The sequence below is a fragment of the Convolutriloba macropyga genome, chromosome 5 (assembly GCF_964194025.1).
Source record: "Convolutriloba macropyga chromosome 5, txConMacr16.3, whole genome shotgun sequence".
NCBI lineage: Eukaryota > Metazoa > Xenacoelomorpha > Acoela > Convolutidae > Convolutriloba > Convolutriloba macropyga.
Genome location: NC_134472.1, coordinates 14,230,348 through 14,302,436, shown reverse-complemented (window position 1 = coordinate 14,302,436; position 72,089 = coordinate 14,230,348). Strand labels below are relative to the sequence as shown.

Below are 72,089 nucleotides of genomic sequence, written 5' to 3'. Positions count from 1 at the left end.
AATGGGCTCCATCTTGATCTCGAGAGCTAGATACACACATGGATATCAACAAGATGGTATTAACTATAGCACTAAAATATGCTGAAAACTGCTTAAAGACACAATTAAAAATAAACAAGTGCAATTAGAAGCCAATCAAAATATTGCTCGATTAACTTATTTAAACTACATTAATTTATTTAAACTACATAAAAGAGATAACAAAATTTCAATTTATGAAAACTATAAGCTGAGGCAAAACTTGATCCGAGCAGTGGACGAGTAGATGTGGAGGCAGATACTTTAACTTAATTGCAAAATGTCCACAAGATGATGCGATAATTCAAAAAATTCTCTTCTGCTGTTAAAAGCCATTAAATGCGTATTTTTGGGACAGTATTTTTGCAACACTAACCAACTACATTGTCGTCTACTTTCTAAGATGTTATAAGTACATTGTATAACTTTAGTACTATAACCATACGGCATTTCCGAATTTTACAAATTTTCATAAGATCCTTCTATAAATTTCTCATGCGATCTTATAAGACTAGTGTATCAACTTTAATGTTTTATACATGTTGAAATACAAATCATAAAAATTCTTTTAAACTTTCTTTGTCCAAGGAATAGGCTATAATTCCCTCTTTAATTCAGTTAAGTTGATCGTGCTCATTCTGTTTAAGGAGTACATGAAGAAAAGGATGGGACCTGATAGTTCACCGGAGTTGTCCCCCCTGCCAGTGATGACCCGGACTAGTTACACTGCACCGATGGTGGTCTACTGCATGGCACACATATGCTCCATACAGCACAATCTAGCAGTCTATAGACAACAACAAGCACAGAGCACATGGAATGTTAGTCAATTCCTTCTTAGATTTATGACATTCTCTCGAATTTTCGCTCCAAAAAGGATGCTAGAATGGGGCTTAAATAGATTATCTTCCTGGAAAAATTTATCTGAAATCTTTTGCTTTTTTGGCATCAATGGGGTTTAAAATGATATAAGAATCGGTCTGAGTTAGGAGGTATCAGTAGCCCAATTCCCTCTCCCCGTTGAAGAAGAAGAAAAAGAATAAGCTATACCAGACATGATCAAATTGAGACTTTAATGGAAACTGGCATGTTATCCAACGCACTAATTTTTCAAGTAAAAGAGGATAGATCAAATATATTAATTGTTCCGACCCCACTTGTGGGGGAAGGAACTATATACTCAAATGGGTTTTTTTTGTTCAGTCAATTTTGGCCGATCGATATATTCATCCTAGAGAATTGTGAGTGGTATCATTAAAAAGCTCGTCCAGCGTAGAATTCGAAATTAAAAACATTTTTTTGAATTTCGTTTTTTTCGAGGAGTTATCGAGGGTTGAAGTTTTGTGTGAACAACGGGATATTTGGCATGATTTTGTTCACTTTTAGTACAATTTTTCTTCAAATTAAGACCTTTTGATAAAAATATTAATTCAAAATTCACTTTTCATATCAAGGTTCTGTTAGTGACAACCTGAATTACCGTCTACTGAAGCCCAATGAACAAAAATGTCGTTTTCAAGGAATCAATTGTGTTTTTTTTTGGCTTCGATTCTGAGTTATCGTAATTTTAAATGAAATTTTGACTTTCTATTTGAGGTTTTAATAAACTTGTGGAGTCCTATGGCTTGCACTCAATGACAAAAAGTGCAATAGTTTCCAAAATAAGTACTAAGTGAACCTATATAGAGCTTTAACTGGACAGCTAATGGCTGTTAAGACTTTAAAACTTATTTTTCGCGAATTTTTTTTAACATTAACTTATCAAAAACTTTTTTTCGTGAATTGTAAGTCAGTCTCAGTAATGACAGGACCCTCCTCCTTTCCAGTGCAACCAAAATTAATTGGACTAAAGGTTTCATCTTCTAACTATTTATTACATGACTTCAATGCAACAAGATTTCAAAATTTTTCAAAAAATTTTTTGGATACTTTCGTAATATTGGATCCTCCTGAAATCTTATAACATTATCCTGATATTGATATCTCCCATTGGCTTAGTGAACATTTTCAATGAATCATGGATAAAGTTTTCAGAGAAAGACTTATGGTTTACGTGGCTTCGACATTTTCTTCTCGCACTTTTCTGCTGATTTTTTGGTTTTTTCCAATCAAGTCATAACTGAGCGTATTTATTGTTTTCCGTTGAAGGCTATTGAATTTAATGGCTGTTGAGACTTTAAAAATGATTTTTCGAGAAATTTATTTAACATCAACCGGTCTTAAGCATATTTTCGTGAACTGTATGTCAGTCTCAGTAATCACCGGATCCGCTTCCGTTCTACTTGAACCAAAATTAATTTAGTTAGCCGTTTTATATTCCAGCTATTGGTTTTATGACTTCGATGCACGAGTTTTCATAATTTTTTGAAAAATTTATAGATATATTTTTTTTTGTAATTTTGGTTCCTTTTGGAATCCTAACCCATTATCCTAATATTGATGGTTACATTGGCCTAGAGATGACTTTCAATGGATCATATATTAAGTTTTCACAGAAAAGCTTATGGTTTAAATGGCTTCGACACTTTCTTCTCACACTTTTCTACCTAATTTTTGGATTTTTGCCTGTTTTTGATGTTGTTGTTTTCATAGTCAATGACTTATCGTGAAGTCTTACTGATGAAATGCGAATGATGAACGTCTTTGTCATCTCATCTAGGCGTAAACTGGCGTATTTATTAGCTTCCGTTGAGAGCTATTGATTTTAATGGCGTTGTGACGTCGGGTTTTCTCTAAAATTTCGTGGTTTTAATGTATTTGTTCCTGTTTGTTCATTTATTGGAGTCAAAATATTAAGACGAAAGATCCCATAGTCGTTCAGAAATAAATCAAAGTAGAAAAGTTTTTTTCCTGGAAAGTTCGTTTTTTAAGGGCTTCGACATATCTCTCGCTCATTTTTTTTAATTTGTTGTTTTTGCCTGTTTTTTATCATTCTTTTTATATCAGGTAGCCATAAAATGCTGACCTGTCTCAAAAGTTTGTATATGACGATTGAATGAATGATTTTACCCGAAGCAGTCGGTTTATAACGAATAGTCTTAAGGTGTAGGATACAAAACTTTTTTAAGATTTTCAGGATTTCTCTTTTTTTTCAGTTTGTTGTTCTTTTCGTCAACTTGTAACTTATTCTCATCATTGTGAGCTCCAGTACAATTCCTTGTATCTTAAAAATTAACATGTTTACTGATATCATGACGTTACTTATGTTTCGTTTGTTTGACAGTATGCGTTTTCATAAAGTTATGTGAGTGGTGTATTTGTGTTTCTTTTTCTCTTCCCTTAGCACAAGCGCGTAATAACAGTTCCGAATGATTTTCAAATATGGCCCGATTGAACATTTTTGTTCATTCAGCATCTTTTTAGTTGAATTAGTAAATATAGAAAATGAAATAAAAGACGTAATATTCAGATAATAGCTAATGATTTTAATGGCTTCACTAATTTGTGTTTTCACAATTTTTGTAATTTGTTGTTCGTATTTTTTTGAGCTTTTCTACATCTTTAGTCCGTTCCTATGGCTTAGTCTAACCAAAGACAGGACCTATTGTTCTCATTCTGACTTTTTAACAAAATTATCAAGATTTATTTTGCTAAAAGCTAATGATTTTTATTGGTTTTGAATACTTTTGAAATTATTTGGTTTAACAAATGTTGATTGAATTTTTAATTTCGCATCAATATTTCTTCTTTTTGTTAACTTGTTGCCGGGTCTGATTAAGATAAATCACATCTGCTGTTTGAGTTAGGAAAAAATAAAATCTGTGCCGTTAGGGTTTTGTCTCATTGTAATTTGACGTTGTTACTTAGTGCTTTTTAGATATTGAGTTTTGTTTTTGTTTTTGCTATCTTTTTGTTGTTTTTTCTCGTAGTCTTTTTAATGGCAGATCTCGTTGTAAAGATCTCGTCGTTGATATTTGAGTATTTTGTTTGTCAAAAATGCTGGTCAAAAAACATTTAAGTCAAAAATGTAGATGAGCGCGGGTCGGAACATCATGTGCGAACGCACATTAACGAGCCAGCCGTCTTGTTGTTCATTATTTTTACATTAAATGCTCCTGCTTAGGGTTTGCTAACAAGTTTACGGCTCACTGGTAACTGACAACAAAATGAAGTTACGTCATCATTTGAAGGAATTTTGCTCGGATATAATTTTAACTTTCATCGGAAAGCTTTTATAAGAATATGCATGCCCTTACAGATTTTCAAATTTGATAGATTTGACACTATAAAATTTTGTCTGGCAAGATGTCGAAAGATGAGACTTTTTGTAGGATGTGATCCGAGTAATAGTGTTCCTATTAGATCTTATACTAAATATTTCTTACGCCATCTCACCAGATAATCCCTAAGTTCTCGTTCGATAAAAAAATTGTGGTTGTTTAATTTCTCATTAATTTTTGAGTGCAGTTTTTCATTTGATTGAAATTTTCCAAGTAGAGATCTTACATGATGAAAACAATGGTTAAGATTTTTCTCTGAACTTTTCAAAAATTTACCGTAGTTTGTGGGGAACTTATCCTTATCATTCAAATTCTTTAGGGCTCTTATCCACCCGGATCAAAAGTTTATACCTAAAATCATTCCTAACCTGTACGAACTGAGTTGTAAAATTAATTCATGGATTAAAATTTTCCTAAAAAATTCACATTGCTAATTACGGATATCTTACAAAAAGTTCGGTTAAAAATGATCAAGAAAGTTTTATGAAATGAGATTTTAGAGAACAAAATTTGGCTAAGAAAACCTAAAAATCGCATTTCACTGCAAATCTTACAACGAATTTGCCCATTTATTCTCCAAAACAAACCCGGGTTGAACAATCGTAGTATCCATACTAAGAATATGCTTTCAAATGATAGAATCCATTCTAAGAATTTGCTTTAAAATGAGACATAAAAAGGACGCTCGGTAACGTGCTTTCGCTAACGTGGCTCGATAATGTGGCTCGGTAAATAAAGTGGAGACCAAAAACTTTCAAAGAGTCACATATTGCTCCACAAACCACTAAATGATAGCAGTGCCGCATTAGAGGGCTGATGAAACCTGCAATTGATGAGACTACGAATAAAGACAAACGTAAACTAAAAAAAAGGAAAGTTAATTACGCTAATTGCTAGTTGCCTATGTTAAAGAAAAAACAGAATAACAAAATCAAAATGGCAGTAAGAAACACCTAATTAAACAAATTGATTTCTGAATAAATAACATAGCCGGCAGATTGCCCGAATACCTGCAAAATAAACGTGTCGTATATTAGAAATAGAAACAAATACATATCTTAGTTGAAAAAAAAGTCGATGCCTCTTAAAAACTATGTAAAACCCTGAGCGTCAAATTAATAACGCTTGCTAAAATTCATCCACAGCAGCTTTTTTATTAGTAGGAACCAATTAAACTTAAGTTTAGAAGGGCAAGGGTAATTTTTATTGAAGTCACGTATGATCAAAACCTAATAACGCAAATGACTTAGAACGTTTTGTTAGAGAGAATGAGAAATGACGTCATGCGCAGAAAAAGCTGTTAGTGAACATCAGAAAACGTTCTGAAAATTTGAATTTTCTTTAAGCTTTTTTGTGTAAACAAATGTGAAAAAAAAGAGAGCGCCAAGCAATGCAAAAAAACCAAGTGAACAGCAATTTAGTTTTGCACAGTTTACAACGTCGCAGCTATAACAATTTTGAAATCTCTCCCTAATGAGACTTCATAGCAATGAGAAATATAACTACAGAAAATGCAAACTTTAAAAACAAATCTCTTTTTTGAAAACCATTTTTCTCTAAGCGACTAAACCCCTTAAATATCAATTGAAATAGTTACGAAGGTTCATTTACACTTCTTGATGTAAATTGAGGAAAAAATTGCAACCTGTTATTTTATACCGCATCAGGAAGCAAATCAGATCTGTCATTATCCAGATAATAAAAAACAACTACAAATGTTTTCAAATCATAAAAACAATAAGTTTTCGTCCCATAACGAAAACAGATTGACCTGCAATTCTTTTTGAAAACAATTGGGCTGGTTTTAAGTGAATCTAACTCATAAGACTATTAAAAAAACAATGAACACGGCCGAAACTCAAAACTTAACTAAAAACTTTGATGAAATCACAGTATTGCAGCCATTAAAACCATGAGATATTCAAAACAGTTAAAATCTATTGATCAAATGAATGTATTTGAAAATTTTACTTGGCTTTGGTCTCATTTGATTATCAATCGGTCCTCTTTGTAAAGGGTCTATGTGAAAAAGACAAAAAAAGCACGCAATATTAACAATTAAGGAAAACTCGTAAAACTTCGCATGAAAACAAATTTTTAGGCCCTATCAACATCATTTTATTATTATAACCAAGAGCAGAAAAGAGGTTTGCTTCAGCAAAAAATTAATAATAACGATCAATAATGGAACTAAGTTAGATCATGTTTAAATAAGAAAAAGTTCGAAAGCTGTAAGTATCCTTTTTCTTTAAAATATTTCATCTGAAACCCATTACAGCAATTAGCTATTAATATGAAATTAATGAACGGGTTCACTGATACTTTCCAAAGAAGTCATTGAGATCTTTCATGATCGATATATTTTTTAACGTCTACAAAAATAACAAAAAATATTGGTAAAAGTTAACAGTTAGATATCAATTAAAAAGACAGTGTAGTTTATTTTTACCAAACAAAGAAACCAATCGGACTTTCTGATTAATGAGACTAAGTAATGTGTCTGCAAAAAGAAGAATAATTGGAAGCAATTTAAACGAATTCAGTTCGAGTTTCTTGAAACGCTTTGCCGAAGCCTTAAAACACATGAGCTCATACTCAAAGGCTAGTATATTCAGTCCATTGGAGCTCAATTTCTGGTAAAGAGAGTTTGACTCAGTTGAGTTTTAGATTGAAGTAATTTTTCAGTAATTAACATAAAACAAAACAAAAATAGCAAAAAATTACTAAAAGAGATCCTGCGCTAATAAAATCCGCAACTTTTTTATTATAAAAGTCCACGAAGAGAGCAAAACTGGCTCTGAAGTAGCTGTGCGTCCCACTCAACACCTAACTGTTCCAAAATTTTGGCAAATAAATGGTTAGGCAATTGAAATAAATCAATATATCAAATCAAAAAATCAAAAATTGAGTGATGCTTTTTGGATACACATCGAGTTAAATTAGCAAAAAAACGGCCAAACCCTTAATTCAAGGAGACTTTTTTAGGACGTTGAAAGAGAAACTAGCTGTCCTCTGGAACCGAAAAAGACTCTGTTAGCAGTTTTCGAGTCTCTATTTCTGGCAAAACTTAAACAAAGTTGGCTATAAAAGCATATTTGGTAACATTTTTGATGAGAAAGTTCGATATTCGAAAAATTTATTAAAAAATTAGCAAAACAACTCTGCAGAAAGATTTTAGCAAACCTCTTCTTTGTTGGAGGCAAAACCAATAACACTATTGTTGAGAATTTTTACAAATTTTGGCAAAATTAACTAAAATTTGGGTTAAAATTACGGAAAATATTAACAAAAAAACGGAAATTGGTCTATTATTCAGAAAACATGAAACCTCGGTATCTCGCCGGAAAACGGAGTTAGAAATTTAGTTCGATATTCTACACTGGACGGGCTTTTTAATGATACCACAAACAGCTTTCTACAATAATTATATCGATCGCTGAATTTCGACTGAACAATAAAAAAGCATTTGAGTATATAATTCATCCCTCCAACTAAAGTGGGGTCGGAACAATAATTTCACATCGCAGAATGGTCTTACAATCGATAATAAGATCGTTTTATGCTTATATGGTCCTAGTATTATATTAACCGTATATGATATTTTTTACGGTTTCTAAGAAACAATTGATCCACATTTTTCTTGATTTTTAAAACAACGTTGATGCATTTTTTGCATCACCTATTGTTTTGTGGTTATTCATTTGTATATGGCTATTTGGGGTAACGGAATAAACTCAAATGTCAATCAAAAATTTTAAAATGAAAATGAACTGATACATTACGGACTACTTTGTGGTTCCTCATGCACACAATATCAATAGTTTTAGAGTTTAATCTAGCTAATGAGTAATTGCCCTCAAACAAAGTTTGTAGCAATTATATTAGTCCTGCCGGTTTTTTATGCATTTTTTGCTGACTCATTTGACTTTTTGTCCTCAAAAACGGGATAAACAGGTATCGCCCAGCGGGCATTAAGTGCTCTTAGAGACTTTCAGCTCACTAGTCTCCAGGTATGCGATTCACAGAAACTGTTGTAGAGACTTATACTTACCCCTCCCCATCCGCCCCCTCACTTCAATCCAATCCCCCCCAATCACCACCCCTGCACATCGTTCAGGCTGTAAGGACCCCGTGTTGCCATAGACCCCCTCCCACTGTTGCCCCCACCCCCTTCCCCGTGCAATTCCTCCCCCGCTGCGCTCACCTCACGCCGCTTCAATTAAGCTAAAAAGCTAAAGCTAACCTCACTAAACCGTGGCTAGCCACTGACGAAGCCAGCCGGTCGTTTGAGAGCAATTCGTCCGACGTTAGTTGGTTATGTTTTCCTTAGTTACACTAGGATCATATATGGTTCCTTTGAGGTCATCCGAGGACCATGTACGATTTGAAGTCATACAAGGATTGTACAAGGAAATACGCTAGGATTGGTATGACATCATATGTGATCATTGTATGAATACTAAGAAACGGCGATCCAGGCTAAGAATGGGATGGAGAATAAAATTTCACCCTTAACCTCGACCGCAACTTTTATAAATTTTCAATAGTAAATAAGTATTCACAGCTAAATAATGAGTGCGCTCTGCAATGACTTTTTCCACCCCAACTTTGGGATATTAATTTCATTTACTGGTAAAACTGTGACTCAGGCTAACTTTATCCTTAGAGTTTGTTTCTTACATCGAAAGATCCCGACTCATTTCAGAAATCTCTGGCCACCCGTCCCCTCTCCTCCAAAGTGGTGGGGGTGTTGGGAGTAGGTGACGTTGGGTGTGGGGTGGCAGCGGCCTGCAAACACCTCGACATGACCACTGTGGGATATTCTGCAAACACTACACACAAAGAAGTACTGCACAGCTTTTAAATTTATTGCCAATTCCATTTTGAGACTGCTATCTCTTTGCTACGCATAGGGAGATCATTTTTGATTGATTTTTATGTTGGTCGATTTTTTCAGCATTGAATGTCAATTAGCTCCTAGACAAAAGTTAACAGCCGTCTTCTCTATGTTTCTAGTTTTTTATTAAAAAATGATAAGCTCAATTCACAAAAGAAATCTGGACAATTAATTAAATCTTGCCTATGAAAACAGAATGATTAACAAATGAGGCAAAAAATTTCATAAAATTTCACAAAATAAATTTTCGAAGCGTTAATATCATGCAAAAGGAAAGACAATTGTAATCGGAAAAATATTCAAACTCAAAAATTTTCAAAAATATTAAAATCATAAAACTTCTGTTTAGCACTTTGACAAAATCTTCACTGGTGACCTTGTTGCATTTTTGAAAGAATGCGACTTTATAGTAAATGCACTTCCCTCGTCCCCCAAAACAATCCAACTTCTATCGGGCAACACACTCGAGGCAGCATCGCAAAAATCGCCCGTCTTCATCAACATAGGGAGAGGGTCAATCATAGATGACGACTCAATTATAAAAGCACTCGATTCGAAATGGATTAGCCAGGCAGTCCTGGACGTTACAGACCCGGAGCCACTTCCGAAAGAGAGCAAGCTGTGGTCTCATCCAAGAGTTACTATAACTCCGCATATATCTGGGGGGCCTTTGATAGATGAGACATATCCGTACATTACTGAAGCGTTTATCAGAAATTTGAACTTACTTAAAGAGGATAAACCAATGTGTATGGTAGTTGATTATACAAAAGGCTACTAATTGAATTCTTAAAATTTGGTGATTTCTTTTATTAATCCCAGTTATGGCAAATGATTTACGCCAAGGAGCCTCCTCTAAGGTTTGAAAATAGGTTACTGTATATTTTCTAGATTAAATGGAATGTCTTGCAAGATTTTACCATCAGGAATTTTTTGATATTTTTGACAATTTTTGTCAATTTTTTTTCAATTTTTTGACATTTAAAGTCATTATTCAGGTTTTTGAGCGTCAAAAACCTTTTTTGTGACTCCAATGTTAGTAATTTCAGGATAAGTTAAAAATTTTTGCAAAGCGTTTATATTCCAAGTGTATGAATCTTGGTGAGCCTGTGAAACTATTTCAAGCTTGAAACAGGGATACCGGATAGCCTCTTGAGACAATAAATTGGTTCTCAAGATATAATTATGTTGAATTTTAGCACGATTTTGTTAAAATTTGCAATTTTGAAAATTTATCAATATTTTTTGTCCTTTCCTGATATAAACGACCATTACTGGCCAACGAAACTTTTCAAGTCTCGGAGAAGGGTTACCGGCCAGCACTTTTGAGACACCAAATAGTTTTGAATCTTTTTGTGCTGCGAAGTTAAAAACTTTTTAATTTTGCTTTTTTCGGTTTTTTCTATATGATATAATTACTAACAAGGCTAGAAAACTAGAAGTTGCAGAGTCGAATCCCACCATGGAAAATATTCCGATCTCTCTCTTTCGGTTAGGGTTCTTTTCCTTCTCTTGCTCGTTAACGTTTCAACTCTGTCTCTCTCTCTCACTCTTTTTTTGTTGATGCCGCACTTCAGCTGCTCTTATGTGGCGTAATGTCATCATCTCTGATCCTCATTAGCAATGAGTTATAGTAGAATTGTTATTTTATCATAAATGTCCTGACAGGCACTTTACAGGAAATCATTGTTAATTGCTCTGAAAAGCAATTTGTAGCAAATATGTTAATCCTGTTTGTCTCTTTTATGCAATTTTTTGCTTGGCCTATTTTCTGTGACCCATTTGACTTTCGTCTTGAGAAACGGGATAAAGAGCTAGAGCCCAGAGGTCACTTAACCGAGGCAGCTGCTGACGAAGCCAACTGCTCGCCGGTTGTTTGAGAGCAATTTTGTGCAGTGTTGCTGTAAAAAAACGTTAGGAAAATTGAAATCAAAAACTCTGGAACTCCAATTAAAACCGCTATCACGTCACCAATAACAATATCAACGCATATGTTATGGGCACTAAATTATACAACGATCACATTTCAGTTCTTGGTAGTGAATTGCAAAGAGTTTCAAAGCTGGTGGTATCTCAAATATCGCCATTTTTGAAAACTTAGGTCTCGGCGCAATAAGAGCACTTAAATATACCCGACTATCGTTGGACACAATTTTTAATTTATTCCGCTTTTGAAATTCATTTCAAATAAAATGAGCAGAAAAATAATTCAGAAGTGGCTGGGGGAAAGGTTGCGAGAGAGTTGGCCAAATCGCCAAGTTGCGAGGGGTCAAATCGCCAGGTTGGATGAGGGTGGATGGGGGAGGGGGTGTCGGAGTGGTGTTTTGGTGGGTGAGGGGGGTCAAAATTTTAGAATCGGAAACGTCCTTCACAACTTGAAATTGTCTCCTCAAAAAGGGGTTCCTTGAATCGCGTACCTGGAGATTATAAGTGGGTAAGGCTTTAGGAGCACTGCTCAGCCCCTTAATACGCGAAAACTTTTTATCCAGTTTTCCAGGACGCGAAGTCAAAAGAGTCAGACGAAAAATCAGTCAAACGAATAATCACATTGAAAAATAGTAGACGAGGGAGTAATATAATTGATACTAACTTCGTTTGAGTGCAGTTAAAAGTTTTTTTTAGAATCGGAGCACTATTCTTTTGTAGAAATTATTAAAAACCAGCCAAACACTGAATAAATTTTACTTCAATCTTGTTCTGGTCTACGGATGGAATGGAAGATCTGCGTGCGCGGCGGTGCAATGCAGAATGAAGAACCTCCTTAACTCCATAAATTTGCTCTCGATCTAGTGGTAGCTCTAAAATTTCAGCCTGCTTCAGTCGAGGGGGCGAAGAAGGGGAGTTTCTATCGGATAAGAAAATCAATAGTGGGCTTTAAATAACCATATTAGAGGTTAAAATATACCACTATAAAGATTTAAAGTGAAAATGACACTAGTTTTGGCGCACTTTTCATTTGACTTTTAGTATTAAATTGCCGCCAATTGAGTTCAGTTGCGTGAAATTGTGATTGAGAGAAAATTTAGATCACGCGAAAAGTCAAGGGCGTAAAAGTCACTCGAAAAGTCGAAACCGTCAAGCGAAAATTTTGCATAAAGACACACACGTTTACAATAATTGCTATGAACTTCATTCAAGAGCAATTAAAAGGGCCAGATGAACAGTCGGTCAAGCAAAAAATCGCATGAAAAGACCACTGGACAAATATAATTGCCGCAAACTATGTTTGAGAATAATTACACAAAACTGCGGAAAATTGAATTCAGTATTCTTTTAAGTGTGAGAAAAGGGTTCGAGTTTAGTTATCGTCAGCGTAATATCTATTTGACGCCCGAATTTTCTTGTGACAATATATTTTAACACGTTTATAACCCTTAACCAGTTTTAACTGATAATACTTTCTTCCACTGTTCGTTTTTCATGACGCCAAAAATATCTTACTTTGCTAATTTACACTGGACGATTTCAATTTAAAATTATATAGCTTGAGTCTTTTTGGCTTAACAGATTCGGAATGCATGATCAAATAATTTTGCAGACAAAAAACAAAGGGCAGGAATTAAGTTTTTAATCTCAAAAAACCCCCCAATTCTCTCTCCATTGGCTTAATATGATGAGCTTCTTTTTCTTAAAAGCAACATGGGTTCAAATATACTGGGAGTTAAACATTATTTATTGCACATTTCAATACACATATTTACAATTTGACATTTAATACAGATCGGTTTTACTGATTCTACATTTATTTACAATATTAAAACCATCCGTACAAGCAATAACATTTCAATCCGAAATGAATATAATGCTTATGAGTTCATTAAAGCTGCACTGGAATCTATCTTTTTTACTCGGGGAGTAAGTCATCGCCCAGTTCCTCATCTGCAAACTCGTCTTCCTGCTTTACTGGCTTCCTAGCTGCTGTTTTCGGTCTCTCTTGATAACTGATCCTGAAACAGGTAAACATTGATGTCAATTTCCTGCAGCAATAACTGAAACGAAATTTTTATGAAAAAGCCGATATAATTTGTATTGCAATAGTTCATTGCATGCTCATTTAAAGTCGTCTAATTGCTTAAGAGTTTCAGAAACATCGTTAAATTTAACTCGGAAACAATTTCTTCGGCACTCAAATCTATGCAAACCAAAGGTGCTTCAAAAACGACACCGCAACGCAAACTGTCGGTAGAATCAAAATTGAAAGTAGTGTGTATTGACTACCTTGCATCTGAATCGTTCACACTCAACTCAGTGCCCGGGAGAGCCCTACTGTTGCCTCCACTTCCCAGACGGGCCATTGTTGCATCCTCGAAAGACGCAGCACCACTCGGGGGAAGAGTGGAGCCCAGGCTAAAAGGGAGCATCGTTTCCTTACTGCTTCAAATATTTTGTATACCTTATAGCCTACGAAATAACTGCGAGTCATTGGACTATTCATCAGTATTCTTTCCAAGCAATTGGAACACTATTGGCTTCTTGCTTGCCACATAGTTTCGTAAGCTCATATCTTATCCGACCTCACTATGTTGGTCATTTCAGAAACCAGCGCAGTGACCTTTCACAAGGGGAAATCTCGTGAGCAGACTTTTAATTAAAGAACTCCTGGATAACTGATCGCTGAAACAATTTCTCAACGTCGGATGAAAACTTGAGTCAATAACAAACAGTGGGCAAAAACTGTTCTTGGGATTAAACTAAGTTCCCCGGGGTGATAAACTTTACTGGAATTCGACTGTTGTTATCACAAATACAGTTAAGTTACTCAACTACTCGGCTTTGCGTCGGAGTTCAATAACTTACCGATGCCAACAACACCGGTGTGGTGCTATCCATTAATTGATGAATTGGATTCCTTTTCGTCCTCCTGCAGTTAAACAGTAACAGACAAGCACACAATTGAACAACTTACCCTGCTGCTCTCTTGGAGGCGGAAGAGCGGTGAACATTCCGCCCACTTCCACCACTTCCCTCTCTGGACGGAGTTCCGTCACTGGATCCGACTCCACTCGTGTCCATAAGGAGCTTCGAAGGTGCTGTTGCATTCAACATGTTCATGCCAGCTGTGCTGTTCCGTCTGCTACTCCCACTTGCTATTCGCTGCAAACGAAAGGAAGCAAAACTGTCTCTTACATCGTTATCAGAATTCGCCACATACTGATCTCTAATTATGGTTAATTTACAGAAGTGCGTGATTTTCGTATCCGGTAATACAGCAGTACTAGCCAGACTCGTTATTAACCCTTGAACATGACAACAATCCAACGATACTGCTGCCTGTTACGCCAACTGTCCAATAACACTGGCTATTACTTAAACTATCCAATAATTGGTAGCATTATAGGACAGCTGATGTAAACATCAGTATCAATAAACACTTTTGTTCATAGAACATCCATATTATCGCATGCAAAAATAACGCAATCTTGTAAACCAAGCACAATAGACTACTGCTTTCAACACTTGTGATTAGTGGTTCAGCTCCGCCAAGGCCTCGTTTCAATCATTAACTACTTGATACGTCGAAGAACAGTAGTCTAATACACACATAGTTTGCTGCTCGATGCCTAATTAAAGCGTTGACCGATTCCAAAAATCGGGAAAAAATACTTGTTTTGAGATTTTTCCGTTTTGTATTATGAGTTTTTCGATAAACTTAAATACAATAGGGGCTTGAATGTTATTGCAGCTTATTATAGAATATTAAGAGTTAAAACCAATATCGACGCCGTTTTCATTTGATTTTTAGTAGCAAATTGTCGTTAATTGATGAGTTCAGCTGCAAAAATTCTGAATGAGAGAACAATTTAGTGGTATTTCCCATAATACCCCCAGATTAGTGGGTATTTAAGGTGAAGCCCACTATACCGGAAATATGGGGGTGGGGGTCAAATAAAATTTCTTGAGGGTTGGGGTTTGTATAATTGGACAGACCTTAATTTCGATCACACAAAACTCAAGAAAGTCAAGAGTGAAAAAAAAGGTCACTTAAAAAGTCAAATCAGTTGGACAAGAAAGATCAAGTGATTGCAGTAAAAAAGACCAACAGTCCCCAAACAATTGCTACAAACTTCGTGTGAGACTAATGAACCACAAGGATAGATTAGACGCTTTTCACCTTATCAAAACTTTACTCCGTAAAGCCTATATAGCAATATGATAAATTTTCAGGATCTTTTCCGTGTGCCAAATTGGGTCTATTCCGTTAAACCTCCCACAAAAATGATAGCCGGATCACGCTATGGTAATTTGAGGGCGAGGGGGCTGCACGTTCTCTTATGATGGGAAGGACCCGTCAAACAACTATGAAATTATTTGACTGTTAATTACCTGTTCCTTGAGCTCATTAGATTTGTGTGCCTTCTTGAGCTCTTTAGTGTATTCCTCATTTTCCTTCTTCAAACCCAAATCAGCCGACAGTTGTACAAGACACTCCAGACCTGGAGAACACAAAATATAACATAAGATTGCAGGGCGCATCATTAGAAAAAACATACCCGGTAGATTGCCGGAAAAATAGCCGCCGTTGATTCCAATAAGCATGATTGGGATTGAAAGAATAGAAGATATTGAAAAAAAAAAAGATTTTTGTACAAAAACATTTTTTAAGTCCGATTTATTTTGATGGCATTTTGTAGTTGAACACACTTCTGTTTCTTAGAAAGAGGCTACAGGGGCTACAATCAATACCAATAAACATTAGAGATGGTAACTAAGACTTATAGGAACGACGTTCAAATAGCGAGCATCTAAAGTTGGGCTTTATGGGTTTATCCCGTTTATATTTCTGACTTCAATTTTTTATACTGACTCTGTTCATTTTGAATTGCTTTGCTGAGCAACTGATGTTCAAAATCACTTTTAGCAGAATTAGAGAAGAGAGAAACTAGCCTAGAGAAGTCAAAAAGATTTCACGCAAAATGTTGAAAAAACGGCAAAATGAGGTAAAGCAAAACATTTTTTTGTTCGACGAAGTAAAAAAACATAGCAGGACAAGCCCTGAAATACAATTCATAGAATTAAATGAAAAAGTTAGAAGTACTCTATCTGACCAGCAGATCAATTGAACAATGCCAGCCAAAACACAAACAAATTCATCCGAAAAAAATTGAGAAACAAACAATCAAACAAACTAAACAAACATATACTCATTGCTAAAACTCTTAAAGCTTTTACCCCTAAGGAAAAAATATTTATTTCAAAAATATGTTTATAACCAATTTCTGTTTCTAAAATCGGTCCAGTATTATATCTGCACGACCTGAAAAGAAATCATTGGCTCTTGAGGATCGATTAACTTGAAAAAGACCAAAATTAAAAAAATGAAATCAATTGCAGATTTTAATGAAATGTTGCTGAATGTCGCGATATTAATATCTTCAGAATCATTTCTGTGTCTCTGCAGGTTATCCAGTAACCCTATTCCAAGCCTTATAAAATTCATTGGCTCAGATCGATAGGCAATAATTTTTAGAAAGAATTTCAAATAGAAATTTCTTCAATAAAAATGTTGAAAACCAATCAATTGCCCCCTAGCAACTATTCAATAAAATTCTATCAAACCCTTGATGGGTTTACCAGGCTACTGAGGCAAGAAAAATTGAATAAAAGACATCTGACCAGCAGATCAATTGAACAATGCCAGCCAAAACACAAACAAATTCATCCGAAAAAAATTGAGAAACAAACAATCAAACAAACTAAACAAACATATACTCATTGCTAAAACTCTTAAAGCTTTTACCCCTAAGGAAAAAATATTTATTTCAAAAATATGTTTATAACCAATTTCTGTTTCTAAAATCGGTCCAGTATTATATCTGCACGACCTGAAAAGAAATCATTGGCTCTTGAGGATCGATTAACTTGAAAAAGACCAAAATTAAAAAAATGAAATCAATTGCAGATTTTAATGAAATGTTGCTGAATGTCGCGATATTAATATCTTCAGAATCATTTCTGTGTCTCTGCAGGTTATCCAGTAACCCTATTCCAAGCCTTATAAAATTCATTGGCTCAGATCGATAGGCAATAATTTTTAGAAAGAATTTCAAATAGAAATTTCTTCAATAAAAATGTTGAAAACCAATCAATTGCCCCCTAGCAACTATTCAATAAAATTCTATCAAACCCTTGATGGGTTTACCAGGCTACTGAGGCAAGAAAAATTGAATAAAAGACATGTTAAAAAGACAGATGTTATCAAACAAACTAAACAATCAAACAAACTAAACAAACATATACTCATTGCTAAAACTCTTAAAGCTTTTACCCCTAAGGAAAAAATATTTATTTCAAAAATATGTTTATAACCAATTTCTGTTTCTAAAATCGGTCCAGTATTATATCTGCACGACCTGAAAAGAAATCATTGGCTCTTGAGGATCGATTAACTTGAAAAAGACCAAAATTAAAAAAATGAAATCAATTGCAGATTTTAATGAAATGTTGCTGAATGTCGCGATATTAATATCTTCAGAATCATTTCTGTGTCTCTGCAGGTTATCCAGTAACCCTATTCCAAGCCTTATAAAATTCATTGGCTCAGATCGATAGGCAATAATTTTTAGAAAGAATTTCAAATAGAAATTTCTTCAATAAAAATGTTGAAAACCAATCAATTGCCCCCTAGCAACTATTCAATAAAATTCTATCAAACCCTTGATGGGTTTACCAGGCTACTGAGGCAAGAAAAATTGAATAAAAGACATGTTAAAAAGACAGATGTTATCAAAAAAATTTCATGAAATTCGAAAGTTAAATTGTTGAAAACAAATCCATTGAAATTAACAACCATGCAGTAATTTTTTATCAGACCGTGGAATAGCTCCTCTGGCACCTGAGAATGGACAAATATCAAAAAATTGCAAAAACTTGAGGCAAACTTTAAAAAAAAATTGAAGATTTTATCAACAAACTGCTAAAATTCGAAACATTAAAATGTTGAAAACCAATCCATTGGTGCTAGAAAATAAGCAGTGCCCAATTGACAAACCTTAAAGGAGATTCCTTGGCTAGGGAAGCTGAAACAACTCAAAAAATGACAAAAAATTTTTTAAAAACTTGAAACTGCAAAAATTAGTATCATTTTGCGTGTTTGTGTTTGTAGTATATTACCAAAAAGATATAGCTCATAAAAAGCTCATAAGTAACTTTGCCTCGCAAAAGGCCTAAATCAACTTTTAACAACTTCAACCTAAGATTAATCAAACAAAAACTTAAAAAAATCACAAAAATACATGAAAAATTGCACAACTTTGAGCCCAAAAACTCCTAAAAATGACCTTTTAACCTTGAATTAAAGCCATTCCATTAGCTGCACCACTCTTAGCACCTGACGGACTACTAAGGCCCACTTTGGTCCTCTAATGAAACTTAATGCCCGCTGGGCTTTACCTGTTTATCCCGTTTTGAAAGATCAAAGTCATTAGAAAAAACATACCCGGTAGATTGCCGGAAAAATAGCCGCCGTTGATTCCAATAAGCATGATTGGGATTGAAAGAATAGAAGATATTGAAAAAAAAGGTTTTTGTACAAAAACATTTTTTAAGTCCGATTTATTTTGATGGCATTTTGTAGTTGAACACACTTCTGTTTCTTAGAAAGAGGCTACAGGGGCTACAATCAATACCAATAAACATTAGAGATGGTAACTAAGACTTATAGGAACGACGTTCAAATAGCGAGCATCTAAAGTTGGGCTTTATGGGTTTATCCCGTTTATATTTCTGACTTCAATTTTTTATACTGACTCTGTTCATTTTGAATTGCTTTGCTGAGCAACTGATGTTCAAAATCACTTTTAGCAGAATTAGAGAAGAGAGAAACTAGCCTAGAGAAGTCAAAAAGATTTCACGCAAAATGTTGAAAAAACGGCAAAATGAGGTAAAGCAAAACATTTTTTTGTTCGACGAAGTAAAAAAACATAGCAGGACAAGTCCTGAAATACAATTCAAAGAATTAAATGAAAAAGTTAGAAGTACTCTATCTGACCAGCAGATCAATTGAACAATGCCAGCCAAAACACAAACAAATTCATCCCAAAAAAATTGAGAAACAAACAATCAAACAAACTAAACAAAAATATACTCATTGCTAAAACTCTTAAAGCTTTTACCCCTAAGGAAAAAAATATTTATTTCAAAAATATGTTTATAACCAATTGGTTATAAACATTGGTTATAACCAATGTTTATAACCAATTGCAGATTTTAATGAAATGTTGCTGAATGCAGCGATATTAATATCTTCAGAATCATTTCTGTGTCTCTACAGGTTATCCAGTAAACCTATTCCAAGCCTTGAAAAATTCATTGGCTCAGATCGATAGGCAATAATTTTTAGAAAGAATTTCAAATTTCAAAAAATAGAAATTTGTTCAATAAAAATGTTGAAAACCAATCAATTGCCCCCTAGCAACTATTCAATAAAATTCTATCAAACCCTTGATGAGTTTACCAGGCTACTGAGGCAAGAAAAACTGAATAAAAGACAAATGTTAAAAAGACAGATGTTATCAAAAAAATTTCATGAAATTCGAAAAGTTAAATTGTTGAAAACAAATCCATTGAAATTAACAACCATGCAGTAATTTTTTATCAGACCGTGGAATAGCTCCTCTGGCACCTGAGAATGGACAAATATCAAAAAATTGCAAAAACTTGAGGCAAACTTTAAAAAAAAATTGAAGATTTTATCAACAAACTGCTAAAATTCGAAACATTAAAATGTTGAAAACCAATCCATTGGTGCTAGAAAATAAGCAGTGCCCAATTGACAAACCTTAAAGGAGATTCCTTGGCTAGGGAAGCTGAAACAACTCAAAAAATGACAAAAAATTTTTTAAAAACTTGAAACTGCAAAAATTAGTATCATTTTGCGTGTTTGTGTTTGTAGTATATTACCAAAAAGATATAGCTCATAAAAAGCTCATAAGTAACTTTGCCTCGCAAAAGGCCTAAATCAACTTTTAACAACTTCAACCTAAGATTAATCAAACAAAAACTTAAAAAAATCACAAAAATACATGAAAAATTGCACAACTTTGAGCCCAAAAACTCCTAAAAATGACCTTTTAACCTTGAATTAAAGCCATTCCATTAGCTGCACCACTCTTAGCACCTGACGGACTACTAAGGCCCACTTTGGTCCTCTAATGAAACTTAATGCCCGCTGGGCTTTACCTGTTTATCCCGTTTTGAAAGATCAAAGTCATTAGAAAAAACATACCCGGTAGATTGCCGGAAAAATAGCCGCCGTTGATTCCAATAAGCATGATTGGGATTGAAAGAATAGAAGATATTGAAAAAAAAGGTTTTTGTACAAAAACATTTTTTAAGTCCGATTTATTTTGATGGCATTTTGTAGTTGAACACACTTCTGTTTCTTAGAAAGAGGCTACAGGGGCTACAATCAATACCAATAAACATTAGAGATGGTAACTAAGACTTATAGGAACGACGTTCAAATAGCGAGCATCTAAAGTTGGGCTTTATGGGTTTATCCCGTTTATATTTCTGACTTCAATTTTTTATACTGACTCTGTTCATTTTGAATTGCTTTGCTGAGCAACTGATGTTCAAAATCACTTTTAGCAGAATTAGAGAAGAGAGAAACTAGCCTAGAGAAGTCAAAAAGATTTCACGCAAAATGTTGAAAAAACGGCAAAATGAGGTAAAGCAAAACATTTTTTTGTTCGACGAAGTAAAAAAACATAGCAGGACAAGTCCTGAAATACAATTCAAAGAATTAAATGAAAAAGTTAGAAGTACTCTATCTGACCAGCAGATCAATTGAACAATGCCAGCCAAAACACAAACAAATTCATCCCAAAAAAATTGAGAAACAAACAATCAAACAAACTAAACAAAAATATACTCATTGCTAAAACTCTTAAAGCTTTTACCCCTAAGGAAAAAATATTTATTTCAAAAATATGTTTATAACCAATTGGTTATAAACATTGGTTATAACCAATGTTTATAACCAATTGCAGATTTTAATGAAATGTTGCTAAATGCAGCGATATTAATATCTTCAGAATCATTTCTGTGTCTCTACAGGTTATCCAGTAAACCTATTCCAAGCCTTGAAAAATTCATTGGCTCAGATCGATAGGCAATAATTTTTAGAAAGAATTTCAAATTTCAAAAAATAGAAATTTGTTCAATAAAAATGTTGAAAACCAATCAATTGCCCCCTAGCAACTATTCAATAAAATTCTATCAAACCCTTGATGAGTTTACCAGGCTACTGAGGCAAGAAAAACTGAATAAAAGACAAATGTTAAAAAGACAGATGTTATCAAAAAAATTTCATGAAATTCGAAAAGTTAAATTGTTGAAAACAAATCCATTGAAATTAACAACCATGCAGTAATTTTTATCAGACCGTGGAATAGCTCCTCTGGCACCTGAGAATGGACAAATATCAAAAAATTGCAAAAACTTGAGGAAAACTTTAAAAAAAAATTGAAGATTTTATCAACAAACTGCTAAAATTCGAAACATTAAAATGTTGAAAACCAATCCATTGGTGCTAGAAAATAAGCAGTGCCCAATTGACAAACCTTAAAGGAGATTCCTTGGCTAGGGAAGCTGAAACAACTCAAAAAATGACAAAAAAATTTTAAAAACTTGAAATTGCAAAAATTAGTATCATTTTGCGTGTTTGTGTTTGTAGTATATTACCAAAAAGATATAGCTCATAAAAAGCTCATAACAAGTAACTTTGCCTCGCAAAAGGCCTAAATCAACTTTTAAAAACCTCAACCTAAGATTAATCAAACAAAAACTTTAAAAAATCACAAAAATACATGAAAAATTGCACCACTTTGAGCCCAAATACTCCTAAAAATGACCTTTTAACCTTGAATTAAGGCCATACCATTAGCTGCACCACTCTTAGCACCTGAAGGACTACTAAGGACCACTTTGGGCCTCTAATGAAACTTAATGCCTGCTGGGCTTTACCTGTTTATCCCGTTTTGAAAGATCAAAGTCATTGAAAAATGTGTGAACACATCTTGAAAAAAAAACACAGCGCACCAATACAATTCAAATTCTTTGAATTGTAAAAAAAAAATAGGAGCACTATAATAGCCGGCTGAGAAGATGAGGGCGGCTATTAACAAGGACCATTGAGTTTCCACAATGAGTCTGAGCTAGTTTCATTCAGGCTATGTATTAAAATCACAACTATACGTAAACAACTTAGAAAACTTCACACCACTTATTCAGTAACAGTAGAATGGTAAGTAATAGAAGATTTAGAAGATTTAATAGAAGAAGCATAATGAAAGCAGCCGGCAGAGTGCCGCAAATGGCTGTTGCCGTTGACCCCCTTGACGCCCATCGGGATTGATACAGAAAAATGGGATCTTTTCCGTTTGTGCCCCCCCCAGCTTAGTGGGTGCATATTATTTGCAACCCACAGATGCACGTGCAATATTTTTACATAATGATTTACTATGTAATGACCCGTGTTCTGTAACTGGGGGAGCATAACGTACTGGGGGGGCACAAACGGAAAAGATCCGAAAAATGTTTTAATTTGGGGTACAGTTAGATAGATTCTAAAACTATACACAATTCAGATATAATCTGAAGGCTACTAAGCTGAATACTAACACCAGACAGCAATTGCTCTAATGAGCTTTGACAACCTAATGGACTCTGACTTAGTGACCGTGCTCTATCGGTTTATCAAGTTTCCTTTAAGCTTGCTCTTTTAACCTTGACCGTATTCGCTGCATTGCGTAATTTAAGGAGTTAAAAAATAAACATAAACCGACAAATGTCGGAAGAATTGCTCTTGAACGACAGGCGAGGCATTTTAATTCATGGTCTTTAGTATAGATCAATTTTTCTTTATGGGCGCAAAAAAACCTCGACCCCACCCGGATTCGAACCACTGCTTCAAGAGCAATTAAAAATCGGTTCATTTAAAACCGTGAGTGAGTAAGTCAGGAGTCGAACGTTATAGTCGTGACTTGATCAAAAAAACATGATCGAAAGATCAAACAAATTTAAAAAAGGAAAGCGCCTAATTAATAGCCGTTGAGAAGCTGACGGAGGCTATCAATTAACAATAGACATTAGTAAGGTTTATTAGAACCAAGTTCAACAAGAGGGCATCTAAAAGTATGGTCTATTGGTTAATCCCGATTCTTTTTCGATACTGTCGTTTTTCGATACTGACTCTGTTCAATTTAGAAGCCTTGGCTCAGCAAATGCTGCCCAAAAGCACTTTGAATAGAATGAGAAAAGAACACCACTAGTCTAAAGAAGTTGAAAAGATTCTATGAAAGACGTTGAACAGCTGTGAACTAAGGTAAATCAAAACAAATCTTGGTTGACGGAGTAAAAGAGGAGCACTATAAGAACCACTGAGAAGATGAGGGCGGCTATGAATATGCTTGACATGAATTAAAACAACTAAAAAGCTCTAATTATGCCTAATCAGAGAGGCAGAGACCCGCATTATTGGGATAAGTGACATGACAATGACAAGAATTACAAAACTGGCTCAGACTAAAAAAAAACGTAGTACCGTCAAAGTGAGGAAAAAAAGCACAAAATCACATTAAAATCACAGCTCAAAATCACAAAAAAGGACAAGACTCAAAGATCAGCTAATATGAAAAAAGTTTGAAAGTCAATAAAACAACCGCCATGATCTCAAGTCCTTAAATAGATTCATTATTTCAACCGATGACAATTCTCATTGATCAGTTATTAAATATGCAACTCAAACAAGCAATAAAAGAGCAGAAATTCTGTAATAAATTTGAAATGTAAAAAAATTAGTCTAAGTCCTGGAAAGCATTCGCTTTGAATTGAAGCTACTAATTCGGTTCCCTTGTCCCATTAGCAATCAATCAGACCTGTCATAATCGAATTAAGTGATAATCCAGTCTAAAAAATGCTCGCAAAAATAAATAAAATTACGACTAATTTCAGACGATTAATGGCGGAGACAAAAAAAGCATTAGCTGCCTATTGCGTCCAAAAACATTTGAATAGATCTCTACAGAAGAGGGTACCTATACAATCCAAAACTTTTGGGTTGTAGAAAAGCAGAACGCCTAAATAATCATTTGAGAGGCTCACGATGGCTATTAAAAAGAGAAGATATATTGACAGCTTAAACGTCAAAAAGTGTTCGATTTGGTACACAGTCTAAGTTAGAATACAAGGTATGTCATGTTTTGACATATTTCATATGTTATGAAATAGTGCCCTAAGAGACGAGGACCAAAGGGTAAAAGTAGTTTAAGTTCTACCCCATTATTTAAGTAAAGGCAAATTTTTAGATACCCAGTTATTTGGCCTCCAGGTGTTTTAACAAAAGCTTCCTAATTTTATCACACTTTCTGATATAATCTGGTTTTCCAATTTCTGATTTTGAAAACACAAACCGACTTACGACGGACAAATTGCTCTCGAACGACATAAGGCATACAATTTTATAGGGTGCATACGCTAGAAAAGCTTTTATGTTTAAACGTCTGACTAGGGAGGGGTTCAAACCCGCAACCTAACGGATAAGAGTCGTGGATATTAACCAATAAGCTACACTGGCCACTACAGCGTTCTCCCACAATCAGTTTTATTTTTAACAACAAACTGAATTTCTGAAGGCTCGCAATCGAAAACATAACCCACTACCGTCGGGCGAATTGCTCTCAAACGACTGGCGAGCGGTTGGCTTTGTCAGGAGACTATCCAGTATCCCTATTTCAAAGTTTAAATAGTTTCACTGGCTAATAAAGATCCATAAATACAGAACATGATAAATTTCCGAAAATTCGAAAAACGTTAAATTTTATCAAAAATTGCTAAAGCAGGAGTCATTAAAATATTGATAACCATTTTAATAACTCTAGAAACTATGCAGCAGTTTATTATCAAACCTTTGAGGAGGTCCCAATGACCCTGGTGCCCAAAAAAATTCAAACAGATTCAAAAAACTTACAAAAATTTTTTAAAAATTGCTGATATTAAGATCTTGAAAACCATTCCATTACATCTAGAAGCTATGCAGTAACCTATTGTCAAACCCTAGAGGATATTCCGCGGCTCTTAAAGATGCAGAAATCTAGAAACCGACAAAAATTTACAAAAAAACTTGAAAAAAATGTAAATTTTATTTAAAAAATTGCTAAAATTTGTCATACTAAAAAAATGAAAGCTATTCCATGGCAAATAAAATTTTTTTCAGTAACTTATTATCAAACCCTTGCAACAGTGGGGTGGGGGCAACAGCGCGATGGGGGTGGGTGGGGAAATAGTGGGGGGGGGCAACATTGGGGTGTCTTCAACCTAAGAACCGGCCTTCACAGTATAAGTCAACCGGCCTTAAGTATAAGTCTCCAAAAAAGTTGAAACAGAGCTGAAAGGCTCTAAGATCACTTAATGCCCGCTGGGTGGTACCTGTTTATCCTGTTTTTGAGGACAAAATCAAAAGCGTCACACGAAAAATCGGTCACAAGCGAAAAATCGCATGATAAACCGACAGGACTAATATAATTGCTACAAATTTTGTTTGACAACAATTAAACATAACAACTGTAGTAACCAGTACATTAGGAAAAACTAAACCAATTTCCGAGCACTTTTCATTTGACTTTCAGTACTGAACTGCCGCCAATTGAGTTTAGCTACTTTAAGATCTAAACGAGAAAGTTAGATCACGCAAAACGCAAAGCGTGAGGGGCGCAAAAGTCACTCGATAAGTCAAAACGGTCAAATAAAAATGTATGCTACAAATACGTTTCCAATAATTGCTTCAAACTTCGTTCGAGAGCAATTAAAAACATAGCCGGCAGATTGCCGGAAAATAGCCGAGATAGACGCTTGTGGCCTACCATGAATTGAAACAACTAAAGAAGTAAGATTGACAGATCGACCACCAGCTTTTAATAGACTAGACCTTTTGGGATAGATTCGGACTGCCATTTTATGAGACATTTGCTCTACAAGGAAAAAGCCCTAATGGAGCTTTTTCAAAATTAATATTTGATATTAAAACTCATCAAGACTATTACTCAGGAATTATGGCATATAAGTTTGGCACTACTTAGATGCACACTATTGACCTTTAATTAGTAAATGTTCATAAAATTTAGAGTTCCATAAGTGAGTTCAGAACTCATCTTTTTGAGTGAGGTAAGTCACGCAATTGACCTAAAAGCGGAAATGACGTCACGAACACAAACTTGAACTGCAAAGCAGTAAAAGTCACTGAAGTCATTGAAAAAGTCAATTCCAAGAAATCAGGGTAAGATAAATCAAAAATCTGTTAGACGAAGTTAAAAACATAGCAGGACAAGTACTGAAATACAATTCAAAGAATTGAATGGAAAAACTTAGAAACATTCCACCCGACCAGCAGATCTATCAAAACAAAATCATCTAGAAGAAATGAGAAACTAAAACAAGCAAACACACTAAACAAAAATATACTTATTGCTAAAACTCTTGAAAATTTTACCCCTAAGGCCAAAATTGATCCCTTTATATATACCTATTTCAAAAATATGTTCAAAACCATTTTTTTCCCCTAAAATCGGTGCAGTATTATATCTCCAAACCTGAAAAAATTCATTGGCCCTTGAAGATCGATTAACTCGAAAATGACAGGAATCATTTCTGTGTCTCGAGAGGTTATCCAGTAACCCAACTGCAATCCCTAAAAAATTCATGGGCTCAGATCGATAGACAATAATTTTTAGAAAGAATTTCAAATTTCAAAAAATAGAATTTCGTTCTATTAAAATGTTGAAATCCATTCAATTGCTCCCTAGTAACTTTTAAATTAATATCATTTTGCGTGTTTGTTTTTGTAGTACCAAAAGATATAGCTCATAAAAGGCTCCTAACAAGTAACTTTGTCTCGCAAAAGGCCTTAATCAACTTTTAAAAACTTCAACCTAAGACTAATCATACAAAAAATCACAAAAATACATAAAAAATTGCACCATTTTGAGCCCCAAAAACTCCTAAAAACAACCTTTTAAAAATTAAGGCCATCTCAATAGCTGCACCACTCTAAGCATTTGAAGGACTACTAAAAGCCCACTTTGGGCCTCTAATGAAACTTAATGCCCACTGGGCTTTACCTGTTTATCCCGTTTTGAAAGATCAAAGTCATTGAAAAAATGTGTGAACACATCTTAAAAAAAAACAGCGCCCCAATACAATTCAAATTCTTTGAATTGAAAAAAAATCAGGAGCGCAATAATAGCCGCCTGGAATTGCTGACGCGGCTATTAAACATTGATTAGGGACCGATTAAACCCGCGTTATTATTTAGCACGTGCCTTTCCATCAAATTACTTGAATAATTTGCTAAGTTGGGCAGCTTTCTGCTTTTAACGCCTGATTAGTTTTGACCGTGTTGTCTAATAAAATTTAAAATGAAAATAGAACCGATCCCAATGCATTCCTCTTTCGATTTGATTCAGCGTAATTGCACCAACTATCCAATGGAACACTTACACTCAATGTTGTCAGGAAATCTTCTGTGAATGAGCTTGTATGTTTCAAACGCTCGCTGGTAGTTGCCAATTCTCCGGTAGCATTTAGCAATGTGATGGGGCCACGTCACGTTCGCAGGCCTAGAAAACATCAATATTATGTTACAATTTTTGAGTGTAACCAGCCCCTTTCTCATTAGCTAACGATAATTATGCGATTATTAACACTAAGCGATAACATCGATTAATGAAAAAGTAACTCCTTCTCTGGTGATATGTTTGAATGACCGTCCTGCATTTCATAAACGAACCAAAACTCTGACAGCAAAAAAATGTTCTGTCAAACACAACTTTAAAAAAATTAGCGCATGTAGAGACTTTTCATCTCAACAACTTAAAAAAATTAATCTAAGTTGCAATATCTTCAACACGGGGACTAACTGAAATATGTCTATTATATTTTTCCTTGACCAATTGAGAGGGTACTTACTGAGCAACTGCAGCTTTTTCGAAGTATATGATGGCCTTCTCGTACACCTGTATCTTGATGTAGTAAGAGCCCAGCCACTTGATTATGCCACTATTCGAAGGAAGACATTTGAACGCCTACACATCAAATAGAAATCTATAGGCACAAACCCAGTTACACTCGATTGGAAGAAACTCATCATATGCCTCAATACCAAGACATTAAAACCAACTCACTTGACTGTGAGAAAGTGCCAATATGCAAAGAATCTGTCTGATTCCCATCATTTCTATCATATTGAATATAGTTCATTCGGAAAAACTGAAAACAATTTATTTAGAAATATGGCATAAGAAATGGAACTAACAAAATTAAAACCTGCTCATTGAATGTGAGAAACTGCAATTAAAATAATGATCTGCCTGCTTTCCATCATTTTCATACTATTGCAGATCAATTATTTGTAAAAATTGCAAACAATTTAGTTAAAACAGTATATACCAGTCATTTATTAGAGAATTGTATAAAACGAGCTCTGATCTCTTAATATTAGTGAAGAGAATCGCTTTTAAAGAGTATATTGATTGATAGGCGAATTGTAATCCTAAGCATTTTTAATAGGAATTTCAAACTAGTTTTTACTACATTATCTTGATTGACAGACGCATTGTATTTCCAAAAAATTTTCTAAACATACCCGGCAGATTGCCGGAAAATAGCCGCCGTTGATTCCAATAAGCATGATTGGGATTGAAATAACAGAAGATATTGAAAAAAAAATTTTTGTACAAAAACATTTTTTTAAGTCCGATTTATTTTGATGGCATTTCGTAGTTGAACATACTTCCGTTTCTTAGAGAGAGGCTACAGGGGCTACTATCAATAACAATAAGCATTAGAGATGGTAAATAAGACTTAAAGGAACGACGTTCAAATAGCGAGCATCTAAAATTGGGCTTTATGGGTTTATCCCGTTTCTATTTCTGACATCCATTTTTGTACTAACTCTGTTCATTTTGAATTGCTTTGCTGAGCAACTGATGTTCAAAATCAATTTTAGCAGAATGAGAGAAGAGAGAAACTAGCCTAGAGAAGTCAAAAAGATTTCACGCAAAATGTTGAAAAGGCGGCAAAATGAGGTAAAGCGAAACATTTTTTTATTCGACGAAGTAAAAAAAAAAACATAGCAGGACAAGTCCTGACGTACAATTCAAAGAATTTACATTGACTAAACAGAAAAACTAGACCTAGAATGGACTATGAGTGAAATCAGAAAACCATTTTTTAAAAAATCGGATAAAAAAATAAAAAAACAGAACATCAATGTCAAAATGCCGCATGTGAACAAAAAAACCACTAGCGAGAAATGAAAATTTAATTCAAACAAAAAACTAGGCCTAGAATGAGCTGTGAATGGATTGGGAAAACCATTCAGAAAAAAATCCGATCCAAAAAATCGAAAAAAACAGTAAAAATCAGAGTGAAATTGTCGCATGTGAATAAAAAACCACTACCGAGAAACCGAATCTTTGTTCAAACAGTTTTCTCACTCTACTTTAAAATTAGAGCGAGAAAAATTCACGCAGCAAAACCACTCGCTTTTTCGCTTCATTTCCTGTTTCGGCGTGACCAAAATCACTACTCCAATTTGACTTCAAAAATCATGAAAATGTGTGAACAGATCTTAAAAAAAAAGACAGCGCCCCAATACAATTCAAATTCTTTGAATTGTAATAGGAGCGCTATAATAGCCGGCTGAGAAGATGAGGGCGGCTATTAATAAGAATTTCGAATAGTTTTTAGGATACTAAAAGTTTCTATTTTGTTTTTTGGTACTTCATTTTTCCAAATTAAAGTTTGTTTCAAAAAAGATTGAGGTTTTCAACGAAAATGAGTAGCGTAAATTTTTCATTCTTTGACGTTTTTACTTTTTATAAACTTTGTGTGTCTTGTATTTGTCTTGTTCGGCTCTTTTCAAGTTTTTGATTTGTTCCGTAAATTGTTTTATTTTTTCCAAGAATTCAACCAATAATTGTGCCTTGTTTATTTCGCTTCGTAAATTATATTTTTGTTTTCCATTCTGTTTTTTCGACAATTTTCCTTGTCTTCTGTTAACACTCTGTCCAATTTCTTAGATTTACTCTTGTTCCTTTTCGGCTTTGAATTGTTTGTTCCACTGTTTTGTTTCCTTTTTTTTCTCTAGAATTCTTCCGACATCTTGACTTTTCTTTAAATTTTGTATGTTTCTCTTTTCTGTTTTAATTTTTTGTGAAATTCCTATTTTTCTTTAACCCTCTTCCTAAGTTTTCTCTTATTTCGCTTAGTGTTGTTAATGATTGCTTTTAGTTATTCTTATTTTCTTGTGCAATATTTTTTGAAAAATAAAACTTTTTTAGCTTGGTATTTCTTTCTTGCATACTATCATCTTAACTCTTTTCTTCATTGACATTTTCTTTGATTTTTATTTCACCATTGTCCTTATTCTTAAGATTTTGTCTTGCTACGCTCATTGTTGAAGCATTCTTTAATTTTTGTATTTTTGCTTTTGATTTTTTATAATCAATTTTAACCTTAAATTTTCGCTTGTTGATGTTACTTTTGCTGGTATTTTTATTTTTTTTTATTTGGCATTTTTCATTCTCATTTTAAGCTTTGTCAATGATCACAGGATTTGTTTGATTTATGTTTGATTGTTTTCTTTTTTGCGTTCTTATTTTGTATTATTTTGTTTCTTTTATTGACAACTGGGTTTGTTCGACATTGTGCCATTTTTTCATTTTATATTTTGTTTCACGTTGTTTCTTCAGTTATTTTCTAACCTTTCGATGTTTTCTTGAGTTTCTTTTCTCTTTTGTCACAGGATTTGCCTTGTTTTTTTTCTGTTGTTTCCATTGTTTCTGTTTTTGAGTTTTGTTTGATTTTGTATTTTTTTCTGATTTGATATTTTTGATATTTCGTGAAAATTTGTTACATTTTTCGTTTTCTATTGCTCGAGTTTGTCTTGCTCGGCTGTGTTTTTTATCATTATTTTATCTCATAATTTTCCGACGCAGAATTTTTCTCCTCGTTGACGCTTGTTCTTGATTCTCTTTTTGTACTTTATCATTGCTCATGTGACGTCTTGCTCCGCTCATTGTTGTTTGACTGTTTGTCTCTACGTATTTTTTAGTTTGTTACTGTGCGCCCAAATTTTTCGGACGCTATGCGGGTTTTAGAATTTTATCTGTTTTTTCTCCAATTGGACGTTTACGTTTTTCCTTAATTTTCTATTTTATTGACTTTATAAGTCTTCATTGGATTGTCTTCCTCCGATATTATTTTCTTTTTTGCCTGCACTTTGTTTGATAGTTTTTTCTTCTTCACTCCTTGTTTATAATTGTATTTATTTCTCTAGTTTTTGTTGTTTTCTTTTGTTTTAATACTTTCACGCTAGACTTTTCCGAGATTGTGCCATTTTCAAAATTTGTTTTTTGGTTTACTAATGCTTTTCTTGTTTGGACGTTTTTTTCTGACTTTGTCCTTGTTCGGACCATTTGTCTGGCTTTGCTCCTTGTTTATTATTGTTTTATTTTTTGTTTATGTTTTATTTTATTTTATTACATTTTCTCTTTTTGTTTGTTTCCGACCTTTTGCCGTTTTTTTTTTATTTGTAGTTTGGTTTACATGTTTTTTTTTCTCGGTTTTGGACGTTTTTTCTTGAAACTCTTTCCCTCTACTTTGTCCTTGTTCAAAAGATTTCTTGCGTGACTCCTTGTTTTTAATAGGATTGGTCGTTGATTGTGTTCAATGGATTTGTCTTCTCTAAATTTTTCACTTTTTTCTCCAATTTGTTTAAATTTCTTATTGTTTTCTCGTTTCATCCTGTATTTCGTTTTAATTGTAGCCCGTTTTCCAAGCTTTGTTTAATGTTTGCTTATTTATTTGGAGAGCTTTTCAGGTCCAGTTTTTCTACCGTGCTCGCTAGTAATTCTCCTTATTTTAACATTTGTCTGTTTATCTATTATTAAATTTATTGCCCGCCTCTTTTGTGAACTAAAATTACGGTTTTTACCGTGCTATATCAGTGCTCCAATAACCTCTTTTAGTAACGCCCCTGAGGGGACTGAAAAAGAAGGAGGGATCCCACATATAATTCTGGAAATTTCTGTGTCAATTAGCTGACTTGGCCAGAATTTTTCCGACAGTACTTACATAATCTTATTATTTCTTGCTAAATCTTGTTTTTCGAACCAACTTTTTTCACCGTGCTTAATTTAACTTAGAGGGGTGTAGCTTAGAAATGTTTCTTGGGTGCTACAAAGCCCACACCACAACCCCGGATCTCCAGGCTACTTATCCGAAGTCGTTACAATGTCTTACAAAGTTAAAGAATGTTCTAGAACAAAAGCACTAACGGTCAAGCAAAAATTTTGAATAAAAAAGACACACACGCGTTTACAATAATTGCTTCAAACTTTGTTCGAAGGCAATTAATGAACTCATAACAATTACTCATTAGGAAACTGCAAAGAAAATCCCGAAAATTCGTTAAACACCTACATCCAACGCCTGTTTCAAAAATACAGATGTCAGATAAAAAAAATCTGACAGGCATCGAAAACTTAACACAATTTTGTGAGAGCACGCAATACATAATAGTAGTGTTTTCAACGAGAAACTATCTGGTGCACTCACATCATTGTACATTTTGAATGCCTCATTCTCATCTTCTTCCTCCAGAATGTTGCCAAGTGCAACAAAGATCCCTGGATCGTGCCTGCCAGATGTGACAGCTACCATCTCCAACCTAGCACAATAAAAAGAACGGATAAGTTACGCTAGCATTCAATACACACGCGGCAGGATGCTGGAAAATAGCTGTCATTGATTCCTATAACTCCGATTGGATTGAACGAACAGAAATTGATGGCTTTACAAAAAAAAACATACCCGGCAGATTGCCGGAAAATAGCCGCCGTTGATTCCAATAAGCATGATTGGGATTGAAATAACAGAAGATATTGAAAAAAAAACATTTTTGTACAAAAACATTTTTTAAGTTCGATTTATTTTGATGGCATTTCGTGGTTGAACATACTTCTGTTTCTTAGAGAGAGGCTACAGGGGCTACTATCAATAACAATAAGCATTAGAGATGGTAAATAAGACTTATAGGAACGACGTTCAAATAGCGGGCATCTAAAATTGGGCTTTATGGGTTTATCCCGTTTCTACTTCTGACTTCAATTTTTTATACTGACTCTGTTCATCTTGAATTGCTTTGCTGAGCAACTGATGTTCAAAATTACTTTTAGCAGAATGAGAGAAGAGAGAAACTAGCCTAGAGAAGTCAAAAAGATTTCACGCAAAATGTTGAAAAGGCGGCAAAATGAGGTAAAGCGAAACATTTTTTTATTCGACGAAGTAAAAAAAAAATATGGGCGCTATAATAGCCGGCTGAGAAGATGAGGGCGGCTATTAAAAATGATTTGTATGTGAGCTATTTTGATTGGATTTCTCAGTTAGACATACACCTGTTTCTTAATGGGAGGATACAGAGATTCGTGTCAGAACCAACAAACATCAGAACTGGCAACTAAGACTAATTAGAACAAAGTTCAAATGCTGTGCATCCGCAACTGGTCTTTTTGGGTTGATCCCGTATATTTTTGATTTGGTTTTTCGATACTGGCGTTGTTCAATTTATATTGATTGCTTTGCTGTTCAATTTAGTTTACTAGTACTTAACCGCACTTTGATCAGATTGAGAGAAGAGTGAAACTACCTTCGAGAAGTGAAAAAACCTCGAACATGTTGAAAAAGATATGATCTAAAGTAAAGGAAAAAAATTTTTGTAAACTGAAGCATAGAACATAACCGGAAGAACTCCTGATGCGACTTAAAGCGTCGGAACTTCCCTAGCAACAAAAACTAATGTTTATAGTACGGAGCAAAACATTCTTTGCCTCCCGACAGTTAAGAAAATAGAAAAATTTAACCCATGTAACAAAAATATCAGCATTGTCATCAAGGAAATAAAATTAGAGAAAAATAAAAGCAACATTATTCGAAAAACATTTTAAAATGATTAAAAACTATTTCCTTCGACTTAATTTCATTTCCCCCTCAATTCACAAAGATAACTCAGAGAAAACGTAAAATGTATTTTTTAGAGATATATCCGTTTGAACGATAGCCAAAATTATTACGATGGACAAAAAACTAATACATACAAAAAACTGACCAGGCTAACGACGAGACTAAAAAAATTAAACTATGCGACAAAAAACACACATTGCGAAAGCATAAGGCTGATAGCAAAAAAAAAGACGTTACAAAAACAATAATTTAAATTCCACAGAAAACAATTATTTTTGGGTCCTTATTTATTTTAGTTCACCGGAAACATCACACGTAAACAACAATCATTTTGTAATAGTACATCCAATAAATTTTCAGAAGAGCATTATACTAAACGAAATCAGCGGTGGACACTGAAAATGATTTGCAAAAACCCGAGAAAACCAAATTTTCTTGAAAACTTACGAACTTATAAAGTCACTGCATAGCAAAAAAATTTAATGTTATGACAACTACTCCTCACAGATAATAGCAAAAATCGAGATGCCAGGTACTACAAATTTGAGGTTACGTACGCACAATAAAAACCAGAACAAAAAATGCATGAATAAATAAACAAATAAAAAACAAAAAACACAGCTGGCAGATTGTCAGAAAATAGCCGCATTTGCTTTGTAGATCTGCAGTCTCAAAAGATGGTAAAAGAAACAGATAAAAAATTATTACATGCTGATATGAAATATTTTGATTAAGAATCTTTATAACTTATTGCTGCTTCCATTATGTGCTCTCGAATAACCATCAATTGTAGTGACACACATTCACTTGACCTCATCTCTTTGTATTAAAGGTAAGAAAAGTCAACCCCAGAGTTAGGAAGTCAATTTTGAGAATGAGGTAAGTCATGTGTGACCAAAAACTTAATCACGCAAATGATCAAAAAACTCGCTCAACTAAGAGTAATAACTGACATCACACACGTATTTCAGTTGATATTGCTTCAGCGAAAGAACAAAAAAGCAGATTTGAAGCGGTTGTGACGTCATATGGTCGTAATGAAAATCTTGACGAAATAAAAAACATAGCAGGACAAGACCTGACCAACAATCCAAATAAATTTCATTGACTAAAGAAAAAAACTAGACTCCGAATGAACTTTGAATGGATTCAGAAAACCATTTAGCAAAAAAAAAACGATCAAAAAATCAAAAATAGAGAAAAAATCAAAGTGAAATTGCATAACAAAAATTTGAAAAAACCACAAGCGAGTAAGCGAATTTTTGTTCAAACACCGTGTTCTTACTCTACTTTAAAATAAGAATGAAAAAATTTCACGCCGCAGAACTACTCGCTTTTTCGCTCAACTTCCTCTTTCGGCTTGACGAAAATCATCAATTCAATTTGTCTTCAAAAATCGTGTGAAAATGTGTGAACACATCTTTAAAAAAAGACAGCTCCCCAATACAATTCAAATTCAATGAGTTGGAAAAAAACAATAGAAGGTCATTAATAGCCCCAGCAATCGCTATGCGACTAATAAACAAAGTACCAAATGAATTTAATTATTTAGACTTGGCACTTACGCAAATTTAATTAGCCATTCATTATAAGAAACCAATAGCAACTAAACTCAAAGATTCGAAACAAAAAAACAATCCACTAATGCCGGGCGAATTTCTCTACGAGAGCTTATTAAGACCCTTTTACACGTGTATGGGGACTAAGTAACCTAAGCTAAAATCAGTTAAAATGTCTATTATTCTTTCGATTTTAGGTCAAAGAGCCACCTGAACACATATTTCCGGTAACCTAAATCTCGAGAAAATCAAAATTCCTCTTCGATTCACATTGACAAAAAGGAGCGCAATAATATCCGTCTGAGAAGATGACGCTGGCTAGTCGTTAAGTACAAAAGCAGATTATCGAAATGCATTTTTATAAATGCACTCAGATTTTTTCATTTTCACACAGCAGGCAATGTTCCTATATAAATGGTGATAGTTTAGCAAACCAGATGATCCCAAGCCTAAAATTGCTCCAAGTCAACACTATTTTCGAATCATTCACAAATATTATCTCGTCGCTACTAAACCTTCATAATTTAATGATTCCTCATAGGCATTTTTTTCAAAAATTCTGCTCAAGACGTATCATATATCATGACAACTGCCCCATTTTTCAATTCTCCTCAAAGTGATAAATTTCCTGTATATTAATTCTCGGATTCTCAAAATCTGTTAATATTAAATGCCAGATCTCCTGCTCATAAGCCTGGTGGAGCCAATAGTGGGGGTGGGGGGTCAACAAAGGGGGGGGGGGTGTCAACCTCTAAGAACCGCCCCTCACACCATAAGTATAAGTATAAGTCTCCAAGACAGTTTGAGCTGAAACAGACCTGAAAGGCTCTAAGAGCACATAATGCCCGCTGGGCGCTACCTGTTTATCCCGTTTTTGAGGACGAAAAGTCAAAAGCGTCAGACGAAAAATTGGTCAAGCGAAAAATCGCATAAAAAAAGACCGACAGGACTAATATAATTGCTACAAACTTCGTTTGAGAGCAATTAAAAAACTGTCGCAATGTACACAATTGGCTGTCTGAACCCACCAGTGTTTGGCCATGTCGATTTCTCCGAGGTTCTCACAAATCTCCGCCAGTTGATACTCCACTTCTGCATTAGTGCGCAGAATAGCGTGCAGCTGCTCAAACCTGTCTTTGGCCTCCTCTAACTGTCCTTGAGATTTAGCCGCAAGTCCTACAAGTCCAAAATATTACAATTTAAGTTAAATCAGAGGATCAAAAAACTAACGTAAATTTTGTCACTAGAAATTACATCAACGAGCAAACATTGAAATTTGACAATAAGGGATGATATTTTTATATGAAATGAACTATCCCAATTCTCAGCTATGTTTCACCATTGAAAGAGCCGCGCTATATTACGACAACTGATAAAATAGACCTGACATGGCATTCAGAGGGTTTTCAGCAAAACGAAATTTTGGATAGCGAACCCTTCCCCGATAAGTTGAAGTATCTAAAGTTGAGTTAAGGATTTTTAACAATTCAACCACATCAAGAATGCTTTTTGGAAAGCACGCCAATTTTTACTACGCTTTGGTTATATCAAGCAAATATTTAAATTGGCTAGCAGAAGCAAAAGGAGGTTAGCTTCAGAGGTCGAGGAATGCAGGGGAGGGGGAATGGGGGTAGAGGTGAAGGTCCAAGATCGCCTCCTCAAGCTTTCTAAGCAGCCTTGCAGAGCTATGCACTTAGTGCTTATTAAAGCTAAGAGAGCAGCTCAGATACTTAACGACCTACGGCTTTACCAATTTATCCAATTTTTGAAGGCTACTTAAATCACTCAAACCAGTGAAAGAATGTTCAATTCAAAACGATCACGCAAAAATTTTGCATTTACAAAAAAACATACACTATAATTTCTTCACACTTTGTTCGATAGCAATAAAGCAAAACTTATCACCTTTCAAAAATCTCCGCAAAATACAATGAAAAACGCGGTTACAACTGAGAAATTTTTCAATACCTTTTGAAAATGAGCGCTTCCAAACATTTAAAACTAAAAACTACGATTTCTCACATTGCCAAGCAAAAAAGTTGCTAATATTACAAAAAATCGTAACCTTTAAATGATGTCATGAACATAAAAAAATCAACATCGCAAAAAGCAGTTTAAACTGTCAAATTTCAGAACATTTTGAGAATATCAGTCTTCCAAAAAGCACCTTCAACTGCGCTGCACAGTATTAGAAACTCAACAAAAGCGTGAAATGAAGAGGTAAACTAGCAGAAAAAAAACGAGTAAAACTCAGAAAATGTTGAGTACTTTTTTTGCCAAAAAAGTACTCCTTTTTATTGTCAAAATGCCAAAGAGTAAATTCATGCAACCGTATAACAGCAGCAAAACTCAAAAGCAGTTCAAAAAGCAGATTCAAAACAGTTTCTGTGAATCGCTTACTTGGAGACGAGTAAGATGAAAGGATCAAACAGAACTTAATGCCCACTGTGCGATGACTCTTTATCCTGTATTTGAGGACGAAAATTCAAATGGGTCAGACGAAAAATTGGTCTAGCGAAAAATTGCATAGAAAAAGACAAGCAGGATTAACATATTTGCTACAAACTCCGTTTGAGAGCAATTACCAACCATTTCCTAAAAATTCCTTGTTAAGTCATTAATGATAAAGCATTTCTACTATAAACCAGCGTTAAAGAGGATAATAGATGATGACATTACGCCATATAACAGCAGCTGAAGTGCGGCATCAACAAAATGAGAGAGGGAGAGATAGAGTGAGATATATATAAAACGTGAACGAGAAAGAGAAAGGTAGAAACTCCAACCGAGAGAGAGAGAGAGAGAGAAAGAGAGCTAGGAATACTTTCTATAATGGGATTCGATTCCGCAATTTTCAGTTTTCTAGCCTTTTTAGTAATTAAATCATAGAAAAAAACGGAGAGAAAAATTCAAAAGATGCTTCCACAATTCGCAGTAAAAAAATGTTTAAAATCATTTTTGATCTCTGAGTTCTGTCAAGTAACTCTTCTACAAGACTTAAAAAGTTTCGTTGCCAGTAATGATCGTTAAACTCAGAAAAGGACAAAAATATTCAGAAATTTTGAAAACAATTGCAAATTGTAACGATCTCTGGATAAAATTCAATATATTGAAATCTTCAAAATAATTTCATTGTCTCAAGAGACTATCAAGTAACGTTGTTTCAAGCCTGAAGTAGTTTCACTGGCTCAAAGATCCATAAACTTGAAACATGATAATTAAAAAATTTCTAATCAAACAATTGCCAAAATTGGAATAATAAAAGATTAATAACCATTCCATTAACTTCACAAACTATGAAGCAGTTTATTATCAAACGTTGGAGGAGGTCTCAGATCCCCTGGTGCCGGAAAAATTTAAAAAATATATTCAAAACATTCAAAAAAACTTTAAAAAAATTGCTTAAATTCGTGATATATTAATCTTGAAAAACTTTCCGTTATATCTAGAAACAATGCAGTAACCGATAAGCAAACCCTAGAGAAGCTCTTCAGGCTGGCAAAACCTAAAAACTGAAGAAAATTTTTTAAAAACTTGAAAAAAATTGCTTGAAAAAGTTTCGTTTGAAAAAATTGCTAAAATTTGAGCTATTAAAATGTTGAACAAATTCATGGCCAAAACAATTTTCCGAAAACTCATTATCAAACCCCAACGGAGGTTTTCTGACCCCAGAGACTGAAAAAACCTGAATAATGACAATATAAGTAAAAAAATGAAAAAATGCAACTTTTGACAAAATAATGCTAATATTCGTGATGTAAAAATTTTGAAAAATATTCCATTACATCTAGGACCTATATAGCAGCTCATTTTCAAATCCTAGAGGAGGTTCCATGTTCCTTCTTGAGGCTGGAGAAACCTAACAACAAACATTTTCAAAAAAAACCTGAAAATAATGCAAGTTTCATTTAAAAAAAATGCTAAAATTTGTGATAATAAAAAGTTGAAAACTATTCCATGGCTAATAAAAACTTTTCAGTAGTTATTATCAAACCCCTAAGGAGTTTTTCTGACTCCTGGGTCTGGACAGATTTGAATAATGAAAAAAAATTCAAAAAATTGAAAATGCACGGTTGTCAAAAAACGCTAAATTCGTGATGTTAAAATATTGAAACCATTCCATTACCACTAGGGAGGGAGGGGGGGGGTGTTCACCGGTTTTAGAGCACTTAATAACATTTATCTTTATATGGGAGACCCATATTGACATTTAAATGGGTTAGAGTGCTCTCAAGTGACCTTGTTAAAGTTAAAGTCATTTAGAGAGTGTGGTAAGTCAGTTATGATCACAAAATTTATCACAACGTTCAGCTTAAAACTCACCGCTAATTATTTAAAACAAAGACGTCACATACATACAAGTAGTAAAAGAGCACCAAGATCACCGCAATATAGCTAAGCTCAGCTTACAGCTTCGCATTACATTACCAATTAGGACAAATCAAAAACATAGAACTTAAAACATAATATTTACACAGAAAATTTGCACAGTAGATGTGGAGACTGTCCAGATGAATTTAGATGTCTGCACAATTCCGAATGCGGTACATTTATTTAAACCAGTAGAGCTCATGTTTCTAGCTCGTTGACACCATAAAGTTTTACCAGTTTATCCCGTTTCAAATCGAAATTCTTTACATAAAACCATAAACATACCCCGCAGATTGCCGGCAAATAGCCGCCGTTGATTCCAATAAGCATGATTGGGATTGAAAGAAGAGAAGATACTGAAAATAAAAAAAGATTTTTGTAGAAAAACATTTTTTAAGTCCAATTTATTTTGATGGCACTTCGTGATTGAACATACTTCTGTTTCTTAGAGAGAGACTACAGGGGCTACTATCAATACCAATAAGCATAAGAGATGGTAACTTAGACTTATAGGAACGACGTTCAAATAGCGGGCATCTAAAATTGGGCTTTATGGGTTTATCCCGTTTCTATTTCTGACTTCAATTTTTTATACTGACTCTGTTCAATTTGAATTGCTTTGCTGAGCAACTGATGTTCAAATTCACTTTTAGCAGAATGAGAGAAGAGGGAAACTAGCCTAGAGAAGTCAAAATATTTCACGCAAAATGTCGAAAAAGCGGCAAAATGGTAAAGCGAAAAAAAGTTCGACGAAGTAAAAAAAAACATAGCCGGAAGAATTCCGGAAACGACTCGAAGTGAAATCCATTTAAACGCCATACAACTACTCATCAAACAAAAAGTGCCCTCACTAATTTATGATTATCTTGAAACAAAGTCATGAAACAAAAAAGTAAAAACAATAAAATCAAATCTGTTAAAAAATGATAAAAAATCTGATCAAATTTTGTTAAAAATTGAGATCCCGAAAAAAACAATCTCTGCCAAAATAACTTCATCAATTCAACTAGTACTTACAACAACCACTTATGTGAATTCTGAAAAAAAATACTTTAGGCTAAATTATGAAAAAAAGCTCTTAAAAAACAACTTTCACTGAAAAACTGGAAAAAGTTACTAATTTTTTTTAATATTTCAAAAAACATATAAATCCAAAGAAAGATTCGATTCCTTTCAGCCAATAGGGTATCCAGATGCTCGCAAAACAATAGGCAAGTCATAATAGGCAAAGAAACTTAGCTAAAAACAGAAAAAAAACGATAAACTGCAAAAAATTAAGAAAAACAGTTCCAATTTTCGCCTTTTTTTGTCATATTTCTCAACAAAAAAAAGAATCTTACCCACAAAACTGTAAGCAATTGTTATCATACTATTGCTCAAGTAGAAAGGGTTTCTTCAATACCCATTTGAGCCAGTAAAACAAAATAATCGTCAAAAAACGCAATAATTAGCCCGAAAATCAGCAAAATACATTAAAAATTACATTAAAAATACACCGAATTATCATAAAATTCATATGAATTTCCAGAAACCTTCAAACCACTACCGAAACCAGCCTACAATTAAAACAAAATCATAACAAAACCTCTTAACGAAAACAAATAAAAAAAACTGCTTTAAAATGCCGCACGTGAACAAAAAAATTTCGCTCGCTTAGAGAAAATTTTTTTCACACATCAATTTCTCGCTCTCAACAGCGGTATGAACAAAAACCACTCTCTTTTCTCTCCGCTCTTCACTTTTGTTCAGCACCAAAATCACTCCAAATTTTTTCACGCGTTTCATTTCCCGCTTCAAAAATCACTCCAATAAAATTGATTTAAAAAAAGGACTTCTCCAATACTCCTCTTCGAGTCGTAAAAATAGGAGCGCTATAATAGCCGGCTGAGAAGATGAGGGCGGCTATTAAAAACCAAAGCAATAATTATAATCTGATTCCTGATTTCAAAACGAGGGAGCCATAGTCTGGTGGAGGAGGTCAAACAATAAGAACCACTCTTCACGCCATGAATTTTTGCATTGAACAGATTCGGTGAATAGCAAGCATACTTATAGACCAGTAAGGCTGTAAAAGAGCTGCACGCCAACTTGCTGTCCTCTGGATTTACATGTTTATCCCTTTTTTGAGGAAAAGTCAAATGGTCAGACAACAAACTATCAGACGAAGAGTTGGTAGAACGAAAAATTACGTTAGAAAAGACCAGCAGGATTAATAAAATTGCTAAAAACTTCGTTTGAGAGCAATTATCAATTTTATTCAAATTTTCCCTAATTTCTTATAGAAAACTCGGTTTTTTAATAAGGCCATATCTTCGAAGAAAGGGAAACTGGAAAAAAACACTTTCCTGAAATAATTTATTGTGTAATTCTCTGATGACCAGGAGAGGATGTCAAAAACAACGCCAGAAAAATCCAGGCTAGCGTAGATTTTCTTCCCTGATTACATAAGGTCAGAGAAATACAAAATTGCAAGTAGAGAAGCTTAAAAGTTTTATTACTGGGCAACGGGAACAGCTCGATTGAGCAAAAAGTCTTACCCATGTTGTAGAGGGCCTCAATGCACGTGGCGTCATTCCTGCATGCTTGCGAGAAGAACTGATACGCTTGTCCAAATTGGCCCTCTTTGTACAACACACATCCTTTGTTGTTGAACGCTGAAACGATAAGGAAATTTCGTGACCAGTGTTAGTAAGTTTGTAAGATTAATTACAACATTTAGGCCAGTAAATTTTAACCTTGGGCTATAACGGTAATTTTGTTGTCCAATTCCATCCAAACTGTAAGAAAATGTTAAAGATTTTACAGTTAAAGACAGTTGAAGATTTTACTCTGGTTCCTATATATACATAACTTCAAAAAAAGCCTTTTAAGAAGAAAGCTCATCGCTATCCGTATGCAACAGTCAATCTACTTTTTAATCGGGAAAGTCCGTTGGTAAAAAGGTTTTTATAAAAACAGCAGCAGTTGGCAGCTTGACATAAATCTGTAGAAAGTAGTATAAAATGTCTTCAATATTAGCCGATAGCGACAGAATAAGAAATATCGAGGCTAATAACTACCACTTGTGAATTACCTTGTGCATTGTATGGATCCAACTCGACCGCAATGGTAGCATACTTCTGAGCTTGTGCTAGATCATTCTGCAAGAAGAATATTGCAGCCAGGTTAGTTGAGGCTGAACCAGCTATATCGGATCCCTTCTTTGCGAATTCCTTAAGAGTTTCAATGGCTTCGTTGAATTTCTTCATCTTCACGTAAGATATGGCTTTGCTAATCTGGATCTCATTGTAGAGATGTTTGTACTGTTCCGCTGTCTTTAGTTGATCCGCAACCCAGTCGAAGCCTGAAAGGTACAAATAGTCACAATCTTAGATTTATATTCAAAGAGAGGGAATTAAAGTTAAACTCGCATGATTTATCACCGTAACTTGGCTCGAATCAAACTAGATTAAATCAAATGAATTAATATTTCCATTTTAGTTTTCGCCACAAAATGGGCGCTCTTTTGGTTGATACAAATTTCTCGCTACGTCAAGTCCAATAACTTTTCCATTTACGGTAATTTGGCTTTTTCATCAAGGTAGTGGCCCTTCACAATTATATAAAAACCAGAACTTTCAAACCTATTTCAATGGTCCGCAGTTTTAAGTGTTTAGTCTAGACAACAGACTAGTTTTCAACCTAATGCTTAGTTGCCCAGACTAGGCTAATATGCGTTCATATATTAGACTGCTACCTAGGTCTTCAAGCATTAGACTATGATCCCTGGAGACGTCAGCTTACATGGCTCCCAGTCTTAGGACTTAGGTTGTAAAGTGCTCGCTTGAGGCCTCTTTAATAATATACTGTCAGTTAATTACCTTGCGAGAACTGTGGCTCAATGCAGGGAGCAATGAGTTTGGCCGCTCTAATGACCAACTGGTCTGCCTTGTCCCTCTTGCTCTTCTCATACTGGTACAGTCTGTCTCCCTTTATTGCATCCACCAACTCATTCCACTTTGTATCTGTTTTCTAAACAACACAAAAGCATTTATGTGTTTGCATCTAAGAATAAATCCTTAGATCTCATCAGAAAACAATTTTTCCGGCTCGACTCCGAGTTGAGATTTAGTCGGTAACCAAAATTTGGAACCTACACCCAACACGAAGTTTTTCCTGTCATCCGTCATGCAATTGCATTTTGCATAATAAATTATGCTTTCCTGTGGCAGTTTCCGAGAATTTCAGCAGAATTAAGTGAAAATCTATCAATTAGGGCTCCATTTCTATGAGGCATCATAGTTTATACTGAAAAGCTATCGTACTGTATCATGATTTTCGTTTTACTGAAAAATGAGCTGGCTAACATCGTGCTTGAAGTAGCTGTCTTCAGGAGTGAGGTTGAGGTCAATTTTGAGCATCCTCTCAAACGCACTCTTCATCCCTTGTCTGTCTCCACACATGTAGCGACACATCAGCAGGTTGTAAGCTAAAACAGGTCACCCTCAAAATTTTCGACGAGATTATTCTTGCGAATCCCTTAAAATGTTAAGGTAGATTTGGGTGGATCATACGCTACCACAAAATAATTCTCGCTGTTATACACTTCCATTTCTGTTATTGTTCCGACCCCTCTTGAGGGCGGAGGAACTATATACTCAAATGGGTTTTTTTTGTTCAGACAATTTTGACCGATCGACATATTCGTCGTACAGAGTTGTGAGTGGTATCATTAAAAAGCTCCTCCAGCGTAGAATATGGAATTCAAAAGATTTTTTTTAATTTCGTATTTTACAGGGAGTTATCGAGGTTTGATGTTTTGTGAAAAATAGACGAATTTCCCATGTTTTTATTCACATTTTCCGGAATTTCACCTAAATTTTCGTCGATTTTGCTAAAAATTGTAAAAATTGGTAACACTAGTACATCTGATTTTATTTTGGTTAAATATTTCAAAATTCAGCTTTTTTCATCAAAAATTGCCCGAAATTAGCTTCTTTTTGTCTACTTTGAATAAATTTGCCGATAGTACACACCCCAAAAACAACAAATAAAATCTTTTAAAACTACAAAGTGAGCCAGCTTCACTTCCACTTCCATTGAGAGTAGTCTAGAATCTAAATTTTGCCGTTTTTTGGCAACTTTATTCTGTGATTATAAAAAACGCAGCAATTATTTCTGATGTTTTAACAAACAAATCACCTAGATATAAAGCAGTTGAAACAACTGAGTGTTCTAAACGGACAAACACTAATAGCGGGGCTGGTTTCGGTTCAATCTTGGACTGTTACAGTCGAAACAAATAAATCGGATTGTAATCAATCGGTATCTTCTATTAAAAAATTGAATTTTTTTATGTTAATTGAAGAACAGAACATTTCACATCAAAGCTCACTGGTAGGTCCAAATTTCTTCCTAAAGATTTCCAAATTAATGTATCTATTTACTCTACTCGAAAGATTATGATCGCTTTGACTTGCAATGAATAAGCAATGGCTTTTTGAACTTTGCCACTATTTTTCTTTTAATTTGGTCAACTTGTAGCGTAGTGTCAGCAAAGAAAGAATGGCTCTTTTTCTTCTTCTTTCTACTGAAATATAATACAATTTTTTGCCGTTTTACGCGTTAAGTTACAATTTTCTGGCTTTGATACTACTTGATTTCACAATTTTTTTGATTTTTGGTTATTGGCCACTTTTTAACGTTTTTTTTTCTCGTTCTGTCACATTATTCACAGTCAGTTCACATACTACAATATTGGCGTTCAAAATAGGCACAATAGAACATATAAAATTCTTGAAAGGCAAGATTATGGTTTTAACGGTGTCGGCACCCCTTTCTCAAAGAACTTTATTGAAACTTTTTACAATTGTCTTTAACTGTCGATTTTACTTTGTCTTTTTTATTCGTATGAAATTACCTGGATAATGACAGGCTTCATTGGAAATTCATAAGGAAATAAATGAGACTTTGTACTGATTTGAGTGGATAGCTGATGGCTTTCATGACTTTGAAATCAATTGTTTTCAAAAATAAAAAAACTCTTTAACGTTGCTTAACTTCGCATTTTTGTTCTTTTTTGTCTTTTTATTACATAGTCGCGTTAATGACAGGTCACATATCACATTTTTGTTGTCTGGGGAAGGAAAAGTGTACCAGATCAAATGTTTTTTCTTAAAGAAATCGTTATGAATATACTGGCTTCGTCACGGGTTTTTGGAACAAAAAGTAAACTAATTTTTGTTTTTTTGCTCATTTATTGTTCTTTTTGTAGACGTAAGACATATTCTAAAAAATTACATATCTCAAGCGCTTCTTTTTAACAAAAAAACGGACCTATTTAATTATTTAATTTTGTGATTAATGGCTTTCAGGACTTTTGAAATAATTTTGCTTCGAAAAAGAGTATTACTTGAGTTTGCATTTTTTTCTTTTTGTCTCTTTGTTATCTAGTCTCACTAGAGAGACCTCACATGCTACATTATCTCTGTTAAAAGAAGGCGCAATGGAACATATTTTGAGGGCCAAAATTTGGCTTTACGGCATCAACAGCGATGTTTTCTATAGAAGTAGAAGTTATTTTGTTTAGTTTCAGTTTTATCTGACACTCTTTTGAACTTGTTAGTAAGTTTTTTTTTATAATGGATATAAAGTTTTGGATGTAATTAATTTTTGTTGTTACTGTTGTTTGATATTATTGTTCGTCTTGATTTGCTTTCTTAAAAATGACTGATCTCATCAACCTAATGCGGCATATTTTACTCCACTGAGTTTGTTCATGTTACCCCACTGAGAGCAATCTTTGTTCATACACATTTTTTTGAAAAATACTTGAATTTTTGGGGTTTTCTATCTGTTCCTAATTTGGCAGACATTTATGCCAAAAGTGTGGATGAGCGGGGTCGGAACTTTATGGGCGAACGCACATTACCGAGCCTCCTTGTTAAATCTTTTCTATCAAGTCTCATATCAGCTAGCACTTGAGTTCTGATAAGCATTCAAGAACAAGACAATGTGAACAATTTTTAAATCCAACAACTCAAACTCGTTTGATTACTATCACCACAAAGCAGTATCAAAGCAGTATCATGGGGTCTCTTAGGGAACCCAAGTTACGATTTCACTGGTCACTTAAACTTTGAGGCAGAGAACTTAGTTTGAAAGTTTGAACTGAGGGATAAAGAAGCGAGGGTCTGATTTTTGTCCTAAACTTAGTGCCCTATAAGACACTACGTTTAGGACAAAAAAATAGACTTTCTACTCTTGAATCAAACCGCTATAAATAATCGGCTGATTCGCTATCAGAGAGGGAGAGTACAGTTTGGTTTTCCAAATACATTAGAACAAAGTCTTGGTCCCCCTCGAGCCTAGTACCCTGCACTCGGGTGCAAGCGACCTCGTGTCAGGTCAATAAGTCCCTGGGGCGACTAAGATTTTGTTCTAACGTATACTCAAACTGCTTCGGTGAATCGAATACTTAGAGAATAGTGAGCAACAAAGCTCTGAGAGAATTTAATGCCCTTCGGGCATTACCTGTTTATCCCGTTTCGGAGGATGAAAATTTAGTAAAGATATTGGTCAAGTAAAAATTCCTAATTCAAGCAAAAACTATTAATATATCAAAAATTATCTAGCAAAAACAATATCTTAGTAACGTATCTTAAGAAAATTGATAAAACAGCAGAAAAAGGAGAATCTTATATTTCACAGTAGCCTGGGTGAAAAACTGGCTAATAGCGTGAGTAGTTGTTAAATAGAATTACGTGGCTGCCTTATTTTGTTCGCCATGCTTCATCGACAGTCACTATTATACAGAAATCTATTATTAACCTTGAAAGTGTTTAGATTCCCCTAAAAATCCCTTAAAATTGAATGAGAAAAACCATTTATAAATAACAAACATTCACGCAATTCACCTCAAAAATCATCTCTAATTGCTTGAAGATAAGACAATCAGTCAAGCACAAAACAGCGGTGAAAGAGAGAAGAAGGGACATGCACGTCAAAACAAAAATACTCCTTTGAGATTTCCGGAGAATAAATAATTAAACATAGCCTGCAGATTGCTGGAAAATATCCGTGATAGACGCTTGTGGCCTTCCATGAATTGAAACAACTAAAGAAATATGAGACAGATCGACCACAAGTCCTTTAATAGACCACTAGACTTTTTGGGTTAGACTCCGACTGTCAATTTTATGACACATACGGGCTATAAAGAAAAGGCATTGAAAGAGCTTTTTCAAAATTGATATTCGAAATCAAAAACTCAAGAATTAGAGCATATAAAATTGGCACTACTCAGATGCACACTATTGATCTTTAACTAGTAAATGTTCATAAAATTTAAAGTTCCATAAATGAGTTCAGAAGTCATTTTTTGAGTGAGGTAATTCACGCAATTGAACTAAAAGCAGAAACGACGTCACGCACACAAATTTTAACTGCAAAGCAGTAGAAATCACTGAAGTCAATGGTCGATTCCAAGAAGTCAGGTCGTACGAATCATCGATGGAGACGACGAATTAAAAAACATAGCAGAACAAGTCCTGATGTACAATTCAAAAAAAATTCATTGGCTCAACAAAAAACTAGACCTAGAAAGGACTATGAATGAATTGGGAAATCCATTTCTAAAAAAATCAGACTAAAAATTTAAAAAAAAACAATCAAATTCAAAATGCCGCATGTGAACAAAAATACAATAGCAAATGGAAATTTGGTTCAAAGAAAAAACTAGGCCTAGAATGAACAATGAATGGATTGGGAAAACCATTTAGAAAAAAATCCTATCCAAAAAATCGAAAACACGGAAACAATCAAAGTGAAATTGCCGCATGTGAACAAAAAAACCACTATCGGAAATGCGAATTGTTGTTCAAACAACGTTTTCTCACTCTACTTTAAAATTAGAGTAATAAAATTTCACGCCGCAAAACCATTCGCTTCTTCGCTCCACTTCCTGTTTCAGCGTGACCATAATTCCTACTCCAATTTGGCTTCAAAAATCATGAAAATGTGTGAACAGATCTTAAAAAAAGACAGCGCACCAATACAATTCAAATTCTTTGAATTGTAAAAACCACGATATCCCTAATAATAGCAAATATCGCTTCGCGGCTACTAAAAACGACATAGCGTCAGACGACGAAACCAATTAAAACTAAGAGCATGGCAGTACGGTTTCGTTCAGCTTACAGATTTAATACAGCAATTCACTTTTCAGGCATGAAGTCTCCTCAAAAAGTCAGCAGCGTCACAACGAGAATACAAAACTACGTAAAATACACCAATTTTTTCTTCAGGCAGATTTGTAGTCACATCTACATTTCACTTAACATGGAAGCAAAGAGCACTGACGAAAATCAGTGTTTCAAACTTTTAAGCACAATCAATAAAAAATAGTTTGGATAAAGTTTCTGACTTTTATGGAAGAATATTGGTCAAACTTTACAATTTTGGACATTTTTAAATTCATCGCACCAGTGTATCAGCTCTCTGGACTAATCAAAGGACCAGAATTTAGACGAAATGCAAGATCTTAGGCGTTTTCACTGATTCACGTTCTTATTGAACTCACTTCACATGTTTTACTAAAAAAATATTATAGCAAAAATTCATTTTCAAAAAAAAATAGCGTTAAAGAAAGTTGCAAAAAAGAGAGAAGCTTTTAATTCTTCTGTTATCAAAACATAGCCGGCAGATTGCCGGAAAATAGCCGCGATAGACGTTTGTGGCGTTACATGATTTGAAACAACTACAGAAATAATATAGACAGATCAACCACCAGTCCTTTAATAGACCACTAGACTTTTTGGGTTAGCTTCGGACTGTCATTTTTATGAGACACAAGCTCTATAAAAAGAAAACCCTAATAGGGCTTTTCAAAATTAGGATCTTTTCCGTTTGTGCCCCCTCAGCTTAGTGGGCGCATATTATTTGCATCCCCCAGATGCACGTGCAACATTTGGGGGGGGGGGGGGGGGTCACAAACGGAAAAGATCCCAAAATTAATATTCGAAATCAAAAACTCAAGACTCTAATATTCAAGAATTAGGGCATATGTTTAGCACTACTTAGATGCACACTATTGACCTTTAATAAGTTAATGTTCATAAAATTTAAAGTTTCATAAAATAGCTCAGAAGTCATTCTTTTGAGTGAGGTAAGTCATTGAAAAAGTCAATTCCGAGAAGTCACGGTAAGACAAAACAAAAATCTGTTAGACGAAGTAAAAAAACATAGCAGGACAAGTCCTGACGTACAATTCAAAGAATTTTCATTGACTAAACAGAAAACTAGACCTAAAACGGACTATGAATGGATTGGAAAAACCATTTAGAAAAAAATCCGATCCAAAAAATCGAAAAAACAGTAAAAATCAAAGTGAAATTGCCGCATGTGAACAAAAATACAATAGCAAGAAATGGAAATTTGGTTCAAACCAAAAACTAGGCCTAGAATGAACAATGAATGGATTGGGAAAACCATTTAGAAAAAAATCCTATCCAAAAATTCGAAAAACAGTAAAAATCAAAGTGAAATTGCCACATGTGAACAAAAAACCACTAGCGAGAAAGCGAATTTTTGTTCAAACACCGTTTTCTCACTCTACTTGAAATTTGGAGCGAAAAAATTTCACGCCGCAAAACCACTCGCTTTTTCGCTCCACTTCCTGTTTCGGCGTGACCAAAATCACGCCAATTTGACTTCAAAAATCATGAAAATGTGTGAACAGATCTTAAAAACATAGCCGGCAGATTGCCGGAATAGCTGCGAAATAGACTTGCGTGCCGTAAAATACAGATGGAAAAAGATACAGAAGTGAGTTGATAATAGTTATCGCCGCCGCCTATAAAACTTACAAGTTTATTTCAAAGGAGGTTGTTTTTGGGTGCAAAAAAAGTTTCCCTGTCGAGTCTCGAACCGGCGATCTCCGGATTAACAGCGAGTTGCCTTAACCACTCGGATGTCGGACCATACAATCTGTTTTCTTACAATCAACTTTGTTTTAGGAACAGATTCTGTTTCTGAATAACCGCAATTTAGGTCACGCAGAAAGCGTGAAATCAAGCGCGAAAAAGCCATTTAAGCAGTGACGAGACAGAATGTTCCAGAACAAATGTAAAACGAAAATGAAGCGTGAGACGACGAAACAAAAAAAACCAAGAGCACCGCAATATAGCTACGCTCAGCTTACAGCTTCGCAGCTATAAAAAAAGACAGCGCCCCAATACAATTCAAATTCTTTGAATTGTAAAAAAAAATTAGGAGCGCTATAATAGCCGCCTAGAATTGAGGACGCGGCTATTAATTACATAAATTTTTCAAACGAAATTCTTGGAGCTCTGCAAAAGAAATCGACTTACATAGGCTTCCTATATCAAAATTTAAAACTCAAGTTCAATTTTTGATTTGCTCCTCTAAACTTTTGTTTTGCCTGCTTGAGCCTCCATGTTAATTACCGAGCCTCCATGTTAACTCCGTGAAATTATTATTATTATTAAACGTAAATTTGCACAATTGAGATTTAAACTATCCCGGAAGTCAAACTATCCGGTTCGATACCAAAATCAATTATTAGAAGATTGAAAAAAGTGAATCATACTACATCTCAAATATAGACTGCAGAATGTGCAATAGAGTTGAACAAAGTTGTTAATGATCAGAAGCTAATTCGAATGACGCCACCCGGATAAAATGAACTATTAAGAGCTTAGATTAATCAAAATTCAAGATATAGAAGGCAAAAAAGTAACCGAAAAATTAAACCGGACAATGAAATTGTACAAAAGGAGACGGGACTACAATAATTGCTTCAAACTTCGTTCGCAAGCAATTAATAACGATGAGTTGACAGTAAAACTCGATACTAGAAGATACTCGAATATTTCAAGGAATTGAATAGATTTTATGGTTTAAGTGACGTCCCTAAATTGAAAACTTTTCTGGGACCGTATAAACAACACTAATTCCGCACATTTCTGCTATCGGAACAAAAGCAGGTAAAAATAACTTACCTGCTCTAACGTCATAACTGGTGTCCTTGTTTGCAAATATCTGCTCCAAAAGATCAGCCGCATCTTCGTACTGCCTCTTTTTGATCAGCACAATCGCTCTGTTCATGTTGATCTTACACTTGATCAACTTATGCGTCTGAGGTGTATTGTCAATGGCCTTTTTGTACTCCTTGTCATTGAAGACTCTGCTTTTAATGAGCATGTTACCAATGTTGACGTTGAATCTCTTCGTAATTGGATCCAGGAAGTTTTTGCTGTGTATGATTTCTTGGTACGCCTGCTTCGCCGCTTCAAATTTCTCCGTTTTTTGAAGAAGAATCGCCTTGTTCAGCTTTACCTGAAGATAACAATTAACTTGGTTGAAAGTTTTATTCGTCCAATTTTCAACCCTGCACAAAATAAAGAACTGTTTCCTTTTACCACAATCAAATATGACCGTTGGTAATTGGTATTTTTAACCTAAGTTATCTGTAATCGCTGCTCCACTTACTATCAAGCTATGCACAGCAAAACATTATCAGTAAAAAAAGCATTACTTTTATAAGGCAGGCTTATCAAAATGAAGATTCTGTTCACGGGGGATCAAGACAACTCAAGTCTTTGTCTTTGAAGTCGTTAAGCATTAGTATTTTACTTAACTTTGAGCTTGAGAATAATTTATCTTGGTCATGGCATGACTAACCGAGAATTGCAAGTCGACATTCTGACTGCTATCTGGGAGATTGGTGACCCTCTCCCGCTCCAGTTTGTCAAACTCACGTGAAGCCATCTGGGCTGACTCCTGCGCTTTTTCTAAACACAGAACAGACACCTTTCAACTGTTTCGACTTATAAACGACTCTACTCGTCAATAGGACCCGCTACATGAGTTAAATTACAAAGCATGAGCGGTTAGATAACTTAAGCCTAACTTCTATAAGAAGCTGACTCCTTGGTTGTCTGCTTGAAGTCACTGAGAACGTCTGCCGTTTATAGAGACCTGATTAGCGTAGCGATTCGAAATTTTAAACTGGGTGTGACTTCTGCTGAGAAACATAACCTGGCTTTAAAACACGCAACTTGTACGTTTTAAAATGTCAAATTTTCTCCGAGTCCACTTCTGGCATTTTGACTTCTGGCTCTGCAGACTTTCTTCACTTTAAAACGTGCACGTGCATGTTCTAACTTTTTTTACGTATATCATGAATAGTTCATCTAAGCAAAAAAGCCTTAGAGCAATGACAGAAAAAGAACAGAATCGACAACTACATCAAAGAACTGTTAAGGGCAAACCCTTAACAGTTTGATAGTTGTCAATTCTGTTGCCTCATTTTTTAGTCATTGCTCTGAGGTCTTTTTGTTTAGAAAGTTAAGATAATCTAGGCCAAGGAGAAAACAGACATCTAGACAAGGCATGATCGGATCGGATAATGCGGCCAAGAAAAATCTAAGATCATTTTAACTGTCAGCCTCTGACATAGTTGTGTTGTGTTATCATGCACCCAGCATGTGTTGAAAAATCATTGCAAAATTACGATTAGTAAGAGTACAGTTGATATTCTCTTCTCACGGAAGTCATTAGGTGCTGCGAGGTAACTCTGTTCCAGACGTTCCATCACCTTCCGCTCCAACATCTTCACTCTCTCTTCAGGAGTGTCTGCGAACTCAGACGAGATCTTCGTACCTCCTTGTCCAGAACCAGAACCCGCCCCAGTTCCCCCTGTCATTTTGAGAGGATTCTCTAAAGGCAGAACAAGCTCGATCATCAACTACACCAGAAACAATAGAATCTGACAATAATTTACTTCTACAAGATCTACCTCCTTGTGTGCAGTTCCCATCAAGTATTTCGCACCAGTATTAAATATCTTTAAACATTTACAAATCTCCATTTACTTTCTACTGATCGAATAAAATTGGACCCCCAAAATGAGCGTCCATACGTCTATTACGATCTATCATAATTCACGAACCTTTAGCAGATGAAAATCCCGCAGCTCGAACAGCAGTCATTGGTCTTGCAGCCCCCTCAGCTTGGGCCTGGGCAGTTGACAGTCGCCCAAAAGATGTTGGTGGCACAGCCTAAAATTTTTCAAATACTTAGTAGGGATGATACAACAATGACAAAAGGTACAGGAGCAACCAATTTTAATTCTTCCAAAAGAAGTGATAACAGATTCTTCTTTTAAAAAAGACAACTTCACATTTTCTAATATGACCAAATTTTGGAGTTGGAGTCTACTGTTTCGAAAAAAAGCAAAGCCAATAGATTGCCCCCAAAACAGCTCCGATAGACTCCATTAGAGCTGAACTAAAAAATAATCTAGTGGAAGCGGGAAAAGGGAAATAATTGAAACTTTTGATTAAATAAAAGCTTTTGTTCTCAAACATCCAACTGACACTTAGAGCAAAATTTACCAAGAAATGCAATATTAGCTGCACTCTATTGGTATTCATTTAAAGTCTCCTTGTACTGCATTGACATTCAAAATTAAAACATTTCATTTAAGTTGACAAGGTAACACCATAACTAACAATGAAAGGTACTGAGTAAGAAATGCAAAATTTTTGATAGCGAACAATGTGTCAGCAGATAACATCAAAGAGAAAAATGACAACCACTATTTTTCCGCTATTGATAAGATGATCAAGCATTGTTGAGTTAAGCATTGTTGAGAAACTAGTTTTAATTCACAACACGATGTTCCAACAGATTTTCTAAGCTTAAATCCCACTTAGTCAATTTTCAAGCGGAAAACTTTCAAGCAAATCCAGAATATCATTCATTAGGTACTAATTCATCCTGGTTTGATTTTAAGTTCAAAAGCGTTTGATTTGCTGGGCTTACTTCCTTAAAACTCAATAGATTTATTTTAATAAAAACCTGATATCAAGTAATATGTAGTAAAATATACTTCCGAGTCGCTATGTAGTGCTACTATTTATGTACCCTCAGAGTTCAAGTGTTTTTTTAACTCATAAAAGAAGTTATCTATTTAGAAATATTGTACTTTTTTTTCAACAAACACTTTGTGCAATTTTTTTTTCGCAGAAGGTTTATAACTTCATAGGCAAAATCGGAAAAAAAATCAATTCATCGGAAATAAAATTTGAAGCAATTTCTGGAGTCCAGTTGTTTTATCTGATTTCTCGTCTGACTTCATTTTCATCTGTTCAATTCAATTTTTAGTAGAAAACAATAAAACGAATCGAAAAAGACTAACATATTAAGACAAGGCGCCGACAGCAAGCTGAGGTTTTCTGTCGAAATTTTAGAGCTTGGATGGGCCATTTCAATTTGGCCCGCTGGTCATTAAATTCACACGTATGCGATTAGTTTTCTTTATTAGCTGCATAAACATTTGCGACACATTTCAACTTTAAAATGGATGCCTGGTCGGTACACTCCCTAAAAAAGATCAAAAAGTATATAAAAACGAGTACTTGAGAAAAAAATACCTGAATAAAAATCATTTAGAAGTTGATGAACAGCTTCTTCACAAGCAATTTGTCTTAAGCAAAATATCTGGCACATTTGACGTGCAAAAAACATTAACTGCAGCTACATTCTTCAGAAATGTCATATTTTAGAAAACAAAGAGGCTCGGTAATGAGCGTTTACACAAAATTTTCCGACCCCGCTCATCTACCAAATGAAGAGATATATACAAATAGACGTTTGAGTAAAAAAAATGTTACAAACGAAACTACTAACTGAAAAATATAAAGCCACGCCACATTAGAGAACTTTTTATGCCTGCCCTTAATAAGACTACGAGACAAAAACAGCAAAATAAAAAAAACAAATAAAGTCAATATCAAATTTTAAAAGCATATTGTAACAAAGCCAAAATACATTCAGATAAAACGCGAAAATTCACTTGTACTAAGCAGAGGTGACCTGTCCATAGAGGGACTACGTAAACAGTCTACAAAAAGAAGAAAGAAAGGGGTGAAGTTCACAAAAATTAACATTTTTTTAAAGCCAAATAATCTCAAATGTCATAAGATACATTTGGTTTTAACTTTAAACTCTACATAACGTTACTTATAAATCCTCACGAAACCAATGGATGCTGTCTCTGGTGAGACTAAGTCGAAGGATAGGACCACAAAACTAAAATAACAGAGGTAGAGAAAAATTTACAAAGAAAAAACGAAAACAAAAAAAATTGAACCCATTAAGATCATCAGCTATTATCTAAATATATTACTATTTCATTAAGTATTTGTATCGTTACAATAGTATATTAAAGACACATTTTACATTTTCACTGGGACCTTATTTGAAAATCAATGGGCCCTGTTATAAACAAGCATTTTAAAGAAACAAAAGATTGACGAATCAAAATAAACAAGCATTTTAAAGAAACAAAAGATTGACGAATCAAAATTTTCAAGAAAACGCATAGGGTCCAAAATATAAAACATCGGTTTTAAATTAAAACCAATACAGAGGGATTGGAATACGGAGGGATCACAAAAAAATGGATGAGACCTCTCATTGATGCGACAAAGATTCAAGTAGACAAAAAGAAGAACAAAAAAGAAAAGTTCAAAAAAGATGAAAACATTTAAAAACAAAATCATAATCATGAAAACAATTGGCTATCAATTGCCAGCATCGCATAAATTCATTAACCCCTATGAAAGAAGCTAGAGATCTGTCATTTATCAGAAAAATTTAATCGCCACAAAGAAAAACCTTACAAACACAATAAACAGGGCAAAAGTGTCAATTTATTTAAAAAATCAGTTGATCAGTAAAATTTTGGTCATGTTAAACTGATTTTCTTTTCAACACCAATGGGATTTCTTAGTATTTTGATAATGTGACTTTAAAAAAATCAACAAATGAAGTAGACAAAAACCACTAGATTTTAAGGACAAATCGTACGATCAGAGCCATTAAAACCAACAGCTTTCAACAGAAAGCACTAAACACGTTAATTTCTAAGAATCAGAATAAGTTCATGTCTACAAAATCGACAAACACACGAAAAAACCGAGAATGGGAAGCCATTAAAAACCATAGGCTATTCGCTGATAACCTTTATGTTTAAAGTATTGAAATTTCGTAGCATAAAACTCATTATTATAAAATAAAATCACTCAAAAAACGTTTCGATGCAGTATTAGGCATATTTAGCGGGGCCTGTCATTAGCGGGACCGACCTACAAATGAGTTTAAAATACGGGTAACGTTTTAGTGGAAAATATATTTTCAAAATCCTAAAAGAGCCATTAGATATGCTTCTAGATAGATTCACTTAATCCTCTTTAGGGAGCAAATTGCACCTTTAGTTAACCGACTGAGCCATAGAACTTCAAATGCGAGATGAAGAGTCAAATGATAAAATATCATTAAAACTACGAAAACACAGTGTAGGAGCTATGAAAACCATGAGCGACGTCTCTGAGAACAAAATAGATGTTAAATGGGCCTCATTTGATAGTAATCTTTATTTGTCATTAATGGAACTTTGATACGAAAAATGAAATGTCTGTCAAGAACATGAGAAAACAAAAAACAAAATTTTAAACAATGGGACAAGTCCTGTATTACAATCCACAGAATTGAAATAATGACACGACATTTAATATTTTTACAGCAACATCAGTCAACAAAAGATTAAGCGTTTTAATAATCCTGCAAAATAACAAGTTTTCGATAAAAATGACACTATGCGTTCTTAGAATAAGTACAAAAAAACAGCAACCTTGTGGGAATCAATAACAAACAAAAAAATTGGCAGGCGGTAAATCAAGAAAATTGCCCAAAATCAGAAACTTTGAAAACCATAGACGCCAAACTAAGCGAACCTCACAAATACAAGACAAAAGGTACAATCACAGCATGTCATAAAACCTTAAAAGTCACAAGATACTTCTAAAAAGTTCTAATAGCTGAAAAAAAGACAAGAATCACAAGCTCATTACAATCTTTCACAAGGAGACGGCATCTCATTGAATAATAACGTTAGCATAAAGTTGGAGCCAATAAATTGAATAAAGACGCTGCACTAGAGAAGGCCAATAAGAAATAAATGTTCATTTTGAAACTTAACGCTAAGACCACACGTAAAACGAAACGAAAACAACTTTTATTTTTGAAAAAGCAGGTGTCAGAATCGTAGAAGATTACTTTGAACTCAAGCGACAAGTTAAATTCACCTTTTACTCATTAGCAACCGATGAAACCAGCCATTATTGAGACTAAGGTGATAAAAAGAGCAATAAAGGAAAAGGCTATCAGTCAAAGAAAAACAACAACCAAAAACTGAAACTATAACTTTAATTATTCATGCATTCCTAGCAACAGATGAGACAGAAGACCGATAGACAGAGGACCAATAGACTAAGCGATAAGAGAACAGATTGAGCAATAAAAACTAAAAGCTCAAAAAATTTGATACTATTTCTTCAGCGGAATGAAATTCATCGAAAGGATAGCTTTGAACTAAAACAATTACATTGCTTAAAAACACATAGTAGCAACCTATGAGATTATACGAAAAGACAAGAAGTACAAAAATACTCAAAATTAAAAAATCATTAAATAATTTGAAACAAATAGTGTCAATCATGAAAACCTCTAGCCATAAACTAAGACACTAAATAAGATCCGTTTATGCATCACTGATGCGGCCTCGACAAAGATACTATCACTGATGCTAATAGGTGATAAAAACAGAATTAATAATGAAAAGGCAAAACAAAACAAAATTTCAACAATAGTGGATGACAGTGTCAGTATAAAAAAAGCATTAGCTGCCCGCCGAAGACTTCAATCAATTGCAATTAGGCGTCATAAGAACACAGGTATCATATTAAGAGCACAAAAAAGAAGGAGCAGTAAAAACAGCAGTCAAACTGTCGCGCGTGAAAAAATATTCGCTTTAAATTTTGTTAAAATACAAACCTGTCACTCCACTTAAAATGTACTTGAAAAATCACGCTCCAAACCTGCGCTCGTTTTCGCTCCTTTTACTACTCCAGTTAAAATCACACGCTAATTTGCCTCCTCGCTGACAGGAACAAGCCGAAAAAAGTGTGAACAGGTCTTAAAAAAGACAGCACACCAATACAATCCAAATACATTGGACTGTAAAAAAGCTCTCCAATAGAATTCAAAATCGTTAGATTGTAAACTTCCCAAGGAGGCCAAAACTATTCTTCATCGCTGCTCGTCTTTTAGGAACACAAAATTTGTTCACACTTTATCGTAAAAACAATTTTGAATTAACATTTTGATACGCAAAATTATAAAATTGAGCACAAAGAACGCTAAAGGTGTACAACTCCTCCAATAAAAAAATCTTGGATCTATTCTGTTTCGAACCCTGCCCCCCCCCCCCCCCCCCCCGTTACAAATTATATGTTGCTATATCGCACGTTACTTTGTAAGAAAATAGCACGTGCGCCTGGGGGTCATAAAAGATTTATGCTCACTAAGCTGGGGAGGGGGGGGGGGGGGGGGGGGGCAAAAACAGAATAGATACAAAATCTTTTTAATTTCCAATTCTGGATCTTTTCCGTTTGTGCCCTTGCAGTACGTTATGCTCCCCCCAGTTACAGAGCACGTGCCATTACATAGTAAATCATTATGTAAAAATATGGCACGTACGTCTGGTGGGTGCAAATAATACGCGCCCACTAAGCTGGGGAGGACACAAACGGAAAAGCTCCCAAATTCTACGCTTGAAGAGCTTTTTAATGATACCACTAACGATTCTCTACGATGAATATATGGTTCGGCCAAAATTGACTGAACAAAAGAACCCCATTTGAGTATATAGTTTCCCTTGATTAAAATTTAGAAAAACTTCAATCAATTTCATCTTAGATTCTTCTGTAGCAAAACTGACTGCACTTCAGTAAATACCGCACACAAAGGAATTGTACTTTTTTAAACTTTATCCGAAAACATATTCTACCGAACATGAGACCTCAAACATGACTAGCGTTAATTTCTGAATCCAGTTGCTTTCATGCGATCTCTCGTCTGACTTCCTTCTCATCTCTTACATCCAACTTTTAGTTCAAAACAATGAAAAAATTGAAATAGAGTGGTATTAAGTAGAGGAGTAATTGAGATAAGGTCAAAAATATTTTCATTTTTTTTTTTAGTTTTTCGTTAAAAACCTTTTGTGTGAAAAACTTTAAAATCCATGATAAGCCCATTTTTTTAGCATCCCACGTGACTCGGGCCCTTTGAAAACAACAATTTTAGCGTTAATTTGTAAATTGAGTGAAATTCATGCGTACTTAATTATAAGACAGCCAGCTTTCGGTATTCTAAGTGCACTCTGTTCAACCGAGGATTAGCAATTATTTACAACCACTAGTTGTTTTTGAAAATATGAAACAATAAATCAATTGTTAAATTACTTCAAACAATTGATTAAATCAATTAATCGATTAAATCAATTAATTGACAATTTAAAAAAAACCATGATTTTTGATAAACAAAGACATAAATATTTGCCTTTTCCTAACCTTTCGAGACAATGAAATCTCGAGTGCAACGTTTGCTGTTTTCAGATAGATTTTCAAACATACCCGGCAGATTGCCGAAAAAAACCGCCGTTGATTCCCATAACAAAGATTGGGATTGAAAGAAGAGAAAAAAGACTAGTGAAAAAATTATTTTTGTACAAATAATTTTAAAGTGCAAATTATTTTGATGTAATTTTGGAGCTGAACGTACTCCTGTTTCGTATTGAGACCACACAGGGAAAAGTATCAATACCAATAAGCATTAGAGATGGTAACTAAGAACAAAGTTCGGGTAACGGGCATCTAAAATCTGGCTTTATGGGTTTATCCCGTTTCTATTTATGATTTCGTTTTTTGATACTCACTCTATTCATTTTGAATTGCGTTGCTGAGCAACCGCTGTCTGAAAACACTTTTAGCAGAATGAGAGAAGAGTGAAACTAGCCTAGAGAAGTCAAAAAAGATTTCACGCAAAATGTGGAACAAGATGTGAAGTATGGTAAAGCAAAAAATTTTCATTCGACGAAGTAAAAAAACATAACAGGACAAGTCCTGAAAAACAATTCAAAGAAGTGTATTTATTTATGACCTAACCAACATTAACTCCGCTTTAAAAGACAAATGAGAGCTGTTAGTAATGAGACTAAGCAATAAAACAACACCGGAACAACAAAAACAAGCAAAACTAAAAATTCAACTTTTACTTTTTGAAAAGACAGGATCAACATCAAAGAAACAACTGCTCAGAACTCAAACTGCCAACTATATTCCTCTCTTTCTCATTAGCAACCTGTCATTACCTGATTATACCTCTCTCTGATAATACCTCTCACTGATAATATTAAATAAAAAGACAAAAATAACCGAACATCGCAATAAAACTCGCTGAAACTTTTGAAAAAACTTGGTATAGAAGTCACAGAACACAACAGCTTATGCAGGATACAATTAAATCAACTATTTGAGTCCTCAATGACCGCTGTTGAGAACTGTCATGAATGAGATTAAGTGATAAGCCAGCAATAAGTACAACAAATATTAGCAAAACAAAAAAAATCACTAAGATTTTAAAAAAAACAAGCGTATAAGTCAAAAAAGCAATAGCTATGAACTGAAATGACTTGCTTTAATTGACGTCTTCTTAGCAACCAATGAGACCTGTCGATAATGAAATTAAGTTGAGACGAAAAATTTCAAAAAGAAAAACTCGCAAACCTCAAAAAATTAGATAATAATTATTAAAAACAATCAGTGTCAAAGTCATAGAAAGCACTAGCTTTGAACAAAAAACGATTCAATCGAAAAACGTAACTTCTATTATCATTATCAGAGACCTGTTCACAATGACATTAAATGATAGGACATCCGAAGAAAAAAATAGTCGCAGAACTGACTACTTCACTAAAACTTTTGAGATAAAGTAGTGTCAAAGTCATGAAAACAACTACCTATTGACTCGAGTCAAAAAACAGGTTCTTTTCTGCCTCATTAGCAACCAATCAAACCTGTCATTGATGGTACTAAGTGATAAGACAACAGATAATTTGAAAAAAAGGGGGCAAAATCTAAAACTCACTAATATTTTATGACAGCAAATAGTGGCAAAGTCATAAAAGTTTTAGCTGTCCCTTAATGAATTAAAGCACATTCAAATAGGCGCAATTAGAACACATATGTGCCGCCTTAAAAGCACTGAAGGAGAGGAAACTCTGAAAACAGAAGTCAAATTGACGCACCTGAAAACAAATCCATCTCAAAAACCTCCAAAGTGTTCAAACACCAATTTCTCACTCCACTTTAAAGGTACCTTGAAAAGAGTCACGCCTCAAAACTACTTGATTTTTCGCTCCCTTTACTAGTTCAGTGTGACCAAAATCACCACTCTAATTTGACCTCGCACTGGCTTGGAAAGCCGAAAAAAGCGTGCAAATCTTAAAAGACAGCGCACCAAAACAATTCAAATTCTTTGAATTTTAAAAAATTAGAAGCGCTATAATAGCCGGCTGAGAAGCTGAGGCGGCTTTTAATTGCCATACAGCTAAAACATAAAGATCGCAAAAGAAGCACCTCACTCGGAAAAATATTTCAATGAGGAAATGGAGGGCTATTTCCACAATTTTTATTAATTCGTATTAATGAACAAAAAGATCAAAGGGCATAAACTGAGTATAATGAACATACTTGAAATGCCGAGTGCTAATTTGCAATCGTATTAGTGAACAAAAAGATCAAAGGGCATAAACTGAGTATAATGACACATAGCGTATTTTGGCATTGGGTATATTGCCATAAAACCGATAATTGTTATCTTAAACAAATTTATACGCCCTTCCATACTACCAATATAAAAATACCCAATGCCAGTAAACCCAATATGCGAGAATACCAAACGCCAATATATCCAAATAATAATAACTTTGATGCTAACTTTCATATAGGTTGCTCATTTTATATTCAAAGCCGAACTCGTAAAGACAAAATTAGCAAACAAAAAGCCAAGCAAGACACAGTGATGTCAACTACAAAAAAACTTGCACATAAAAATTTAAAGGAGAACAATAAAAGTTCAACAATTGATCTGCTGCTTTAAGTTCAAACCGCCTTTTAGGTCGAAGCTTCTTTTAGGTGAAACCACCGTTCATGTCAAATCTATTAAAAGCGTTACACAAGAAAGATAACCTAAAATATCGATAAGCATACCAGCGTACGTCCAAAGCGCAATTGATTCAGCGGTTAATGCTTGCAACGAAAACTACGACAAACAATGAAACTTGCAAAATTGATCGGAAATAAATCTGGTAACAAAAAAAAAAAGCAAAAACTGCCAAAAAAGCTGCGTTGCCAGTGCGTTGAGAGGGAAATCTAGAAAACCAGAGCTCACAGAAAATCCACTGCAAAAATATCAGTTCTCTAGTTTGTCTACTTTTCGAGTAACTTTTGTTTTCATAATTTCAATTGCTGACACCAAAAAACGCTGACAAAAGAGGTAATGAAGCTTAGGAATGAGCATAACAAGTCACTCAACGTGAAAATGAGACATCAGTTTAAACACATTGGCATAGTTTTTGACGTTCTTATTGAGAACTATATTTCTTTCGGCTCCTGTTATCCTTTCCGTTTAACTCCTTGACCATGCTGAACTTCTGGTTAGCAGTATCGAGCATAAATTTCTCTAGAAAAATCCGAATACAAGCGGTTGCCTTCAAAGAGACGTAACTCTCAAATCTCAACCTTCCATTGTATTTGTAGTCCATGTCAATACTTCAACTGAATCCTTGTTGTGATTCCAGAGTGCCAAAGGGTATTGGGGTTCTCCAGCCAATTTTCTCACCCAGTGGGAGAGTCTTCAGAAATTACAAAGTTAGCTCGTCCATTAGCTGCAAGGATTCTGTCCATTTTAATATCACAGAAATCTTGCATATCCTCAATTACAAAATAGAAGGAGGTAGATAACAATGGTCACGTGACAAAATTGTGGGCTAGGATCAACCGCAACATCAACACTAGTTCAGGGCTGTTTTCTTAAACTTTTCGGGCCAAGTTCACGTGCGTCAAAGTGAAAATAGCAGTCTTTAGGCTGACTTGCCGGACATTGTTCTGCGAACAAATTGATCGCAATTTTTTTTTCGAAATCGAGAAGAATTTTGTCCGGCTAATTTCCGATATGAATTCTCAATTTTGTTTCTAAGTAGAGCATATATAAAAGGTGGATAAAATACTCCAATTTGAATATGAAGTGTATAAATGTTAAAATTGGATGAGAGAAATTTTTAAAGTTCCGTCACAGACCCAAAGCGCATTGATGGCTTTCAACTACTGTAGATCATCCTATGTACCAAAGATGAGCAATCTATAATTGTCAATTGTTCGTGTCATAAAGGCAAAACTATTGCAACTTCGCGGACACAAACAAAAAATGTCTGTCATTGTTTGTTCTCGTACGTTTTCAGAAGCTTTTTGGCGGTTAAGCGTCCTATTTATTGACGATTTGTTTGGAAAAACAGCTGCGTTTCAACATAGGATCCGATTGGCAATAGACTGCTGGCAATTATCATACTATTGATTGGGTTCTGCTCAGTTCATGCGTTCTTTTTCATTTGGCCGGGAATCTGTTTCACTTGCACTTTTCCGAAAACAATTTCATGACTGTCCTCGTTTTTCTATGTTAATATTTGCTTTTCGGTGGAAATGGCAGCAACTTTACATCTGTAGGTGCTCCATTTCTTCTGGGAGATACCCCAAGTAACTTCGCTTATGATTAGCTTCTATACTTAAGCCAATTTTATGAGTAGAATGACGCCTCAACATAATTCTTATCACTAAATTTTGCGTCCAGTTTAAATTACCTCTAAGTAGTTAATTCGTGGACTGGTATCAAAATTGTGGGCTTACACCTTAATTGTAAGTATATAACAATTAAATTAAATTTAGGGTATTTTGTCATTGGGTATTTTCGCACATCGGATATTTTGGAATTGGGTTTTATGGCATTTTATAGTATTTTGATATTGGGTGCATTGTCCTGACACCGGATCAATTATTTGCAATTAAATTGAACGATCAATTATAATGGTCATCTGAAGTTTATCTTGTTACATCGATGCAAAGATACAAAAAAATTATTTTATTTCCAAGCTTCATAGTCAAGTTAAACCAAATTTCGCCAGTACATAAAAGACTGCATATGATATTGCTTTCTAATTTAAATCAAAAGTATTAACTATGATGGACATGAGAAACAATTATGTTCAATGGGGTTATAATAAACCAACTATAAATTAAGTTGTTATTTTCTCCCAAAATAAGTTCAGTTCCCTTTGAGCGCACAGAGAAACTTACCCCAAAATTATTTGCACCACCTGGAAAAGGTGGTTTACCAGCTCTGGAAGCGGCCACGCGTCCATGGCTTGATTTTCCATAACTTGTTTTTACAGCCTCCCTCAATTGTTGTCCCACCTAAACGGTTGCAAATCGATTCTCAGTTAGAGTAATCTCAATTAAAAAAATTCGTTGAAATCAAAGATCAAATTAAAAAATCTCGGGACCTGCTCGTTGGTATCAAAATCATAGAGATCAAAGTCATTTTCATCGTCGTCCATAAATTTAACTTGCTCTCGAGCCATTTCTCAAATCTGAAATAAAGTGGATTTCTCAAATGGTACACAACACGATCAAGTCGGATCTATTCTGTTTTGTCCTCAGCCTTTTTGTGACTCCCACTTATAGCTAATGCGTTGTTATATAGCCCGTTGCAAAGAAATCGGTAAATTAGACTAATTATTGGATTTATTCTGTTTCGGTCCCCCAACTAAGAGGGCATATAACTTTCACGACCTCCAGGCTCACGTATTAATTTTTACATAGTAACTGGCTGTATAAGAACATATTATTTTAATTGGTGGGGGGGGGGGCAAAAAACATGGGCGAAACAGAACAGATCCTACTTATTGTGTACTTTTTTCCTCTTATTGAAAGGAGACACAGACAGTATTGATGATATCACCGCTAGTTAGTAGCTTTGTCACACAATTGGGGGTGTCATCAGTAAAAGGCCATTGCAACAGGGGAGTACAGAGAATAGAAAAATGGACTAAAGAAAATAATAATAATAACAGAATTTAGAGTCAGCACCCAAGGGAAGGAATATTCCCGGAGTTGCAGTTTTGTCGAAGAAATTATTCCAGTTTAATAAGATTTCTGCAAAGTGCACATAGACAAGACAATCTGCATGTGCACACATTTTCATGATAGTAAATTTCGGTGAAATTTGTGTAGACTTCTGTTATCTTCTTCTTTTTGCTTGCGGCTGGTATAGAGTCGACACTTTGACCAACTTTTCGACCAATGTAGGCACCTCTCGTCCAGAGGTTGCTCTCCTGTTTCTGTCTCGAGAGATTCCTGGTCTTGAAACGTCTTGTATCTCCCGTTCTTGTGTTCTGGTCATGCTGTTCGCTAACCTGTATGAAATTTCGCCATTCAATGCTATATCAGCCACTGACAATGTCCAGCAATAACAGCACGTGGAGCTCATGATAGAGTGATAGAGGAAGGATATCTAGGCTGGGCAGTCTGTCTTTGTATGTCAGTTGTCACGTGGATAAGATCCATTTCAAAGCTTTCATCTGGATTGCTACATTTTTCTTCAGATCTTGTTTGGTTTCCAGAGAACTTACCCGTATGAGAGGTTTGGTACGATATAGCTCAGATATAGATTGCTCTTGGCTTGCCAGGCTGTTCCTCTTGCAACGTTCCTTTTAATGGTGAAGAAAGCTTTCAACGCCTTTTCGCAGCGGCTGTTGACGTTTGCTTTCCAGGCGAGATCCTTGTGGATCATGATTCCAAGGTCCTTCTTTTCTGGCTTTCGAAGCTCCCATCCGTTTATTGTACCCGTCGTTTCTCTTTTATAAAGAGGACTTTGCGTCTGCTGATGTTAAGTTTCATCAAATTTAGTGCACAATTTCCAGAATTTAGCAGCATCGAATTCAATGATGATAAACATGGTGCCAACATTTTTCTAGTAGTCAGCATAGCTATAGCAATCAGGCAGATCATTGATGAAAAGGACGAAAAGATGGTGCCCTAGTACTGAGCCTTGTGGCACTCCACTTTGAACATCAAACTCAGATGACACTGCGTTTCCTCTTCGTACTCTTTAATTCCGTCCCTGCAGGTAGCTTTTAATAAGCTCCAGAGCTCCTCCCATTTCACCATAGACATGTAATTTCTCAGTTAACTTCCCGTGGCAAACTTTATCAAAGGCTTTTTGAAAGTCCAAATAGATTGTTGCAAGAGTGTCTGCGTCCAGATTGTCAAAGAGTGCACTTAGATAGGGAATCATTTGAGTGACTGCGGATTGTTTTTTCGTGAAGCTGTGCTTTTCAGAACGTAAAACACTCCCAATTGCGTTGCACAGTTTGTCGCAAATCAGGGATTCCAGAACTTAAGAGACAAAAGCAAAGAGCCAAATGACGCGATAATTGGAGAAACATTGTTTGTCTCCGTCCTTGTAAAGTGGAATGATGTTGCCAGTTTTCCACTTGGCTGGAAACCTGCGCTTGCTTGTGATTGTGTTAAAAATAAGCTTGAGAGAGACAGATGGAGATCAAGCTGTTCATTTGAGAGGCAGTTTCCTTAGTCCATCTTGGCCTTTAGTTTTCCCAAGGGGCAGATTTTGGAGAGCTGTTTCGACCTCCGTTTGTGTCAATTGCAGTTTGTCAATTTTAATCACGGCATATGCGTCGAATCACTTTTGACAGCTCTCCTGAGTGAAAATTGGCTGGAAGAACTTGTTCGAAAGCTCTGCTATTTGTAAATCTGTAATGGTTTTCTCTCCTTCCAGGTACATTTCGGACGGAAGCTGTGTGGATTTTCGGATGCTTTTAAAACACTTCTGTCTTTCACAGAATCTACCGTTTTGGAAGACTGGTTCCTCATATGCTCATTGATCGTCATTCAACTGCTCAGTTACTAGAATTTGCAATAAAATTAGTTTCGTCTGATTGGTTTTACTGGGCTTTCTTTGGACTACTTTCTTTTTGTGTATTTCTCCTATTCATGAGATTAGATGTTTCCTTGCTCAACCATGCAAGAAGACTCAATCCATGTTTGGTTTTAATTAGAATATTCTTTTCAAAGATTTTAAATAGCCACTCATACCATTGATCTACCATCACGTCCACATTACTGTAACAATATGGCAAGAAAAGGTGGGCTTCAATCTGAGCTTCGATGTGATTCCAATCCGCTTTGCTGTACTCAAAAATGCTGCAATCTCCTTTTTCTAGATTGCTTTTGCCCACTTTGAACCAGTTAGAAGTATTTAACTTCAATTGGAAGGGTCGCAATCCAATTTGTTCATCTGTTTGATCTTGTTGTCCACACACACATTCAATCTAGGGTCGGTGATGGTCGTAAAGACTACATCCAAATGCTTCGTCGGTCCTTTTATCATTTGCTGGAATTAGTGATCGAACAGGTCTCCAAGGAAGATGGCCTCATCATAATGTGACGATGCCATTTGCAGCCAATCTGTGCAAACGAAATTTATGTCGCCCACAATGAGATTCAAACTCGCTGCTGACTGTCGACCAATCACGTCGAGAGTAGTAAAAAGGTCAGAAAGAAGGAGAGGTGGGTGTCGGTACTGACTTCCTTTTGGCGCCTTGTAGATACATTATATTATGCAGGAATAATCGGTAAAATCTACTTGAATGGCTTTGTTATCTGAGAATTTGGGGTCTAAGTTCAGTCGTTTGTGCCTCAACTGCGTGTCGATGACAATCAGCACCGCACCGTGTTCTAGCTGCTCATCATCTGATGGTCTGTCATTTCTGTGGACTATAAAACTGTCAATGAACAAAGCGTTGTCAGGTATTTCAGGTACAAGCCATGTTTCAGTGAGGCAAATGATTTTGTAGTGGTCGCAGTCTGTTAGAGCATTTGCAAAGTTCACACTTTTGTGGATGTCAACTAAACTTCTGACGTTGTACAGAAGAAGATGGACTTCGTTCTCTTTTTCTTTGGGACTTGTGGATAGTCAATGTGTTGAAGCGTTACCGCTTACTTCGATTTCCTTCCACTCGTCTTCTATTATCAGCCTCTGCTTTAGTTCTTTGATTCTGAGGTCTTTCCGATTTACCCCAGATTCAATCAGTTCTTTCCTTCTTGCCAGCAGTAGTCTCTCTTGCATGGCTTCCTCTGCAATTAGCTCTTTGCTGACAAAGAACTTCTTCCCGTATTACTTCAGTTTGCTCAGCGATAACAGAGTTGATACATTGTGGATACTTTTTCACTAAAAAGAAGGGAATAGTTCTGGTCTTATCCACCTGGTAAGCATTTATCCTTTTCAGTTCATTGATTTGAAACTCGATTGACATAAACTTGAGCAAATCCTTTATTTTGGCCATGTCATGTTTGTTTCCTTCTCGGGCAAGTTTTGAAGTGGTTTCAGACACTCCTCTAACTCTGAATCCCTCCGGTTGCGTAGGAAGAAGTGGCGTAGGCGGTGGTTTTTGAGGTGGTTGATTTGGAGGAGGCAATGTCGGGACGCTTGCCTTCTTGTCGACGCTCACTTTTATCTCTGAGATTACCTTTGTGATTTCCGCAACCTCCGATTGGAGTTTCTTCAATTGTTTATCCTCTTCGGGCTGTTATATTTTCGAAGCAGTTTCCATATGCATATCCTTCTGTTTGTTTCTGACAAATGAATGCCAGAGTAGTACAGCGTTGTTCCAGTGCTCCATGATTCCATCCAGTGCTCCTCTGCTGAGGTTTTTTTCAGGCTTCAGTCAAATGAAATCGCCCGCCACATGTAAAACAGTGGAAGTCTGATTCGTCTGCAGGAACATCGTGCTCGGATGTCTCGAAGAATCTCTTTCAGTTGCAGAATTTAATTGGGTGTGATGTTTTCGAAACATCTCAATGAAACTGGATTTCACAGTGCCCTGCTGCCTTGAGCGGTCACTTGTTCAATTGCAGTTTCAATTTACGAAAACTCGAGAAAGAGGTGAAACTAAATTTTGAATTTCAGCGCCCTGCTGACTTGAGCGGTCATTTGTTCAATTACACATTCAGTCACATAATACAACGTTACCTGAGTTGCATCTGTGCCCTGCTGACGTGAGCGGTCACTTCATAAAACTGAAAATTTGTCTGCTTACCTGAATTTTTATGACGACTGATCGAAGGGTGCGGGTTCTGCGAAGACTGCGTGTCGACTGCTTGAGTGTTGACCACTTTCTTCTAAGTCGTCGTAGCTGACCAGGTTTCAACACTATTCGTAGGTCGCAAGGGGGCGGCGATTTCAATTCAGTGGTAACTGTTGAGGATCTGCTAGTTGATGATAGTTCTTTCATATTCAGATTTCGACAACGCCTACCTGACATCCTTTCCTTCTTCTTGCGGCAGATGCTGTCTTTGTCCCCTTGATGTTTCAAGACAACGTAGAAGCTTTTTAGCTCGAAACTATGGGTTTGATGAAGACGGCTGTATTTTTCTTCCAATTTCTCAATTATTGCGCCCATCCGTGATGCTATGTCACTTACCAGGCTAACGACTGGAAAATCGGCCTCCTTCCATTCCTGATAAACGTCCAGCGTTAACTCTCCGGATTGACGTTCAATTCTCCGACAGTATACTATCAGTTGTATTCTGTTCGAAATCGGCTTCAAAGAGTTCACAAGTTGCTGACCAGTAAGGGGGTTGTTGAAGTTATTGGATGAGTTTCTAAGGAAAAGTTGGTCGCGTCGTGCCAATTAATAATTTTAGTTGACGCATCTGCCCTTTGGAAACGATAGAAGATCAATTTCCTCGTATTTCTAGGCTTTTCGTGAATACTGAGTCCCGAGAAAATTCCAGTGGCGATGAATCCCTTCCTCTTGGATCGGTTCTTGGCATCGTCCGTGCCGGAGAGTGCCAAATAACAAACTTGCAGCGATAAACATCAGGGCCACCACGTCTGCCCTCTCAATATCATCATATAAAAAGACACTATTTAATAAGTTTATCAAAACAAATAGGCTATAGCATCACGGCTATAGCATAACGTACTCGAGGCGCAAAAGAAGTTCCCTTTCGCTCGATGGCACTGGGATGCGCAACGCTTATGGTTCTTTCCAATTATAGCCAAAATTATGGTATAATCACTATGTTGGCGGGGGACTGTAGGTTATATGACCAGATCTGGGAAAGACACAAAATTATATGTCCACAGGGGGATTAATAAAAACCTAAATTGAGTAATGGCCCTCACCAACACTGGATGCATATTGGCTGGTCCAGGACCCTCCCATCACTACGTCTTCATAAAACGTTTCTTATTGTACAAATCTATCAATAAATAGAATTTATAGACAAAAATAGCTGAAAAAAAATGAAAAACAAAGAACAGACAACACTAAATCACAAACGACTAATGGTGAAAGCAGATGAAACAAACTAACAGCCAACATTCTTCAACAACAGCTCCAATGAAAAACCAACATCTTCGCGCCGCCTAAGTGTCCTTGAGACTCGAATGCAAGGATAGAACTCCTAAGGAGTGCACAGCTGATTCTTGTCCTCTCTTATGCTAGCATGGCTGTCCTCTATTCGAGCAGAGAGCTTCGATGTGAAAAGTTTCTGCGCTGTTGAAGCTGATGGGTCACCTCCAACAGTGCACGCAATGACAATTGACAACAGGTTGCCTTCTCAACATCAGTTGATCTGTGTTCATAATTATTCTTTTCACCAGATTCATGATACTTGTAGGCTTCGTTTCTGCTTTCAGGGCATTTCTTTGCTAGCGGGTAAAAAAATCACACCACAGTATCTTTTGTGAACCAGAATTCCCAAAATCCATTGTCATTGATATCTAATCTTGCATCATCATCATAAGTTGTCGTTGATTCGAGAGCAAACGTTTGCCCTTGCAACGGCTGCAGATGAGGTTTGATCCCGACATCATGACAGACATGACGTAACAAGATCGCAAAGGAATCGCAAACTTCATTGCCCCATGTGAGTGTATCCTTCTTTGGACAATAAAGGG

At 35.2% G+C, this 72,089-nt stretch overlaps 2 protein-coding genes across 3 annotated transcripts in view; one reads left to right on the top strand and one right to left on the bottom strand.

Moving 5' to 3' along the window:
- Nucleotides 1–9,935, top strand: part of LOC142339823 (glyoxylate/hydroxypyruvate reductase A-like) — a 14,762-nt gene extending 4,827 nt beyond the window's left edge. For both annotated transcript variants that reach the window (XM_075390118.1, XM_075390117.1), the window contains 3 exons: nucleotides 666–839; nucleotides 8,944–9,084; nucleotides 9,485–9,935. In XM_075390118.1, the coding sequence (XP_075246233.1) occupies nucleotides 666–839; nucleotides 8,944–9,084; nucleotides 9,485–9,916 (747 nt within the window). In that variant the 3' untranslated portion in view covers nucleotides 9,917–9,935. The remainder of the gene's footprint in view (nucleotides 1–665; nucleotides 840–8,943; nucleotides 9,085–9,484) is intronic.
- A 2,838-nt stretch (nucleotides 9,936–12,773) lies between these two features.
- Nucleotides 12,774–71,068, bottom strand: LOC142339157 (intraflagellar transport protein 88 homolog). Its single transcript, XM_075388941.1, has 19 exons — nucleotides 71,053–71,068; nucleotides 65,608–65,696; nucleotides 65,402–65,518; nucleotides 54,037–54,145; nucleotides 53,634–53,804; nucleotides 52,767–52,876; nucleotides 52,085–52,421; nucleotides 44,432–44,553; nucleotides 43,946–44,096; nucleotides 43,159–43,428; nucleotides 42,623–42,739; nucleotides 36,743–36,890; nucleotides 32,752–32,863; nucleotides 28,099–28,214; nucleotides 27,631–27,749; nucleotides 15,460–15,569; nucleotides 14,042–14,229; nucleotides 13,354–13,482; nucleotides 12,774–13,082 (listed from the first exon to the last, which is right to left on the bottom strand). Exons 2-19 carry the CDS (start codon nucleotides 65,683–65,685, stop codon nucleotides 12,980–12,982), a joined length of 2,607 nt encoding a protein of 868 aa, XP_075245056.1. The 5' UTR covers nucleotides 65,686–65,696; nucleotides 71,053–71,068; the 3' UTR covers nucleotides 12,774–12,979.
- Nucleotides 71,069–72,089: the final 1,021 nt, after the last annotated feature.

Bases quoted from the DNA above. Each gene is read 5' to 3' on its own strand.
- LOC142339157 (XM_075388941.1), bottom strand. From the start codon at position 65,685: ATGGCTCGAGAGCAAGTTAAATTTATGGACGACGATGAAAATGACTTT. The intron at 43,429-43,945 runs GTAATTAACTGA...TGTACCTTTCAG, and splicing joins TGAGCCACAGTTCTCGCAAG to GCTTCGACTGGGTTGCGGAT. The intron at 42,740-43,158 runs GTAATTCACAAG...TTATCGTTTCAG, and splicing joins GGATCCATACAATGCACAAG to CGTTCAACAACAAAGGATGT.